The 72,089-nt window shown below is 41.9% G+C and overlaps 1 protein-coding gene across 1 annotated transcript; it reads right to left on the bottom strand.

The window, feature by feature from the left end:
• Positions 1-43,882: 43,882 nt before the first annotated feature.
• Positions 43,883-51,265, bottom strand: LOC147419917 (uncharacterized). Its single transcript, XM_086505857.1, has 3 exons — positions 51,011-51,265; positions 50,808-50,913; positions 43,883-43,908 (listed from the first exon to the last, which is right to left on the bottom strand). The coding sequence occupies exons 1-3, from the start codon at positions 51,248-51,250 to the stop codon at positions 43,883-43,885; spliced, it is 372 nt and encodes a 123-aa protein (XP_086361983.1). The 5' UTR covers positions 51,251-51,265.
• Between the last annotated feature and the right edge of the window lie 20,824 nt (positions 51,266-72,089).

Below are 72,089 nucleotides of genomic sequence, written 5' to 3'. Positions count from 1 at the left end.
TTACCATGGTGTTGCATCATAGTACAGCACGCCATTTGAAATCATGCCTCAACTAGTGTGGAAGGTGATACCTACAGTACATGTTCTTAGATTAGTGTATATATGTCACTGTCATGGTTTCAATAAGGTTTTGTGTTCTAGGATGACTTTAGTGCATTTATGGCCAAAGAGAAATCAAAACTTGATGCACTTGGTCTAAAATGATGTTGAGAGGAAGAAGCGGCTAGATAAGGCCGCTAAAGTGGAGGAGAAGAGATTGAAGGATAGGGGATACAAGTACCTATTGATTGCCAACCCTCTCAATGGTGATGAGTTCTTCAAATTGTTGTTTAGCATTAAATGGGATATAGCTGGCATGCTTAAGATTACTAGAGATAAGCTCTATTGTCTGAGAAGCTCGAGATCACTTTGGAAAGGTAGTCATGCACTTTCTTTCTTGCTTGAGACTAATCTACTTTTTATTTCATATTCCTATATTATTGTTTGATTTATTAATGTACTTTACTGTAGAAAGAAGATAATTTTACATCTAATGATTCTCACTAAGTCTAAAGATCCACAATACCCTCATTTCGGATACTATAAACTTTTTTGGACTTACATAAAGAAAGAAACTTATTGGTCTCACTTGCATGAGAAGGCTATACTTACAATTGAGAGGCTTCAAGTAGAAGGTCCACAACTTTCAAATTCCATTGATCAATTTTACAAGGTTAGCATGAAGAATCACACTTTGCAGGTGTGTATTTAAGAATTGCACTTTAAATGTGTTTGAATTTACACAAGAGAAACTTGAGTATGGTTTTTGTTTGTCATTGTGTGTGTAGGCTTTTCTTTATCTAATGGATGTAGTGAAGTCCTCCAACAATAGTGAGAAGATTCCTGAACTTGTGTTTTCAACAAAAATAGTGATGAGTACTTAGCACCGACACAAGAAGAGTTGCTTCCTCCATACTCTCATGGAGGTACTCAACACACCATTGGGAGTTATTCTCAAGAAGCTCTTTAAGAAATAAGTGCTCTAAAGAAGGGTAAAGGAAAAATGGAACTGCCTGGTACATCTAGGGTGCCTCCCAATGTGCCATCTGTGGAGCCCCTCATGTCCTTTTTGGTGGCCACTACCACTCTTATGGAACCCTCATCTAAGGTGCCGGCTACATCCTCAATGGTGCATACTACTTCATATATTGCGGATCTTCACTTGGGCGTGAGACTTGGGAGAGGAGTCCTATCACACGATCTGTTTGTAAGTTCAAAAACTTCATTTTCAAATGTGCGTTCCTTGTTTTCTACTTCAATGCTTGTTGGGATAATAGTTGCAAGGTTCTAGTACCAAAATGTAGTACCAAAATGTTGTTGATGTTTTGCTTGTGGATATATTGCAAATTGACAAGTCTATCCTTGATAGGTAGATTTGGCATGGTAAATAATTACATATTTTCATGCTATGTTGCATAGTTGGGTATATGCATGATAAGGTGTACCCACTTTCAACACTTCCCCCCCCCAAGACAACCAAGAAACAACCTCTTTTTTGCCATTCCTACGTACATTTGACTTCCTTGCACTTACTTTGAAGAGGCAAGATTTGGTAGCCTCACAAAGTACATAGTTGCAACACAATGGAAAGCTTTGATCTTCATTTTTCACATCTAAATGGTAATTTTATTGTGCAAGGACTAATCTGGTTCATCGTATCACACCTTGTCACAACATTGTGGCCTTGATGAAGAAATACTTAAAACTTTTTATGGGCTTTTTTTCTTTACTTACCATCTTGCTCATGAAATGTTCACTTCGCAAGTATTTTAAGTTGATTTATTGATAATTTTTTGGATCTTTGCATAATGAATATTCGTTTTTCTTTGTTAGAATTTCTATTTATAAAACCCTAATTTTTTTACACCAGATATCTAATGATGTAGAACCTATTTTGCAAGATCCAACGATCATTTGATGGATTATGACCCAATGTATGTGACCATCCAAAGAAACTTAAACTTCAATTGTTCATTTTTTAAAGATATACCTTAGAAAATAACAAAGACTGCTTAGAGAACCTTGATATAGGTTTTATTTTAAATATAATAAATAATGTAGATTGCTACTAATTTTGATTTTCATATATGTCATAACTCCTAGTGTAAGCTCCTCATAGAACAAAATTTGAGTCAATTTGAGTCAGGGAAAGACATGTTTTCATTGTTTTAATTTTTCACTTGCACCATTCACTTGAGGTGTGCCTCCTCAGGTTTGGTAAATACCAAACCTAAAAATTTTGACACTTGTCAACCAACCATGGCTTGGTTCTACTCTCCCAACCCTAGTTGGTTAGTCCACCTCATACAAGGAGGCTGCCACATAACCAAGGGTCCATGTCATCACCCTATCTCACCTTCCACATCACCACATTCAACTATTTGACCGTAATACTTGGTTTTCAATGTCACTTCACCTTCCATGCCACTTCACCTTAAGTGTTATGTCATCCACCACCTCACATGCCACGTGTAAGTATTTCTTGCATGGCTTGCCACATCACTCACCACATCATGAACCACCAAGCATGCCACATTGCCAAATTGGCAACTCATTACCTCCTTTTTTTCCACCTAATCATTACATGTCACCATTTTGAATGTCATCATATAACATGGCAAATGAGGGAATCCCATCCGCCACCTCATCTTTCCACCTATGCATTCCATGTCATCAATCATCCACATCAGCTTGCCACATGGATGACCATGTCATTGGCCACCTCAATAGCCATGTCATGTTTTATTTTTATTTATAAAATAATATAAATAAATTAAAAATCAAGATATCTCAACCTAATCATTTACGTGGTAATTTAAGCAAAAAAATGTATATATTTTTATGTAATTTTTTATTTTTAAAGTGTAAGTTAATAATAAAAATTTATTGATCTGAAATATCATTGGATCGCAAAAAGAAAGTTTTTTTTAAATAGATTTTTGTTTACTTATGCAGACGGGTTTGGGACCTTCCGTATGGATACAAGCCGCACGTAGCTCGCGGTGAAAAAAACGTTGGTGCGACCAAAGTTGGTCCGTGTTGGGAAGTATGCAATGTAGTCTGGAGTGTGCTGAGAAGTGCATGGAAAAGTTTTGAGGTAGTTGTGAAGGCCTTGGACAAGAGAGTGTCAGCTGAAATATATGCTTAAAGCGGTTTTTTAGGCTAAGAAGGACTCCACGATCGGTTGATTGGGATGGTGGTCAAAGTTCATGAGATGCCAAGTTGGTGCTCCAGAACGTGGTCTCCAAGATTCTCTAGGATCCCATTCAGACGGCTCATCAAACGGAGCCCCAGTGTGAAAGATATGCTAGCTCAAAGTTGGAAGGTTTTGCGATCCCCGACGAGCAGGGCAGATGGGGACAGGTGACTCGAGCTAGAATATGCAAGAAGATGTGTAAAGGTTAAGCTGTAGGACATGCCGGTCTTTTCGGATTGCCCTTTGGAGCCCAGACGGGCAAGTTATGGGCCGACGAAGTTTTCAAGGGGCCCAATTGTGGGCTCACTGGGCGACACTCGTAGGCACATCGATAGGGGTTTTGTTGAGCTCGCTACGATTCTCAAAAAATTGCATATGATGTGAGGAATTAGCCGTAATTTACGGCTAGTTGATCGGAGTCATGGGCATGGAGATATGTCCAATTCAAGCTAGCAGACGAGCACGAGATGAGGGGAAAATTGGTTTTCTTTTCTACTTTTATGTATTATTCGAGGCCATGGAGCAGTCGAGACATGGCAAAGCTCTCAGGGTTTGGAGCTGATAAGTGGAACTCCCATGTGTTGTGATCGAAAAGAATTACGTGGCAAGCTTGGTCGTATGCGAGCACCGATTGTGTGGGAATCGAAGGCTTAAGATCCTTGGTTGTAAATGCAAAAGAGAATGGGGCTAGAATTAGAGAAAGAAAGGGATAAAGAGTTAAAAGGGTAAGGTAAAAGGAGCTTTGGATGAAGTTTACAAAGGGAGCTGGCTCTATTGAATTGGCAAAAAAGAAAGGAATTTAGTTTTTTTGGAAAGTTTGAAAAGAGGAAGAGGGCAAGGACGGCGCCTTCGTTGCCCCTTGGGGGTGAACAAAAGGGGAGGCTTTTGGGCAAAAGAAAAAGAAAGAAGGGTTTTCAAGGTAGGCTTCAGGATCTTGGTCCAGAGGGAAGCGAGTTGAACAAGGGACTCTTGGAGTGGGGTTTTGGTGGCACAAGGCGACAGCTTTTGGAGGGCCTCTTCCTTGGAGCTCTCTCGTGTCTGGGGGAACCCACAAGGAGGTCTTTCCTTTGGATCAAGGAGTCAAAGAGGAAGAATCGTGTCGCTATGATGGAAGGTGTATGCTTGGGTGCAAAGAAGCCACAGAGGGTATGTCGAGAAGGTGTTTTGGCAATCCGAGGTGCGGCTATGGTGTCGTAAAGAAGATTATACCAATTTTCTATGGATGAATGAAAAACCCCCTTGAAGTGCATCGTTTTTGTGGTGTCGATTCCCTTTCCCTTCCTCTCTTTTTCTCTTGCACAGGGTGTTTCCAAGTGTGTGTCGGCGTGTGCGCCCCCCCGATGGTTATGTGTGTAAATGGAGAGAGAATGTGTGGTGTTTGAGTGCATGGGGATGAAGGAAATGATGGCACTTACAGGTGTGTGTTGAGTTATGACGTGTAGAGGGTGTGTCAAGTTGAGAGGTGTGCAGGAGGTGGTCTACTAGCAGAAAGGTGTTTTTTGGAGATGTTTTTCGAGAGGACAGGGGTGTTGTGTTTACCCTCAGCTATACAGAGGCAGAATGTTTGGGTTCCAGGTGTGTCCCCCATTCCCCCTCTCCATCTTCTAGTGCCCCCACGGATGAGCGTTATGATGCTCCTAGTTGATGTCAAAGCGGTGATTTTGGTAATGCCAAAGGTGCGACCTTTGAAGAGTAGGTGCTGCTAGAGAAGAGATGGCATGGTCCGGATTTCCCAATTTCACTAGGGTCGAAGATGCGGAAACTTGGCTTCAAGACTACGGATTGTTCGTATTGGAAAGTTTTTTTTCGACGAAAGATGGTGTAGTATAGGTGTTGGAGCTATATATGGCTCACTCTACTCAACTTGGTCTCACCTATATATTTGTATCTTGTCCTCAATATGAATCAGTCTTTGGGAGCGTATATGGTGTGTCTCTTGTCTCGTCTCTCTCTCTTTCTCTCTGCATCTCAACGTGGTATCAGAGTAGTAACGATCATGCGCCGATTCAATTCATGGTGACAAAACAGTATGTGTATGCGAGTTGCATGTAAGATTCAAAAATTGCTACAAATTTTATTTTTGAGCATTGATTCTTGTTAATTGTGGTTGTTTTGTGTTAAGAAGAATATGATTAGTGTTTTGTGTGACGTTTCTTGCTAATCAATCTAATCGTTGATTACGTTTTCTTGTTGATGACACCCTGAACTTCATCTCAATTTTTCTTGCTGTTCTGCTCAAAATTTGGAGAAACGGGAAAAGCGCAATGGAGCATAGCGCAATGGTATTGCGCACTTTTCATCCAAAACTTATTCGTCTCCTCGAGCTCTTCGATTTGAGTTCTAGGTTTGCGTCAATCGGAGTTCGCGGCAGAAAGTTATGCTGTTTTTACTGCAATTGAGCTTGACGCAGCTTTCTTCGTCCTACTTCTTCGTGAAGCGTCCGCGATTGTTTTTCTTATTTTGGCGTTAACTTTTTCGAGAAGATTTAGCTTTTTGCTATTCGTATTGTGGTCGTCAATCTTGCGTCTCACGCCACTCTATTTTGAGGACTCATTTATTATTAACGTCTCCTTTACCCTGCCTTTTTTGGGTGACGTCTCTCACATCTTTGGACGTTCCTTCGACGTTCCTCCTTTCCAAGGTTAAGGTTTTCCAGGCTGGAAAGCAAAGATGTTGTTAATTCTTGAAGGCGATGAACTCTCCGATATTGTTCTTGGAAATCGTGTTTGTCCGCCTCAGCCTGTTGATACGGATAATGATAACGTGCTTATCACTGAAGGACCTATATTTGAAGATTGGAATGTTGCCTATACGAATTGGCAACGACGTGATAAAGCAGCTCGTCGGTATATTCTTTCTGCTCTTACTGATTCCCTTTTGCTTGATATGTACGAACTGCCTACTTCCCACGACGTATGGAAGTACCTTATTGAAAACTTTCAGAAGAAATCTGTCACAGAAATACTTTATTTGAGAGGGTTGCTTAACAAGTTACAATATGAAGTTGGTACTGCCATGACGGGACATATTGAATCTTTCAAATCTATTATTAATCAGCTTACTGGTGCCGGTGATCCTGTTCCACAAAAGCAACTGATTACACTTCTCCTTGATACGGTGAAGGACTCTTCTTATGATAACATTGTTACTATTCTCTCTAATAAAGATGGTCTTGATTTCGACCAAGCCTGCATGTCTTTAATTGAATACTCTCAACGTCAAGAACGTCGTAATGCTAGTCATGAAACAGCTATGATTTCACACGAGGAGACTGAGTCACAACAGATGGAACCGGCTTTTTATGCTCGAAGGCGTCCATTTCAACGAGGAAACCGCAGAGGTGGCCGTCGCGGTAATATTTTCTCTCGTCTCAAATTTCCTAATAAGCAATGTTCTTACTGCAACAGAAATGGCCATACTGAAGATGATTGTTGGGCACGTCAATATGATGAAGAACACAATATTACCACAAAACAACCACGTTTATTTAGAGACTCTTCTTCTTCTTCTTGTGAATATTGTGGACGATCTGATCATCCCACTCATATGTGCTATAAGCGTCGATTCGACACAGATCGGAATAGAGCATATGCTACTGAACATCGAAACAACATTGTACCAGAAACAAGCTGCGTCCTATGTTCAGTTGCTCCAGACAGAATACTTCATGTACGCGATGGATCACTTTTTATTGTCGATTCTGGTGCTACAAGAAATATGACATATCAGTCTAAGTGGCTCCATAACTATCATCCACTACCAGTTCAACGTGTTGTTTATCTTGCTGATGATACTACTTGTCAAGTAAAGGGTATTGGAGACTTATATCTTGGTACCTTATCTTCTTCCACTCGAATTTTGCGAGGAGTATTACATGTACCAGATCTTCAACGTAATCTTCTTTCAGTTGCTAGACTTGTTGATCTTGGTCTGTTTGTTGGATTTGATCATACCAAATGCCGAATTGAGAAAGATGGACAGACTATAGCCACTGCTCCTCGAAATGGTAATTTGTTTGAACTCTCTCTCAGCGATGCTGTAGCAAATGTTGTCACTGCTCCAGGTGATCATGATTGCAAAGTATGGCATCACCGTTTTGTTCATGCTGATTTCTCAAAACTCCTTGATCTTCAACGTCGTGATCTTGTTCATGGCATGGATCTTAAATCCCATCCTCATATGGGAATTTGTGAATTTTGTGCTCTTGGGAAACACAATCACAAACCCTTTCCTCTTTCAAATACAACTCATTCTCATGACATACTGGATCTTGTTCATACTGATATATGTGGACCTCTACCTTCTTCGAGATCACAATATCGCTACTTCATTACTTTCATTGATGATTTCTCAAGGTATACGACTGTATTTCTACTTAGACAAAAATCTGAAGCCTTATTTGTTTTCAAACAATTCCACAAGGCTGCGGAACTTCAAACTGATCGTCGCCTTAAGAAGCTTCGTAGTGACAATGGAGGCGAATATGTTTCTCGAGAGTTTGTGAGTTACTGTGCTGACAGTGGAATTCATCATGAACACACTATTCCATATTCGCCTCAATAGAACGATGTTGCTGAACGAAGGAATCGCACTATTCTCAATGTTGTAAGATGTATGCTGATTCATTATGGCTTATCTCGTTTTTTTTGGGCTGAAGTTACTTTGACAGCAGTATTTATTCAGAATCATCTTCCTACTACTGCACCCTCTGGTAAGATACCCATCACAACATGGACAGGTGACATTGCTTCTGTATCTTATTTTCGAACCTTTGGATGTATTGCTTATATTCATGTTCCCAAAGAAACACGAACAAAGCTTGATGCTCCTGGTCTTAAAGTTATTTTTATTGGATATTCTGACACTTCCAAAGGCTACAAATTCTATGACCCTTCCTCCAAGAAAGTAATTGTGAATGGTGATGCTACTTTTAACGAACAGCTTATGGGAGGCTCATGGTCCATGGATGATTCTGATGATACTAAATCATTGCTTCAAGCTTTTCCATTTCTTTCAGAAGATGAAACTCTTCCTATAGAGCAACTTTCCTCTTCACAACCATCCATTCCGAATGTCGCCAATGATGATATTGATATTTTTGTTGATCTGCCTATTGATTTTGAACATGGCTCATGTCATGTTTATGATGACGATATTGCTGATAATGCTTTTTCTACTTCCGAAGATCCCATTACTTATGATGAAGCTATCTCTTCACCACAAAAGGATCAATGGCAAGAGGCTATGGAAGCAGAGTACGATTCTCTTATCTCTAAAGGTACATGGATACTAACTGAATTACCTCCTGGTCGTACAACTATTAAATATAAGTGGGTGTATAAGACAAAAGTAAAAGCAGATGGATCTTTTGACAAGTTCAAGGCGTGTTTAGTTTCAAAAGGTTATACATGCTGTTCAATTTGATTTAGAAGCTCATCAAATGGATGTGCGAACTGCTTTTCTTAATGGTGACTTGGAAGAGGAAATTTATATGGAATAACCAGAAGGGTTTGTTATTCCAGGTAAAGAAGTCCTTGTTGCTCAACTCCATAAGGCACTATATGGTCTCAAACAAGCTTCGCGAGCCTGGTATACAAAATTTGATCTTTTTCTCACCTCTAAAGGATTCATCTCTTGCTCGTCAGACCCCAACTTATACATAAAATGCCAAGGTAGCAGTTTTGTGATTCTTGCTCTTTATGTGGATGATACCATCCTTGTTTCCAATGATTTGGGATTTCTTCAGTAACTGAAAAAGTTATTGTCTTCTGCATTTGATATGGTGGATCTTGGAGAGATTCACTCGTGTCTTGGCATTCAAATCCAACGGAACCGTACAAAAGGTATTTTATTCCTTCGACAGTCAAAGTTTATTGCAGATACTATTCAAAAATTTGGTATGGAGTCTGCACATTCAACCAACCCACCTTGTCTTGCAAGCTCTACGAAGAACACTTCTGACAATGGCGGTCAACTTGTCACAAATCAACCTTATGCTAACTTGATTGGATGTCTTCAGTTTGTTGGCATGAACACTCGTCCTAATATTCTATTTGCTGCTAATTATCTTGGACAACATCTTGCATGTCCTTCTCTTAAGCATTGTTCTACTGCAAAGCGTGTGTTGAAATACTTGAAAGGCACTATAGATTTTGGTTTAGTCTATCGACGACAACTCACATCGGATTCTATGCAATCTCTTTCTCTTTTGGGTTACACAGATGCAGACTGGGCAAGCTCACATTTATCTATGCGATCTACTAGTGGAAATTGCTTCTTTATAAATGGTTGTCTTGTTTCTTGGACTAGCAAGAAACAACATTGTGTTGCAGTTTCTACGCCTGAGTCAGAATATGTTGCGGCATCACTTGCAGCTCGTGAGTTGATTTGGCTTCGACAAATGCTGGTTGATATTGGTCACTCTCCTCTTTCTAGCACACCCTTGCGGTGTGACAACCAAAGTGCTATTAGTCTTGCAAAAGACTATGTTCAACATAATAAGTCAAAGCACATTGCTGTCCATTATCATTATGTCAGGTATGAAGTACGCAAAGGAACCATTATCAATGTCCAAGTGACCTGATGATTGCAGACATTTTGAACAAAGGCCTCAACAAGTCACGTTTCATCCTCTTGCGCTCGGAGCTTAGAGTTGCTTCGACCTCACTCTTTGTAGATTAGCTTCTTTGCTATTGTAATAGCTTTGTACATATGACATTGTAATCTTTTAGGTACCATGCACTATGCACACTCCACATTTGCACATTGTGATCTCTAAGTCACTTGAATATTTGTACATAGATGCACAATTCACTTTCACATCATCATCGCTGGTTCATATTTTCACATTGTATAGGGGCTTGGGTTTTTCCCTTGAACTCCCCAAGGGTTTTTTCATCCAAAGCTAGAGACCTTTGTTTGAGTGGGGGTGTTGGAGCTATATATGGCTCACTCTACTCAACTTGGTCTCACCTATATATTTGTATCTTGTCCTCAATATGAATCAGTCTTTGGGAGCGTATATGGTATGTCTCTTGTCTCGTCTCTCTCTCTTTCTCTCTACATCTCAACAATAGGTATTCCCGCTCCTAGTTCATGATAAAGGGAGGCTATGGTTCAATGACCTCCGTGATGAAGAATAGGCAGATTGTGAAGCCCTAGAGGTGGCTTTTCCAAGAAGATATGTAGTGGATGCGCAGCTGAATGAATTAAAGATAAGGCTGGACAATTTGAAGCAAAGCTTTCCCTACCCCTGCAAAGTTTCATGGCCATCTGCTCCAATTTCGTTGGTTTAGGGTGGCACAATAGCCAACTTTTTTGTTTTGGCTTCGCTAAGAGCGCAATGTTAAAAAATTGGTAACTGTGCCACCGTAGACCATTGAGAGGAATTGTGATGTCCATGAAACTTTGCAGAGATGGGGATCTAGTTGCTTTCCCTACCCATCCAAGGTTTCATGGACATCCGCTCTCATCTCGTTGGTCTAGGATGGAACAATCGCCATTTTTTTTTGTTTTGGTTTCGCTAAGGGTCCAATGGTAAAAAACTGACAATTGTGTCACCGTAGCCCGTCGAGATGGATTGTGATGTCCATGAAAATTTACACGGGTGGGGATTTAGGTGCTTTCCCTGCCCCTGCATGTTGAGCTATATATAGAGATACTATATAAGCTAGGTACGATAGCGAAAGGATTTCTGAATAGTGAAAATATTTCTTGGGAAGTGCGACTACATAAATCTGCAGCAGAGCGCAGTCGCAGGTTTTGATCATTAAGCTCTTCTCGAAAGCTACCTCGACCTCGCCCTGCAATCAAGCCTTCTCGACTGCAGACCTTGATTGAGACGCATACGTTTTTGGCCTTCATACAAGTTTAGAGCCTCATTTTGTTTCTTAAGCTGAGCCGGCGTCAATATTTCTTAGCTTTAGAAGGACGTCGTCAATCGCGCTTGTGTGTTCTTCGTTTGGCCGTAGGTAGGTACTGCTTCAAAGCAACCAAGTGTGCGCATTTGTGTGGTTTCTCTGGCCTCAGGCAGACGTGACTGCAAAGCACAGGTTGGTCTGCCATTGCTGCTTCTTGTTGGCCTACACCTTCTCATAGTGTCTATGGTCATCGCAACCTGGTTCTGCTCGATGGGAAAGCTTCTCTCTACTCATAAGCATGTATCCCGCAGCTTCGTCGCAAGCACGTGCTTCTTGCATAGATTTGCAAGGGTTGATTTTAGTATGCTTGCGCCCTTGTTTCTCAAACTCAATACATGGGGGAGGAGAAACAGTGCTGTGGTTGGCAGCACGACCACAAACAGTGCTATATTAAATTTTATTAAATTTGTTTGAAGGATAGCGAATGACTGGCGTTAAAATTGTTGGCGGCTTGTATTTTTTGAGTTTCTTAAAAGCTAAGAGGTCATGCACATAGCTCGTGACTGCATGTCTCAGCTAGCTCAGTTATTCATAGTTCGGTAATAGGTTTTTGCATCGTTTTGATCGTGTTCAATTGTTGTTTTATTTAGTCAAACATTTACATATCTTTGAATAACCTTTGATCAATAGATTGGGCATGTGGCGTTCGGCCTTCTTCATCACTAGGGATTTCCCTAGAGCCACCTTGACCTTGTCATCTTTAGGTTGTTGTTTGAGCATTAATTTGTGTAATTTGTTTCTACTTCAATGGTAGCACAGTCACACCATTTGATGCGATTTATAGCATGAATGCTACTGCTCTCATTGCAATTTGTCATAAAATACTCGTTTTATGTGATCGCACACTAACATGTGTGATGGTTTTCATGGGAATCATCAATGTAGAGATGACAAGATTTACCAAGCCATTATCTATACTGACTAGTCATTGTCTTGAGGTTTTGCAGATTTTGCACAAAACTAGCGTCTCTGATGCTATGCTACGTAAAGCTATGATGGTGATTATTATTTTACAATTTTTATTTGATTTCAAGACAACGTCTCTGATGCCATGGTACGTAAAACCATGATGATTCGTATTTTCAAGCTTTTCTAAGCGTCTCTTATGCCATGGTGAATACCGTGATGCCATGGTACGTAAAGTCATGATGATCGGTATTTCAAATTTTTTTTTATTGAAAGCGTCTCTGATGCCATGGTACCTAAATCCATGATGATGGCTATTTCAAATTTTTTTCTAAGCGTCTTAATGCCATGGTGAACACCATGATGCCATGGTACGTAAAGCCATGATGATGACAACTGTTAGTTGAGATCTTGGGGGTCCCAATGTATTTATTACATGTCGACTAATTTGTATATATTTGTGCACAAGTGATACCATTGATGTTACGTTTGTTTCTATGTCATCTACACATGGGATTGCATCGGCATTACGTTTGTTTCTATGTCGTCTCTAGAGCGGTGTCGCGAACCGTCTCTAAGGATAATGTGATGTATTTATTTCTAACCTTCACAACTTGATATGTTTTTCTTGAGTTGATTTTTATTACAGAATTTAAATCACATCAAGCAGTATGTACGGAGGCTCAAGGATGTTGAAGTTGCTCTACCAAAGAATTTGCAGTAGCTCAATCGTCTATATCTTGGATTATAAGAAGACCCTTCAAAGGGCTCATTGTAAAACAGGAGTGATGTAGCTCCTTTGAACATTGTAAATGTACATTTAATTTTTTTTAATATAACAGTGGGTATATATAGAGCTGTGGGTTTTTCCCTTGAGCCCCCAAGGGTTTTTTCATCCACAGTTAGGGACCTTCATTTGAGTGGGGGTGTTGAGCTATATATAGTATCTCTATATATAGCACCCTGGTCCCCTCTATATAAACTCATCTCGTGTAGTCATTGGACACACTTTGGGGTTCTACTTCTGTGTTCTCTCCTTCTCTCTCAACACTGCAATGTTTCATGGGCATCCACTCCGGTCTCGTCGGTCTAGGGTGACACAATCGCCAAAATTTTTGTTTTGGCTTCGCTAAGAGCCGAATGGTAAAAAAACTGGCAATTGTGCCACAATAGACCGTCGAGACGGATTGCGATGCACATGCAAGGGTGGGGATCTAAGTGCTTTCACTACCCCTCCAAATATTCATGGCCGTCTGCTTCCGTCTTGTTGGTCTAGGGTGGCACAATCGCCAATAGTTTTGTTTTGGCTTCGCTAACGGCCCAATGGTCAAAAACTGGCGATTGGGCCACCGTAGCCCATCGAGACCAATTTCGATGTCCATGAAACTTTGCAAGGGTAAGATTTACCTTCTTTTGCTTACCCTAAAAAATTTCATTGCCATTTACTCCCGTCTCGTTGGTCTAGAATGGCACAATTGCCATTTTTTTCGTTTTGGCTTCGTTAAGAGCCCAATGGTAAAAAAACTGGCGATTGTTCCACCGAAGACGGTCGAGACGGATTGCGATGCACATGAAACTTTGCAGGGGTGGGGGTTTAGATTCTTTCACTACTCTTGTAATGTTTCATGGCCATTCGCTCCCGTCTCATCCATCTAGGGTGGCACACATGCCAATTTTTTTCGTTTTGGTTTTGCTAAGGGAAAATTGGTAAAAAACTGGTGATTGTGTCACTGTAAACCATTGAGATGGATTACAATGTCCATGAAATTTTTTTGGGTAGGGATCTACGTGCTTTTCTTGTCCCTGCAATTTTTCATGTCCATCCACTCCCATCTCGATGGTCTATGATGGCACAATCATCAATTTTTTTGTTTTGGCTTCGCTAAGGGCCCAATGTTCAAAAACTGGTGATTGTGCCACTGTAGCCCGTCAAGACGGATTGTGATGCCCATGAAACTTTGCAGGGATAGATACTTAGGTGCTTTCCATACCCCTACAAAGCTTCATGGCGGTCCGCTCCCACCTCGTCAGTCTAGGGGTGGCACATGTGCCAATTTATTCGTTTTTGGCTTCCCTAAGGGCCCAATGGTAGAAAACTAGCGATTGTGCCACCGTAGACCGTCGAGACGGATTACGATGCCCATGAAACTTTGCAAGAGAGAGAATTTAGGTGATTTTACTTCCCCTCCAATGTTTCATGGCCATCCGCTCCCGTTTCATCCGTGTAGGGTGGCACAATCACCAATTTTTTTGTTTTGGCTTCATTAAGGCCCAATGGTGTAAAACTGGCGATTGTGCCACAGTAGACCATCGAGACAGATTGCGTTGCCCATGAAACTTTTCAGGGGTGGGTATTTAAGTGTTTTTTCTATCCCTAAAAAGATTCAAAATGTTATCTGCTCTCGTCTCGTCGGTCTAGGTGGCACAATCGCCATTTTTTGTTTTGGCTTGGCTACGGGTCCAATGGTAAAAAATTACCGTTTGTGCCATTGTAGACCGTCGTGATGGATTGCGATGTCCATGAAACTTTTCACGGGTGGGGATTTATGTTTTTTTCCTATCCTTGCAATGTTTAATGGCCATCCGTTCCCCTCTCGTTGATCTAGGGTGGCACAATCGCCAATATTTTTCATTTTGGCTTCGCTAAGGGCCCAATGGTAAAAAACTGATGATTCTGCCATCGTAGACCGTCGAAACGGATTTTGATGCCCATGAAACTTTGCACAGGTGCTTTCCCTTCCCTTGAAAAGTTTGATGCTCATCTGCTCCCATCTTGTCGGTCTATGGTGGCACATTCACCAATTTGTTCGTTTTGGCTTCGCTAAGGGACCAATGGTAAACAATTGGCGATTTTGTCATCGTAGCTCGTCGAGACAAATTGTGATGCCCATGAAACTTTGCAGGGGTGGATATTTAGGTTCCTTCTCCGACCTTACAAATTTTCATGGCCATCTGCTCCCGTCTCGTTGGTCTAGGATGGCACTTGCTCTCGGATTTATTCGTTTGGACTTCCCTAAGGGCCCAATGGTAAAAAACTGACAATTGTGATGCCAATGAGACTTTGAAAGAGAGGGGATTTAGGTGATTTTACTTCCCCTCCATTGTTTCATAGCCATCCGCTCCCGTCTCATCCGTCTAGGGTGGCACAATCGCCAATTTTTTCGTTTTGGCTTCACTAAGGGCCCAATGGTGTAAAACTGGAGATTGTGCCATAGTAGGCCATCAAGACATATTGCATTGCCCATGAAACTTTGAAAGGGTGGGGATCTAAGTTCTTTCCCTACCCCTAAAAAGATTCATGGTAAACCGATCCTGTGTCGTTGGTCTAGAGTGGCACAATCGTCATTTTTGTTGTATTGGCTCAGCAAAGGGTCCATTGGTAAAAAATTGGCGATTGTGCCACAGTAGACCATCAAAACGGATTACGATGTCCATGAAACTTTGCAAGGGCGGGGATTTAGGTTCCTTCCCTATCCTTGCAATGTTTCATGGCCATCCTCTCCTGTCTTGTCGATCTAGGGTGGCACAATCGCCTTTTTTTTTGTTTTGGGTTCGATAAGGGCCCATTGGTCAAAAACTGACGATTCTGCAATCGTAGACCATCAAGACGGATTGTGATGACCATGAAACTTTGCAGGGGAAGAGATTTAGGTGCTTTCCATACCCTTGAATTTTTTCATGGCCATCCACTCCCGTCTCGCCGGTCTATGGTGGCACATTCACCAACTTGTTCGTTTTGGCTTCGGTAAGGGCCTAATGGTCAAAAATTGGCGATTGTGCCATCGAAGCCCATTGAAACGGATTGTGATGCCCATGAAACTTTGCAAGGATGGGAAGTTAGATGCTTTCTCCACCCCTGCAAAATTTCATGGACATCCACTCCCGTCTCATCAGTCTAGGGTGGCACTTGTTCCAATCTATTTGTTCTAACTTCGCTAAGGGCCCAATAGTAAAAACTGGCAATTCTGCCACCATAGACCCTCGTCAAGACGGATTGCGATGTCCATGAAACTTTGCATGGGTAGGGATTTAGGTGCTTTCCCTTCCCTTGCAATGTTTTCATGGCCATCCGCTCCCATCTCGTCGGTCTAGGGTTACACTTGTTCCATTTTTTTCCCTTTTGGCTTCGATTCGCTAAGGGCCCAATGGTAAAAACTGGCGATTGTGCCACCGTAGACCATCGACACGGATTACGATGCCCATGAAACGTTGAATGGGTGGGGATTTAGGTGTTTTCCCTTTCCCTGTAATGATTCATGACCATCCGCTCCCGTCTCATTGGTCTAGGGTGGCACTTGTTCCAATTCACTTGTTTTGGCTTCGCTAAGGGCCCAATGGTAAAAAATTGGCAATTATGCCACCATAGACCATCGAGACGGATTGAAATGTGCATGAAACCTTTGAGGGGTAGAGATCTAGGTGATTTTACTTCCCTTGCAATGTTTGATGGCCATCCGCTGTTGTCTCATCCATCTAGGATGGCACAATCGCCAATTTTTTAGTTTTGGCTTCACTAAGGGCCCAATGGTCAAAAAGTGGCGATTGTGCCACAATAGACCATCGAGACGGATTGCGTTGCCCATGAAACTTTGCAAAGGTGGGGATTTAAGTGCTTTCCCTGTCCTTGCAAAGTTAGATGGCCATCCATTTTGTTTTTTCGGTCTATGGTGGCATAATCACAAATGTTTTCGTTTTGGCTTCGTTAAGGACCCAATGGTAAAAACTAGCGATTGTGCCTCCGTAGCCCGTCAAGACGGATTGCAATAGCCATGAAACTTTGTAAGGGCAGGGATTTACGTTCTTTTCCAACCCTTGCAAAGTTTCATGGCCATCCACTCCCGTCTTGTCGGTCTAGGGTGGCACTTGTGCCAATTTTTTCATTTTGGCTTCGATAAGGGACCAATGGTAAAAAAGTAGCGATTGTGCCATTGTAGACCGTTGAGACGGGATCATAAGCTTATCTACACGACTATGGATCTCATCTAGCAAATTTTCTCACTCATGCAAAAGTTTCATAGCTATTCGATATGGTTTGCATGGTCAAAGCCCATATTATGTGTTACAATGGAGTGTATGTCATACGACCCATTCGAGCGCATAGTATGGTTTGAGATTACCAAAACCATATTGGATGGCCAGAAGACTTTGAATGGGTTATGATGAGCACTATTATTCCATCCCTTCAAAGTTTCATATCCATCCAATATGGTATGGACAATTAGGACCCATAATATGTGCTAAATTGGACCGTATGAGACATATGGTCCATTTTAGCATATAGTATGGTTAGGGACCACCCAAAACATATGGGATGGCCACAAGAATTTGCAAGGATGGAGGTGATTACCATCAATTCACCCCGGCAATGTTACACAACCATCTGATATGGTATGGGTGGTCAAGTCCCATATTATCCACTAAAATAGGACGTATGAGCCATACGGCTCATTTTAGCGCATAGTATGGGTAGGGATTGCCCAAAATATATTGGATGGCCACAAGAATTTGCACGAGCGGGGGAAACCCATTCTTGCACATAGAATGGTTCAAACCATCCAAACCATATTGGATTCCCAATATACTTTGCATAGGTAGGGGTGAGCTCTATTTTGCCACCCCTAGAATGTCTCATAGCCATCCAATAGGGTATGGGCTATCAAGGCCCAAAATATGTGCTAAAATGGGTCGTCTGAGACATATGGTCCAGCACATAGTATGGTTCGAGACCGTCCAAACTAGCCGCAAGACCTTTCACGAGTGGGGGTGAGAACCATTAGTTCACCCCTGTAATGTTACACAACTATCTAATATGATATGGGCATTCAAAGTGCATACTATGTGCTAAAATGGGATATATGGCTCATACAACCCATTTTAGCGCATAGTATGAGACTTGACCACCCATACCATATCGGATGAATATGAAAATTTGCACGGGTGGAATAGTAGTGCTCACTCGCATTTATAAAAATTTCACAGCCATCCAATATGGTTTGGGCGGTCTTGTCCCATACTATACTCTGAAATGGGTCGTATGAGTCATACAACCCATTTTAGCACCATAGTATGGGCCTTGATCCCCCACACCAGTTTGGATGGATGTGCAAATCTATATAAGTGGGAGAATGAGACTCATACCCACCCTTGCAAAATACTACAGCCATCCGATATGGTTTCAGCGGTCCCAATCCATACTATACGCTAAAATGGGTCATCTGGCACATACAACCCATTTTAGCGCATATTATCGACCTTGATCGCTCATACCATAGTGGATGGATGTGAAAATTTGCGTAGGTAGGAAAGTGCTTCTTACCCACACCCCTAGAAAGTTGCATGGACATCCAAATTGGCGTGGGTGATCGAGGCCCATACTATGTGCTAAAATGGGCTGTGTGGCCATTTGAGCACCATTAGGGCCAATTTGGATGAAATAAGGGCTATTTAGGGTTTCTCTATTCTTGATCTAAGGGTCAAGGAAGAGCCACATTTCCAAAATTTTGGCACTTTTGTACACATGTCAAGATCTCCTTCACTTGCTTTTGGAATATTTTGCACTATTTTAGCCATAACTTTTTCATATGGACCTCCAAATTTAGTGCTCCAATGGTCCATGGGTGGTGCTTGATGAGCTCTATCCAATGAGTACCCATGTTGACTAGTTTTGGTAAGATCCTCATGGTCTTTTTTAGGTTGCCCCTTTTTAGATCCTTACACAACCCTTTTTTCATCCAAATTGTCCCTAAGGATAGTATGGTTTGCGACCACCCAGGACATATTGGATGGCCATAAGAATTTTCATGGGTGGGATTGAGAGCCATTGCACAACCCGTGCAAAGTTCCATATCCATCTAATATGGTATGGGTGGTCAAAGCCCATAATATGTGCTAAAATGTGTTATATGAGCCATACGGCTCATACAACCCATTTTAGCTCTTCTATCATGCATTAGGATATGATCATCTAGTATTGTTGGATCTTTGTCTATGTACATGTGTCTTTATATGGTTTATATTTTCATCTATATGATTAGATTGATTTCCACATAAGTGGACCTTTATATGTTCATCTACATTGGTATCCTTTTATAATGATTAGGACATGCTTGTCTTTATAGTTTCTATATGGGTGTTTACATGGTCCTCTACAAGTGCATCTAAAATGTTGTCTCTATCTATACAATTGTCTGCATGGACATATACATTGGTAACTCTGTAAAGATTGGTTGTCTATGTGGATCATCAATATGATTGACTAATGTCATCAATAGGGTCATCTTCATTGCTATCTTTCTATATCTATGACTATCTACATGAGAATTTATATAGTCCTCTACATTGGCATCCATATGGTCATCTAAAGATAGTGCTATCCTTTTTCCATAGACCACACATATTTGGTAGTTCTATGCTAGTCTATATGGCCAGTTCTACAATCTTCTACACAGGGATACATATGGTCATCTATAGGGTTGATGCTATGATCTTCTATATGGTCATATATAGGGTTTCTTATAGGATTGATCCAAGCCCTTTCAAATGGTTCTTTATGTGCTTAACTAGATTAGATTATTTTCTATATCATCATCTTTTTTGTCGTATGTATAGTCAACCGGATTGGTGTATACTTAGACAAGTAGCTCATTGTCTATATGGAAAACTATATTTTCATCAACTAAAATTAAAAAAGAAACCCCCCCCCCCCCCCCCTCTCTCTCTCTCTGTCTCTCTCTCTCTCTCTTTGTGTGTGTGTGTCTCTTTATTTCTGTCGCCAGGGAGATCCAAGGAGGGGGGTGACAAAAATAAAGCGATGGAAAAAGATGTATTTTTGGATATGCATTTGTATATAGTTTAATAAAAAATGATATGATATTTATCATGTGGTAGAGAGACTCTTATACACATTTTATGAGGAGAGAGAGAGAGAGAGGGAGAGAGAGAAAGAGAGAGACAAAGAGAGAGACAAAGAGAGGAAAAAGAGTCTCAATAGAGACAAGCAGTGACAAAGATTTTATAGACATTCTCTAAGCTAGACACTCAGTTTGATTCTCGTCAAAAAAGTCCATGCACGCATGTGGGTCCATGTTCAATCATCTCTACAAGTCTCATCGAGTGCCGCGTAACTCGCCAAGTTGCGTGGAATGCAAACGGTTGAAGACATGTCCACATAACTTGCTGAGTTACATAGTGGCCACGATACTCGCCGAGTTATGTGGACTTATGACGTGTATGCCACGTCATTGTTAAGAGTTTTTGCATGAAGGCATCCATCACTACAACATGTTATGTGCTTTTTGACGCACAATATTTCGACGCACCGTATCTTTCCACGCGCATTTTGACCGGCATACCCTTCGTTGATATAAGCGTCGATATACGCATGGTAATACACGTGAAAATGCCTATCAAAAGGCGCGTATTTCCACATGTATTTCCACGCGTATATCGACACGTATATCGAAAGAAAAAAATTTGGGGAAAAAACCAAATCCGCGTGCAGGCGGTCATTTTCGCCTATGAGCATGCGGACAGATCTAGCCTTCTTCGAAACTTGCAGCACAGGTATTGTTCTCCCCCCCCCTGCCCCCCCCCCTCTCTCTCTCTCTCTCAAGCTACATTGTGTGTGTGTGTGTGTGTGGGAGAGAGAGAGAGAGAGAGAGAGAGAGAGAGAGAGAGAGAGAGAGAGAGAAATGTGTGTGTGTGTGTGTGTAGGAAATTAAAGAGAGGAAGAGAGAGAGAAATGTGTGTGTGTGTGTGTGTGTAAGAAATTAAGAAGGAAGAGAGAGAGAGAGAGAGAGAGAGAGTGAGAGAGAGAGAGAGAGAGAGAGAGAGAGAGAAGAGAAATAGAGAGCGAAAGAGATAGATAGATAGTTCTATTATCGTCCTCGGATGTCAAATATGACCTATGGGACCAAATGAACATGTCACGTGGTGTGAGTGGAGGTCATAAGTGACTCTGAATGCTCAAAAATGGCTGAAATGAACGTCGCAATAGAGAGTCCACATCGTGGTTGGGAGAGTTAGGTATGTAGGGAGAGCTCATGGCTGAATATATGGGGAAACGAGGACCTAATGTGCTCAAAATCTGAGCACTCAAGTAGTGTGTGGTACTCACTCTCTCGCACTTGATGAGGGCATAAGGTGCAAAGTCGATGAAACTCCTCGCCAGTGCCCCAACATCCTGTCTCGCAGCGTAAAGAATGGGAGCTAAGACGAATGGAGGCAATGGTGCGGATTGCACTCAACGTGATGGGCTCAAGGATGTAGAGATGGGTTTGGTTACCTCGTTCAGAGAAGAAGAGAAATTTGTAGTTTGGGGCAATGTGTATGGTGTAATGGCTGAAGCGAGAACCTCCGGATTTCTCCCAAGCCGTGATACATTGGCGTTGTAAGAACGCCTCATTAACTTGGGAGTCGATCGACGCATCCTTGACCAAGTGACATGCATCCCATCTTCCAAACCATTTCTTTAGGTCAAGCATCCACCCCGAACTTAGTATTTTGCTCTTGCATGTCTTTTGAACCTTTTGAATTGCTTCATATGCGATTCTAGGAAGTCGATGCAAAGGGATACGTTGTGTCTTACGCATGTACTCCACAACCCTTTGCATGCCCAAGACCTCAATGGGAAGCGATCCAGACTCAAGAAGTAAGAGCATGTAGGGTTTTTGTGTCTTGACTTGGAGAAAGTTGGTGAGAAAACGCTTTTGGACATTCTCAAACTCTTTCCAAGTAGACTTCCTGATGCGTCCTCCCCACACCTCCACTCCATAAAGAAGCACCGGTGTCACCAATGTGTCAAAGAGGTTCTTTTTGAGAGCCTAACACTTGATCTCTCCAGAATTGCACATTTTCTCAAATGCATAATAAGCCCTCTTTCTGGCTTCCACGCGACGCATTGCACAATCCTTCCATTTATGATTGGATGGAACCCGAAGGCCAAGGTACTTGAAGTGATCTACCACTTCGAGTTGCTCATTGTTGTATACAATGCATGGATTTTCATCATTGAGGGTCTTTACAAGCATAACCTTGGTTTTGGATCCATTCACGATCAGCCCGCTATGTAGGCAAAAGCGTTCCAAGACACTCATAAGCTTTTGTGCATCTTCTAAGGTATATGCCAAGAGCACTACATCATCGGCATAAAGCAAAAGCATGATCACCGCATTTCCAATCTTAACCTCTTCTATGCCTTCTTGCTGCATAAAATCAAGAACCATGCATTCCAATTTATCAATGAGTAGCCCAAAGAGTGTTGGGGAAAGTGGGCATCCTTCTTTGACACCAATGGTGCTTGCAAAAAATTATGAAATTCTATCTCCCATACGTAATCGACATATCACTTTTTGGTATATGCGAAAGACTGTATGCATAAATTCTCTCGGCACCTGAAGGCTTTGCATACGTCTCCAAAGATTTCGTCGCGGTACCATGTCAAAAGTTTTCTTGAAATCCATAAAGCAACAATACAACTTTTTTCCTTTCAATCGAGATGCTTCCATAAGAACTCGAAAAGTGACAAGGTGATCAATAGTGGTATGATGCTTTCGAAAACCTGCTTGGCCAAGTGCACGTTTGCCATTCTTTTCCATGATACATCCAAATAACTTTGCCATCAAAGAACCAACCATTATAGTGCAATAGTTGTTCACATTGTTTACATCTCCTCCTTTGTGCAAAGGTTTGATCCAATTTGCACTCCAATCATGAGGCATGCCATACTGAAGTGCAAGGTTAAACATATCGCATATCCAATATCGTGTTTTCTTGCTTGTCCATTTAATCATTTCAGCCTTGACACCTTAAAGGTCACCTAGCTTGCGAGTAGCAAGTTTCTCAAGCGTGCGGCATACATCTTGTGCGCTCCTTGCCGCACTGTCGAAGCAAGGGACTTGCCAATACACCGTATGCGAGCCACAAACGGCTCCAAGCACACAACAAGCCTAAACTAGCAAGCTCAAGAAAACAAAGGGTGTGTCACTCACCGCTCTACGCTCGCCTTCGTGGTGGATTCCTCGCCGCGATGAAGAAGAAGCTGCAGTCGTGCCGCGCTCAACCGCTTCGCCGCCGTCGTGCCTTCGTAATGCTCGATCGCACACACACTCTCCCTCTCTCTCTCTCTCTCACACACACACACAAGGAGGTGAAGAAGAAGAAGATGGAGATGGAGCAAGAGCACTCTTCAATTGCACAAATGAGAGAATGAGTTAAAATTAGGTTTAGTTGGCTTTTATAGGAGCTCACCCCATTCACACTTGGGCGCCCATGCTTAACCAACTAATCCCTTGAATGTCCAAGTTAAAGTGCGCCTCTCATCGGCGATCACTCTACCTTTCCCTATTGGTCCGACAAGCCCGGTACCTGACTCTACCAAATACATAATACACGTCCGTCGTAGGTGATCAGGTGTCCGTGTGCCGTGAGGGTTAACATGCCCCCCTTCCTGATGTAGATTCCGTCCTCGGAAGCTATTGAGTTGAAGCTGGTTCGTCGAGGTGGAAGAGCATTTGAGATGAATGTCCTTAGCCTTCTTCAGTCACTGCAAAATCAAACAACATTGGCACAGTAATTGCATTCTCTTAAAAAGCATATGCAGTTTTAGGTAGACACATTGATTGGTAAAAGAATTTCAAACAATTTGTTAGCAATGAACATTAAATTGCAATGTAATCAAATGCATAAACTGATGTAAAGGCAAAAAATTAAACAAGTCTGGGGTCGCTAATTTGACGGTCGAAAAGCACTAGAGATCGAATATTAATACCATGGGTAAGCTTCTTAATTTTCTGTGGTCAATTAAGTTGTTTAATCGCGAGAGCCAAGTATTCATGTTCAAGGGCTGACTAGAGGCTATATCTAGAAAACCTTGTAGTTAAGCTACCATAAAAGGAATTTCTCATGAAATCATCGCCTGGCTGATTACTTTTTCTTTGACCCCCCAAAGTCTTTTCACATTGATTCAATTATGATGTGTGTGCTTATTTTGTATGCCTTGGGTTTTTTGCTTTTCAAGGAAAAGCGCCCACACTGGGAACCTCTAGGGCTCTAGTACCATAGGCAATACATGTGAGTGAAGTACCAAATCAAGCTGAGATTTCTCTTCCAGCTTAAAATTTTACATTGTGGCACTTTGATTTTTTGTTTGTTCATTTTCATCATTTTAATTTTGTAACTTTGGGGGGTCATATAACACTGTTACCCTCCCCAGGCTCATCACATTAGTAAACTCCCTTTATAATACTTAAGCTAAAGGTCAATAGGGTTAAGCCCACTAGAAAGCCCTAGTACATTTCATACAATGCTGCCTAAATCGGATTAAGAACCTAAGTAACCATTGCTTATTAGGAAGGCATTCCCCATGGTATTAAGAGAAGATTTCTAACACCTAACTTGGTCAAACTAGCTTAGTCGGACTGCTTGATTTTTACACCTAAACAAGTGATTATGACAAAAGATTGCATTGAATTAAATGTTGGATACTAAGCCAACGCGCTGAATAGTATGCTACCAATCACAATCAAAGCAGACAAACATGGATGCAAAAAAGATAAGGGCAATGCTAATGGACAAGAAACACCTGTTTGTGTTGATGGTCGCGCTTGATTTGAAGGTTCCATGAAGATCCAAATCCTATCAATAGCAACACGTTCCTGTATACACTAGGAAACAAAAGGAATACCTCCAGGAGGCACATCAGTGGGAAAAATTAAAACTCCTAAAAAACAAACTCAAAACACAATCTAGACCCCTAACCTACCTATCTGTCACCCCTTTTAGAATCAAGGAAAGAGGATATTATATAAACCGGGTGGCCACCCTAAGGCTAGGACTCTATCCTCATCATCTAGATAAATAAAATCGTTGTCCGTGAGGCCATAGTCTTCCTCGGTCTCTATTAGTTCCTCTTCATCATCCTCTTGTGCAAGCATGCTAATCAAGAACCTCGTGATGCGTGGATACTCATCTTGTGCAAAAGAATAAGCATGTGCCATTGGAGACACATTCGCCACTGGGTAGGGATCACTAGTTAGCCATAGACGTATCAGCCATTCTAACTCCTCAAAATTTCTCTCACATGCAAGGCTCTCTATCAAATCCCATTCGCAAGAAAGTATAGGGTAGCATACGTAGAACACTTGTTGAAAAGACAAGGGGTACCTTTCATCAAAAATAGAAGTGCATGCCTCTGGTGAAGTAGCCATTTCTGACAAGACAGATAGATTTGGTTAGGCCTTTAAAACATAAGAGTTGTTTTTGTGTGTTGCTTGACTTGACACGGTGAATTTGGACTTATATGTAAGATCTGATAGGGTGCTCTCTCATTGCTAGGCGCTCTTGCTCTTTACTATTTTTGTTTTTTTGTGAGTATAAGGCTATATATATACATTCCCTAAGATCGGAGATTAAGAGGTCAGGGAAAAAGGTTGAGAGGGAAGCAAGTGAATGATGGATGTCCACAAACACTCCCCCCTTCCTTGGGTAGATCATACCGTTTGAAATGAGCTTGTCACCCTTTGAAACCAATTGTTCCAGTTGGTAATAGGTGAGGATTTTTGCCAGTAGTTTTCTATTACCCTAGGTGCCTCGTCAAGCTGCAAGGGTGGCAAGGTACTCTCCCAGGATTTTATTTGCAACGTTGTTGTAGGTGGTGAACTTACCCCGGAAGGTGCAAACTCTTTCGTGCTTGGATGGATATGTACAGTGGTAGGTGGAGGTTGTGTCGAAGCTTCTATTTGCATATAGGAACTACATGAAGAGCAAGAAGCTTCATTTGATTTCCCTGTTCCTGAGCTAGGTGGGACAAATCGTTCTTTCTTTGGTACCCAAACTAGCTCTAGAACGGGTGTGTAACATTCCATGACTTTTTCCTTTCCGCGATTTTCAATTTGTTTTGGAGCCACAGGATTGGGTTTACATGGGCCAGGTGACAGGTAAGAGTACACTTTACGTTTGGGCACCCAGATTTGATCATTTCCTTCATAGTATCCTTGGGCTTCCAATAGTCGTTTAGGAATCCAACGCAGCGTTTCTTTACATTTCTTGGAGTGAGTGGTACGGTTCTTACTAGGTTTCCGTGTTTTTGCATCAACCATGCTCACTACAGAGGTTTTAGGGACCCACTTGTATGTTTTCTCTGTTATATTAGGATGGTTCTTGTGTGTCTCAAGCTTTCTTTCAACTACATTAGTTGAAGCTCTAGAGAGTTGGGCTATGGGGACGTATGGTTCAACCTCCTGGACATGCAATGTCTTGGGTTTTATTTCCTTGGGCAATATCTCAGGGACTATGGCTTGAGTGGTAGGGCTAAGAGTTGGTTTTTGCGTTGTAACACCCCCAGTCCCCCAATCAATAGTGCATTTGGTGGCTATCATCCACGTGCGGCCTAGGTTTATATTACCCTCCATAGTTCCAGTAGGCATGACCAAAAAGTCTTGAGCTACCACCCCATTGTCATAACTGACAGAAGTGTGCCAGATTCCAAAAACCGTAGTTTTTTTCTTGTTGACACCCTTGACTTGGATAATACTCTCAGATAGAGGTGGCTTCCCTAACTGACACCACACCCCATAGGATAGCAGATTGTATTTAGCACCCGTGTCCAATAAGGCGTTATATAGCACTTTTCCATAGGCACTATTTAACTCAATGGGGTATCGTAGAGGTGTGTCAGAGTCCAACCCATCCTCTTCGATTTCCACGTGGAATGCATTTGTGACCCCAAGGTTAGCCTCTCGTTTTTGTCTTATACGTTGTTGTCGCTCCTTAGCCTCAGCTTGAGCTTGTATCTTGTTTAACTCGGTTTGTGCTTTGGCGGCCTTCTTTTGATGAATGGCCCGTAGTTCTTCTTGGCTTAAAGGATCATAATATCTTTTGAATTTACTCCCATTGAGGAATCCAATGGTTTCAACTCCATCAAGAGTTTCCACACGAAGGGTACCTTGTGGGGTAATTTCACATACTCTATATGGTCCTTTACCAGCATATTTCAACTTTTTCTTCTCTTTACGTACTCCATACATAAGGACTTTATCACCAACTTTGATATCCTTGTCCTTCACATGGCGATCAAACCACTTCTTTCTCCTATCCTTTTCCACAAGAGCATTTTGCACAGCCAACTGTCTCTCTTCGTCTAGTTTTTCTAAGATAAACAAACGCTCAGTTAAGGGGTTACCATTCCATCCTTCTTGCGAAGCTACCCTAAGACTAGGAATGACAAACTCCCAAGGCATAACCGCTTCTTGGCCGTATACCATTTTGAATGGCGTACAATTAATAGCCACTTTATAAGCAGTACGATAAGCCCATAGAGCAGATGTCAACTTCAAATCCCAATCAGTGCGATGAGCTTCTACCGTCTTGGTTAAAATAGAGATTAGAGTCTTGTTGGTGCTCTCGGCTTGTCCATTAGCTTGCGGGTAATAAGGTGTAGACTTATGGTGGGATATCATAAAGGTCGTGGTAAGCTCTCTTATTACCTCATTTATAAAATGGGTACCATTATCACTAACAATTGCAAAAGGGCAACCAAATCTTGTGATAATGTTCTCAAAAAGAAACTTAGCTGTTGTCCTCGCGTCAGCTTTTTGTGAAGCCTTAGCTTCAGCCCACTTTGTTACATAGTCCGTAGCAACTAGAATATATCGAGATTGAGTGTTGCGAGCTGCGGGACTAATTGGACCTACAAAGTCTAAGCCCCATTTTTCAAATGGTTGGGTTACTTTATAGGATGTAAGGGCATTCTGTCCTTGCGCTGTGTGGTCTTGTAACGTTGGCACTCATCACACCCTTTTGTAAAAAGTGATGCATCCTTAAATAAAGTTGGCCACCAATAGCCTGATTGCAGCACCTTTCTAGCAGTCAGGTCCCCTGAAAAATGTCCTCCTGCTATGCCCATATGTGCTTCTTGCAAGATATACAAATATTCATCCTCGCGGGCACAACGCCTAAGAATATCGTCCTTGCCTAATCTATACAGGGTTCCGGCAATCAAACAATAGGATTCACATTCTTTTACTAGCCTTCGAGCGATATCCTTACGAAGTTCCTTGGGTGGAAAACCATTAACTAAAAAGTTAACAATGTTCTCACTCCATTCAGGCATAGTCTCAACTATGAATAGGGAAGTATCGGGTAATTCATCATCAACTCCTGTAGGGGCTTCACCATTGGGTATGCGAGACAAATGATCAGCCATGACGTGCCTTTTACCGGGTCTCACTACAATCGTGAAATCAAACTCAAGAAGAATTAACAACCATCGTGTGATTCTTCCTGTGGAGCATGGCTTGTTTACCAGATACAGCAACGCTTGATGATCCACATAAAATACAAACTTGTTTGCCAGAAGGTAGTAGCGAAATTTCTTTACTGCATAAACCATTGCCAAACCTTCTCGCTCTGTAGTGGTGTAGTTCCTTTCAGCATCGTTCAATTGACGGCTTGCAAAGCTAATGGGATAGTCCAATTTATGTTCTCCTGGTTGAGTGAGAACACACCCAATAGCAAAGTTTGATGCATCAATATGCACATGGAAAATGACATCCCAGTTAGGTGTCCTTAAAATTGGAGCACTTGCTAGTGTTTTCTTCAATTGTTCATAGGCCTGGTCACACTCTTCAGTCCATTTAAATTCAATGAGAAGCTTGTACAAAGGACGTGCTATCTCAGCGAAAAATAAAATAAACCGTCGATAATAACCCACGTGTCCCATGAACCGTTGAACTCCCTTGTAATTGGTTGGTGGTGGTAACTCTAGAATCACTTTAATTTTGCTCTCATCGGTTGAGATACCATTCTTGGATACTATATGCCCTAAAATAACTCCATGCTTGACCCAAAATTGGCATTTGAACGGGTTCAATGAGATACGATATAACCTACATTTTTCAAACACCTTCCGCAAACATGATAGATGTTCTTTCCAAGAAGAGTAAACACAAAGGTCGTCTAAGAAAGCTTCACAAAACTCTCTCAAATATTCTTTAAAAGCAGTGTTTATTAATCGTTGGAATGTAGAAGGGGCATTTGTTAAGCCAAAAGCCATCACACGAAATGCAAACACGCCAAATTCTGTGATGAAGGCAGTTTTAGCTTGGTCCTCTAGAGCTATCGTGATTTGGTTGTAGCCTGAGTACCCATCTAGAAGGCTATAAGCTTCCTTGCCTGCAACTCTTTCGAGTACATGTTCGGAATATGGTAGGGGGTAATGGTCTCTTCTAGTAGCTGCATTAACTTTTTTGAGGTCCACGCACACCCTGAGTTTCCCATTCTTTTTTGGCACGATAACTATTGGCGACACCCATTCAGAGTGTTCAATAGGATATATGAACCCACATTTGATAAGCTTTTCTAGTTCTTCTTGAATGATCTTTGCGTACTTAGGATTCATCGGGTAGGGTCTTTGTTGTATGGGCTTCGCAGTGCTAATCATAGGGATTGTATGTTGGACCACAGAAGGCGGAACACCTTTCATATCATGGTATGTCCAAGCGAATACGTCCTTGAATTCCTTGAGAAGCTCTTTGAGGACCGCCTCTTCAACTTCTGTGAGGTCTTGGGCAATAAAAACAGGTTTTGATTCTTCACCGGGGTCAGCTAATTCTATTTCTTTAACTATTGCCGGACCATCATAGATTCCATTATTCCCATCGATAGGTATTCTTTGGGCTTTTGTGTACACAACCTTTGCTTCCCCTGTGGTGTAAGATTTGAAATGTTCTGGTGCAGGATGCAAGTCTGTGGATTCTGGTTGTGCGTTGGTTTGTGCTTCCATTTCTGCTTTCTTGTGTTGTCGAGCTAACTCTTGGTTTTGACGCCTCCTTGCAGTGCGGCTCAACTTTGGCTTGTCTATGATCTCTAATTGGGCTATGTCATGGGGTCGTGGTCTACACCACATAACATTTTGGAGATATTCACCCCAATTGTCTACCAATTTTCGATGAGCATCGCATGCTCCTATATAACTGAGCCATTCTGCTGAGGATCTCTTCTTGTTTATCCTAGCACGTACATTGGCTCGATATCGACGCCTCTTAAGGTTTTTCTTTTTCTTATTTGAGACCTGCTTTTGATTTGCATTTAGATCTGGCTCACTAAAGGAGTCCTCGTTGGTGTCCTCTTCACTCTCGGAGGAGCTATCATCGGTTGATGTGCTCGATCCTTCCGAATGTTTTGACTGTGAACTTGCTCCACTCTCTAATTCATGAGATTCAGAATCCGTTTCACTCTGGGAGTCAGTGTCCAAGTCGTGTTGGTCAAAGTCTTCTATTGAGCTATCAGTGTCACTGTCAGATTGGTCCACAATTGCCTTGCCCTTAGAAGATGCATGTATGGCACTTATCATGTTCAGAGGTGCAATTTGTGGTACCTCTTCCCCCTCTGGTGTGACCCAAGTGGTTCCTCTATTTCCCCAGGTATCTATGGTTGCAGCTAGGTGTACCCAATCCACATTGTCCGACTCAGTCATCCCAGGTAGGATATCCATATAAGGAGAATCTTGGCCAATGTCTGTATCCTTCTTACAAGTGTAACAATATTGTAGTGGGGCCGAGTGAACTGTGGTGTCAGAGCGATGATCAATAATGGTTTTACTCCCTAAAGGGTGTACCTTACCAGTCACCAAATCCACTCTAAGGACAGAGTCTTGGAATTGCAAATAGACATGATTTTTAGACCAATCGTGAACCATTTGTGCTTCCCTCATGAATGGTCGTCCTAAAATCATTTCATATGACATAAGGTGTTTAGAGAAATCCATTACAATGAACGTATGTCGCACCTTGTATCCTAGAACTTTGATCTTAAGATCCTTGAGCATCCCCATAGGTTTGGCTATAGTACCATTTGCCATCTTTACCACAATGTTAGTAACACTGAGGCGGGGTTTTCCCATGGATTCCCAACAATCTTTTGTAACGATGCTAACTCCCGCACCACCATCAAGAATTCCCTTTATAGTTAATCCCTTGGTAGTGATGGGTAGGGTCGCATTAGACTCGTCGCCTTCAAAATACTGCCCTAATTCGTTAATGGGTACCTCGATCACAGACTCGTGTCCATCTAAGTCAAGTGATTGCACATGATTTTCCTCATCAATCATAATCGAGTCAGGCCTATTTGGTTGCGCAAACTGCGGTAATCCCGTTCGTAGCTCTCCGTTAAGGAATGCTCGAAGTGCAAGGAATAACTCAGGATCTCCATACAGCTTTGCTATGATCGTGGTTCGGACCTCAGAAGACATGAAGTCCACTAGTTTGGCAACATTCATTGGCGTTTTGCAGGGTGTAGGCCCTTGACTAGGAACTGGTGAGGATGGAATCTCATATTCCTCAATGGGATCAGGTATTCCTTCATTAAACATCCTTTCCAACAAGAAGGGTGTATGCTCACTTTCTGATGTCCTGTCCTCACTCCCTTCTTGGATGATACTAGATATGGCTAACGGTCTATGGTTCATGTGGGGTGGATGAACTTGCGTGGGAAACACTGTGTCATGAATTTTTACCTGCATGGGTTCTGGTTCTAGTTTCCTTTGAGTCTCCTCCACTAAACCTCTTAGATGTTTCACCTGCTTAATCTCATCTACTGGGTTTGGGTACGTCCCAATCTTCTTTTTACAATTCTTCCCTTTTTGCCCCTGCGGTTTATCTTGGGGGTCTGGGATTGGATTTGGAAACACTTGTGGTGTTTTCAGAGGCTCTTTATGGTTTTCTCTCATTCGGTTTTCATTTGGTTCCATGTTACGGTTTTCCTTGTCAGTCTTTCCCTTTGGGGTATTGGTTCTAGTCTCCATTGTGTCGACTGAATCTGAATCATCCTCGAGGTCATTCATATACACGGGGTCATCTCCTGTTCCTATGTTTGTTTTGGAACTTGGCTTTGAATTTTCCGTATTCTGCGACTTCTTCCTTCGTGTCTTCTTTTTCTTTGCTTGGATAATTGACGCGGTATCTCTCTCTTCGAGGATATGTCCTGGCCCTTGAAGCATGGACCGTGTAATCGCATAAGCGGGTGCGACGGGTGGTATTGGCGATGTCACACTAGCAATTTCGACCAAATTTAGGGGTGTGATTTTAGGCGCATTTGGGTTATAGGGGCATTGGGCAATCAAGTGATCTATGCCACAACGATTACATGTGAGTATTGGCATTGCAGACGTGCTCCCTTGATTCACTTGCATCTGTGCAGCATTCTTTTGCAGCCTAATAGGGCACTCCGCTACTCGATGTGGTCCACCACACTCGTAGCATTGAAGAGGTGGCCTCCTAGCCTGGGTGTTGATATTTTGACCTCTGGATGCGAGAGCAGCAGCTTGATAAACCGGCTTGACTTGTCCCCAACAATCTTCCATGTAGTATATAGGACACTCTTCCAATGTATCAAGTCCGTAGGCAATACTAGTGTCTATTTCCTCCTCACAACCATCTGCATAAGCATTAGATGGCTCGCAACCCACTTGGTTCATAGGGGCGACTCTTGGATGCGGGGGCTGCGGTCCTAGCACAGGAGGTGGTAACGGTGTAGCTTGTACAACATTTTGAGATCTAGGGACCATGTGTTGCGGTAGTTGCTCAACAGGTGGAGTAGGCATCAATACAGGAGCTCGAGGCGCATCCGTCCAGGCTACAGGTGGTCTATTTGCCATCATACGTTTGATCATTAAACAATCCTTAGCTTGGTGACCATACCTACCACATGCGTTGCAAGTTCCATTAAATTTTACTCTAAACGTAGGGCACTCACTAGTGCTATGTGGACTAAAGCAAATGGAACACCATTGTTGCTCCCTTCTTGGATACATGTGACTATTTTGAGGGGGTCGATTATCCTTAAGAGACTCTTGGATTGCCTTGGTGAGGTCTGTCAAGAATGTCTCAAATACCTTTGGCTCATTGGCAATGGGCTTTGCAGTCATGGGTTCATACTCAATGGCTTGTGAGCTAGTGGATCTCGTGTCAGTAGACACCCTCATGCCTGCTATCATCAAGTTGTCCTCTAATTGGATTGCATTGGCAGTGACATCTTCCCAGGTTGTGATACCTCTAATCGCTAGTCCATTATAGATTCCTTCATTCCTCAACCCTCGAATGAATCGATCCAGCAGTTGGTTATTGTTGAAGCGCTCATTTACAGGGCAACGAGAGTTTAAGTGCTTTAGACGACTAATGAAGTCCCTTACTGACTCTCCTTCCTTACGTTCGGCCTTCTATAGCTGAGATGCTACACCCCAAAGCACACCTTCTCGTATGTACTCTTTTAGAAACAATCTTCGAAGGGTAGGGTAGATTGTTTTCTCGTCCACCCTTAGGGTCCTATACCAATCTCCAGCCTTCCCACTTAATGTCAAGCTTAAGGCATTGCACTTATGTAGTTCATTGCGTTCCCCTAAGGAATCACATACTTGTTCAAACACTTCAATGTGTTTCCTAGCATCTTCGTCCCCATTGAATTTTTGCGCGAGTTTGGCAATTTGTACTGCCTTACTTCTAGGCTCTCTATCAGAAGCATGACGCATATTTTCCGCGATAGATCGACCTATGGTTTGAGCAAACGCTGCCAAGTCACCTATGTGAGGAGGCAGGGCCGGTGGAGGTACACTTGGAATCATCTGTGGGAGAGGAACGGGTACCGGTCTTGGCATATGTGTGGATGATGCAGGATATGGAACATAACCGGGCATAGGTCCACTTGGATAAGGGCTAGGGAGCGGCACTCGAGGAGCATAAGCAAGTGGTACAATTGGAGGTGTGGGGGCCATGTGTGCATAAGGGGCTAGAGGCACATATGGTCGAGGCCCCATATTAGGTACTACGACACTAGGTAGTGGCACTGCGCTAACCGTAGATGTCATCGGTACATTCTCTGTCAGGCTTATCCCTGGAGTGAGCACTGTGTTTTCCTTAATAGAGGGTTGAGCCAAGTTAGGGAAGCTAAAGTTTTCGCTCGGAGGCTCAGATTGCATAGAGACCCCAGGTGAAATGACGTAAGATGGGTCCATGGGGCTCATTAGAGGAGTCTCCATTTGAGATAGAGTAGGCTGTTGAGCCTTGCTCGTATCCAGAAATCTCATGGGGCCAGTTGAGAGTATATTTACCCCTCGGTTTTGCCTTTCTGATTGAATAATGCCATGGATAACATTACAGATCATTTTCTGTTGATCTTCGATGCTCGTGGCACTAGAGGTGGATTGTACAATCTCTATCCATCCTACATGGTAGGCGTGGCCAGAGTGTAGATCCGTCAACACCTCAGTGTGGAGGTCGTATGTCCAATGATCATTAATGAACAATCCTTCTAGAGTCGACATGTTAACGGTTTCTTGTGAGGTAGAAGCAATGTTGCTCCCCGTGGTTTTACTTGTCACCAACGGTACTCTAGAGGGAACTTCTGAAGGAGGCAGCTCAACAGGGCCTTCTTGGTAAGAAGTTGGTAGGATATCCACATGGACACTCTTTGGGGGTGTGGGGTCCACGTGCGATGTGAAAGGAGATTCCACTTCCCCACCCCCTTCGTGTGCTTCATTTGCATCAGGTTCCGAGCGAGTAGCTCTACCTAACGTTTCCATGAAACGGCTAAACATACTAGTACTAGGCTGTGGAGCTCCGGGAGGTGCATGGCCTTCTCTCTCAGTGTTTTGGGTAGGGTATGCTTCCATGATTTCTGAGTCAGAGGAGGAATCACTAGCGGCTATTTTAGGGTCTTGGGTGGTGCTACCTTGTGTCCCCGCTGAGGGTCTAGAGCTTATCGTGGATGGGTAATGGGTGTCCGTATGAACAGAGGCACCCTCAATATGCTCGTGTTCTAACACTCGCCCAGAGCGTAAGTGCATGTGCTTTTGATACCCTAAGGTGTCAAAAAGCTGCTCTAGGAGGCCTTGTGACTAGTTTTTAGCGTGTCTTTTGTTTGTTTGTTTGCTAGATTTTTTTGAGCGTGTCGTGGAATGGGCCATGTGATAGCTCAAAACGAGCGTATCGGTCAGAGGGTCGTGCCGTGCTTTACAGCCCTCCGTTTGGTCACTCTATGCCCTCGGAATCCCTAAAACTGTCAATTTCCAGTAGGGAACTAGGCCCAAACTAGAAAGTCTAAGGGTGCAAGTGGGAAGAGAAAGGAGGAGAGTGGAGGACTTGTCCCACATGCTCTCATTCTCTCTTGAGGGAGTAGGGTATATATATAAGAGTGAGTCTAGTATATATCATAAGACTGAGGACTGAGGCCTGGGCCTGGGCTTGGGCTTGGGCTTGGGCTTGGGAAAATGATCCCGATCCCGATCTACCTTTTATACAAACCAACCCGTACGTTTTAAGAGTCGTACGCAAAAAACTGACAGAAAAATGCAGAACTTGCAGAACTTGACAGAAATTGACAGAAATTGACAGAAATTGAAAACGCCGAACTTGAAATTGCAGAAATTGAAAAACGCAGACAATAGCAGAAATTGAAATTTGACAGCAATTGCAGAAAACGCAAAAAACAGATACCTCCACACACCCCTTCCCTGCCTTTCCTATGATAGAAATTGCACCACAAGGAAGCGTGAAGTGCTAACCGAGCTTAGTGTAGGGCATATCCCCGGCAGCGGCGCCAAAAATGTGCGCTCCTTGCCGCATTGTCGAAGCAAGGGACTTGCCAATACACCGTATGCGAGCCACAAACGGCTCCAAGCACACAACAAGCCTAAACTAGCAAGCTCAAGAAAACAAAGGGTGTGTCACTCACCGCTCTACGCTCGCCTTCGTGGTGGATTCCTCGCCGCGATGAAGAAGAAGCTGCAGTCGTGCCAGGCTCAACCGCTTCGCCGCCGTCGTGCCTTCGTAATGCTCGATCGCACACACACTCTCCCTCTCTCTCTCTCTCTCACACACACACACAAGGAGGTGAAGAAGAAGAAGATGGAGATGGAGCAAGAGCACTCTTCAATTGCACAAATGAGAGAATGAGTAAAAATTAGGTTTAGTTGGCTTTTATAGGAGCTCACCCCATTCACACTTGGGCGCCCATGCTTAACCAACTAATCCCTTGAATGTCCAAGTTAAAGTGCGCCTCTCATCGGCGATCACTCTACCTTTCCCTATTGGTCCGACAAGCCCGGTACCTGACTCTACCAAATACATAATACACGTCCGTCGTAGGTGATCAGGTGTCCGTGTGCCGTGAGGGTTAACACATCTTCAATGGTAAAGAAGGGAGACATAAACGGAAGGGAGCTAAAAAACTCTATCTTATCAACATTGGGTTGCTCATAGAGGTTCTTGCAATGCATATACATATCCTCAAGAGTCAAGTCACCAAAGCTCTCAATGCGCTTGCCTTTTAGATTTTGCCAAAACTTGCCACATGCATGTGCTTTCTCTTGCGCTAAAAGAAGTTCTTTTTTGACTTCCCACCTTCTCCTCTTCTTTTGAACAAGTGCTTTGTATGTGTGTGAACATTCCAAGTAAACTTCCTTGTCTTTGATTGCATCCAATCTTAGCAAGTGTTTTCCGGCTTGACTACATTACATGTCAAACCATTTCTTCTTGGTGCTACCCTTCTTCGACCTTTTGCAAGACATGTGTTTCACCAAAAATCATTCCTTCGCACAAGAGAAAATTACTCCTTTGAAAACTTTCCACTTGCATTGTAATGTTGGGCGCTCTTGATGCTCTATCATGCTTAACATTTGGTCCACCATATCAGCATATATAAGTGCTCGTTTGAAGTCTAGACGTAGGTACAAATGATTCACATCATGATTGGAGGCTACATGCTCGGGCCGTTTACCACACTTGAGGTCAATACATAACATCCTATGATCCGATTCCGGATTCCATTCACCAAGTGTAAATCTTTGTATGCATTCTAGAGTGGCTTCCGAGAACAACATATAGTCAATCACGCTATCACCATTGTGATTTCTACATGTAAAGTCATCGGTGCCTTTCCATAGAGATACATCATTTGCAAAGAGCATTCCAGTACTATTGTACATATGTAGAAGTGACTTTCCATAGTGATCCAGTTCTTTTCATCATTAGAATTTTGATTATACATGTATGAGTCATCCATTCTTCTTGAGACATGCGGCATGTCGACTTGTTGTGTGTCGTGTTGTAACATATTTGAGCGAGCATTCATGTCTCCAAAAACAATGAATTCACCTTGATCCTTGTGATGAGCAATGTCTTCCTCGACTGATCTCTATCCATATTCAAGAGAGCATAAAAGTTGGAGTCATAGTGAGGAATGTAGGAACCAGCCATACGCATGACTTGACCATTTGGTGGGATGATTTTCAGCCATAAGTAGCGTTTATACTTCTCTTCTTTGACAATGGAAAAATATTTCAAACCCTTTTTGGTCAGACATGCTACACCTCCTTGGCCTCTTCATTGCTTTGCATTTTTGGCCCACATCAAAGAATGCACATCGTATTTGTCAAATCCAAGAATTCATTGCGCATCATGCTCCCATTTTTCGACAAGAAGTATCACATTGGAGTCATTGGTAAGCTCATCAATGCCAATTCCCGCATTTCATGGATACCCGTTATAATTCCAAAAGCTTATTCGCAAGCGTGAGTTGGTCTCATAGATCATGTGTCCCTATTTGTTGGGTGGACTTGCATCCTCCTCAAGTGGCTTTTCTTCGTGAGATGATACCTTAACCTTCTTGCTTCTTTCCTCGTATTCTTTGCGACGCACATTTTGTTACATAAAGAGTGCGATCCTCATATACATTACAACCCGTTCCTTTGAGGTAGATCCAACCATTGTCAAGGATGATCTTTCTCTTTACCTCATCAGCCATGGTACATACAATAGGTCTTTCTCCCGAGCGAGAGAGTCCTTGTTTTCCAACTCGATGTGCACCATAAGCCATGATTCCTGACATGCCAAAGTGTGTAGCAAAAAACTCTTCAATAGCAAACGCAAGAGATTGGGGTGTTTCCATGCTTTCCTCCTTGATTCCACGAATGACGATGTTCTATGAGCGTTTTTGTCTTTCTTGCAATTCTTGAGTGTCCACATGCTCTACATTCTTTGCTTGGACAATGGCTTGCGTGATAGGAGATGTAGAAACCACATTATCCTTACATATATCAGCCCATGATTTGGATGCATTTCTCATCTGACATACATCATGTCGTATTGTATCTATTGTTTCCTCTTTCAATACATGATCACTCTCAACTTTGCTCAAGCGCTCTTTCAATACATTCATGTCAATAAGAGACTGTTTACATTCTTGAACTTCATTCTCAAGATGCATCAAGCATGTTGTTTTCATTTCAAGAACCTTCTTGAGGTTTTCATTTCAAGAACCTTCTTGAGGTGCTCATTCTCCACAACGAGAACTCTTAAAGTGCCATTCTCCATTGTAAGTGCGCGTAACTCTTCACCTTGCTTGTTGACGGTTTCTTGTAACGAGATCAAGTAAGCCATGATCATTGCTTCGGTTGTTGTAGACGATGTGGTTGGATTAGAATCCAAATTCCTTGGATATTTTGCATCATTCTCAATGGCGAGTGTGGATTTTCCACCCTTGCCAGTTTTGTCTGACATTGCCTTCAAGTCGGCAAAACAAAAACGAAAAGTTTTGACAGTTTTTTCAGTTCTGAGATGCTATTATAGTAAAGTCTTCCATTGCTCAAAAAATTATGTCGTTACATCAATGCATAGAGGGCTCCGTGCTCTTCGATTGAGGCTATAGATCACCTAAATCAGAGTTCGGATGAGCATGTTATGGTCAAAAGAGTGAACTGTTGTCTACTAGGTCAAAAAACGGCTGAGAGAGAGAGAGAGAGAGAGAGAGAGAGAGAAATAGAGAGAGAGAGTGATATATATATATATATATATATATATATATAGAGAGAGAGAGAGAGAGAGAGAAATAGGGAGTAATATATATATATATATATATATATATATATATATATATATATATATAGAGAGAGAGAGAGAGAGAGAGAGAGAGAGAGAGAGAGAGAGAGAGCCAGATATATAGGTAGAGAAAGAGAGAGAATTAACTAGAGATAGCTACGGAGATGGATAGAGAGAGAGAGAAAGAGATAGTAGTAGATAGAGAAAGTAGTGGTGAAAGAGTTAACTTGACTGACCAATTGTGTGAAAAGGACAGAAACTCTCTCTATCTCTCTCTCTCTCCCTCTAGAAGAAAAGAAACTATGGAACTGAAAGAGGCAAAGGGGTTTTGCCCGCTACATGCATTGTCATGTACACCTGGGAGAGCACGTATGTGTCTACCCATATAGGATTTGACCAATAAAGATGAGATTTTGACCCGGTGGTCCTGATCTCCGTACACCTCTGGACGGAGGTGTGCGGAGATCGGGCAAGGCTAGAGAATGAGAGGTAGTTTACATTGTGAGGAGTATATATATTGAAACAACATTCATAATCACTGTAGATGGCAACGTCATCAACTAACATGGAGGAAAAGATTGCATGCTCGTGCACGCTCTGCAAGTATCAAATCCTGCGCAAGCGTAGGATATGTAATAAGCATGTGCACAAATATAGAGAGTTCGCTAGAGAAATCGTACAGAATGTACGATACGACTCCTATGGAATGGGCATTGATTTTCACGACATAACACCTACATTTGAGAGAGAGAGAGAGAGAAAAAGAATTATGCGTGAAGGCCTGACCAATCCAGAGCCAAGGATGGAAGCAGAGGAGGGCTTACAGACACAAGACGACGGCATGGAGGAGATGCTGGATGCCTTTTTCCAGACAAACGAGGATAATGCTAATGAAGCAGCACCAGAAGATGTGCACCTATCTCCTGAAGACATGTTGAGAAAGTTCGCAAGTCAACAAATATATGAAGGCACCAAAATATCTGTGCTTCATACTTGTGTGTCATTTTTGAATCTACAGTCAGTGTACGGGTGGTGAGATGCAAGCGTCACTGCTTTGTTTAGGTACGTAACTTACAAAAGAGATTTTTTGATTGCAACGGTGATGTGCTTGGGGAGCTTTCATTTTAATGTGGCTTAAACAGGTTGTTGCGGGAGCAACTACTCCTAGCTGGCAATGAGATGCCCCCCTCCAGGCCAGAGGCAAAGCGCCTATTGACCTCAGTTGGCTTGGACTACAACAAGATTCATGCATGTCCAAATGATTGCATTCTTTTTTGCAATGAATTTGCAGATTCTCTGTCGTGTCCTAAGTGCGGAGCAATGCGCTACAAACAAGATGCGGTTGGCAAGTCAGTGCCAGCTAAAGTGTTGCAGCATTTTCCTATAATTTTGAGGATAAAAAGAATGTTTTGTTGTGGTTCCATTGCAAAGTTGATGCGGTGGCATTCTACGAACATATCCACTAACGCAACATTTAGGGTGCTGGATGATTCAAAGGCTTGGAGGCACATTGAACCACACAATTTGCATTTGGGCATGGCAATGGATGGAGATAATCCATTTGGCTTGAGAAGCTCGTCATGGAGCACTTGGCCTGTGTGCCTTGTCAATTACAACCTCCCACAGTGGCTTGCCATCAAGAAGGGTCATTTGATATTAGGCTTGATTGTGCGTGGTAAGTTCAAGGCAAAAAACATGGATGTTTATCTAGAACCACTAGTTGACGAGCTCCAGGAGTTATGGCATGGGATCAACATAGCACATGTGATTGAACCAGCAGGACAACAACATGCAAGGATCCATGGACTTCTTATGTGGACTATGTTATGGAATTGATATCTTATTATTTATTGCAACTGTGATAGGTGAAAAAGCCTTGACCGAGCTAAGCTATTGCAAAAGGATATCATATTTTATGTACATTTTATTATTCAAGTGCTCTTTATGAGATTTGGCCATTTATGACCGTCCGGCCAGTTTGTACTCACTTTGACCATTCAAGAATCTATAAATTAAATACGTGCAATAGGGAAATGGTCACTCTTGCACGGGGGGAGATTGCACCCAGTGTTTGTGTATTCTTCTCTCCTCCCTTCTCTTCTCTCTCACCGTGCTGCCATAGCACTCCGCTTTAGGAGGTGCGCCTGCACGCGCTCTCTTGCTCTCTCCCGCTTTCTGTCTCTCTCTATTTGTGTTGTGCTCGATTGTAGATTTGTGCGAGTCGGCAGGTATGTAGATTTAGTCATTTATGCCTTGCTATGTGCTATTTTCGAGTATTTTGCAGGGCAGCCGGGATTCCGGTTGTAGCAGTGGTATCAGAGATATGGCTACAATCTCTAGTTTGCGACAATCCTGGCTATAGAGATTTCCACGATCATAGATAAGTTCTTCTTCTCTTGTACATAATTGTCCTCATTTGGTATTGTCCACAAGTAATTCTTAATCTCGTTAGTTTGCAAGTATGCTTGGATTGTTGATGGTTTGTGGATTCTCATGATTGATTGAGAATTTGATTAATGTTTACAATTCACTATATGAAGCTATGTATGGTGGAGCGAATGAAAATTACGTGTTTAGTTGCATATGTCTATATAAATATCTAGCTAGTAGTTTAGATATATACATAAGAGAGATGAGCATATCTACGAGGAAGATTGTATGCTTGCATATTTATTTAGGTGTAGTAATTATAATACAAGCAATGAGAAGATATTAACGATTGCAGATATAGAGAAGGGATCATACTATATGACTAACGATCTAATAGATCTTTAGGAAGAAGGTGATGTAGTGGGAGATGTAGAAAACCGAACCATTCACGGTCTAGGAAAATTCAATCATGAGGGAAATTGAATCAGAAGGAAAAAAAAAGCTCCAAGACCTCTCTATCCAAAAATCCTTCGGAACTTAGAAGAATAATAAGAAGAAGGGAAAAATCCAAGAGACCTCGGCACTCTATTTGATGAATCCAATACTCAAATCACCCCTTTCTATAGAGGCAATTGAGATACGGCTTTTGGTCATTACAACTCACACATACACTGTCAATAAAGCGGTGGGAAACAAGCGCACAGAGATCAAATAGGTAGTACAAGGAAGGAGACGCAATAGAAGTAGAAGAGGAACCAGCATCACAAAATAATCCCAAGGAACAATTAGAAAAAAAAAAATGTATGCAGACTGTAATATTTTTTAGAGCCGTCGACCAACATCCTCAATACCCCACCCTATCAATGACCACCATCTAGCAGCATCAATTACGCTACCCCATGATGTTTGGTAGTGAGATCATCAGCACACATTATCGTAGTTCAGCACCATAGTAACAGCTCGTGAGATGGCATCACCATCTGGGCAAGAATCAATCCCTGCATGGCGGCCGCAACCCATCTCCTGTTATCTGTCACTAACCACGCTTTTTTTTAGCGCGCGCACACACACATGATCCCTCTCATTCTCACTCTCTCTCACACTTCCAGAGCCACAATGTTTTTCCCAACCCCAACAACCATGGCAGTTCTGAGAGCAGGTTGTGCCATCCCATCTGAAGGCGCTCTTCACGTCATCTACAAATTAGCACCACTTAATCCATGTGGCTTGCATGGGGACCATCTCTAGACTACGACCCTACCCAACCGCCATGTAGGCAGCTGCCAATCATCCACTCTCTCTCTCTCTCTCTCTCTCCATGGCAGACATTCATCAAATATTTCTCTTTATCTCTCTTTGGCTAACCACCAATGCACTAGTACTCTCTCTTTACAGGAACCATCGGATATTGCATGAGGTGTATCACCCTCTATCTCTCTTTTCCACTGCAACCAACCCACTGTCTGTCTCTGTCTTTGAGGGCTAGTCATTTTTTAATCACTCTCTACCGTCGCCTTCAACTCAGGTTACCCCCAAGTCTGAGTGGTTGAGCATGGGCGATGCCATGCAGCCTTCTAATTACCACTCTCTTCTCTCTCGTTCTCACACACATGCACGGTGCTAGATCGACTTGAAGCACTTTGAATTCCTGCTTCTGGACTTCCAATCCTACCTCCTCAGCAGCCAAGCCGCAATGACCCTCATCATCTCATCAAGCACCCAAGGATCTTCTTGCGCTACCTGACATGGCATGGCAACAATAAGGCCGCTACTCCTATATCTACTACATCTCTCTGTCTGTGTTCTCAAGCCGTGCTTGCAGAGAAAGAATGACCCACCACTATGGCTCTCAAAGCGAGGACGGGGATTGGCGTAGAGTAGGCCTTCAAAGGCTTCACAAAAGGTTAGGCAATGGCATGATCACATTCTTCCCTTCTCCTGTAATGTCGGAGGAGAATTCTATTACTGCTTGCGCGGTTGTAGCTCAAGCATGTACCTCTCATATACACTATTTTTAGGGCTTGCTTTCCTTTGCATGGTTTTCTTCTCTTAGATGCATTGACGTAGTCGTCCACAAGACTATATAACCATTATCCCTTTATATAATAAACTTTAAGTGTTATTATTTAAAGTGCTTCCAAAAGATGAACCCTTCATTGTGTAGGGTTCTTTTCTTTGAGACATTGCTTGCTGAGCACCTTGCTTGTCAGTAGTGGGGAGAGCTACAATATTTTTCCATGCTTGTGATGGGAAGCAGTATTCGAGACAAATCATTTTTCTAACCATACACAGAAAGAGGAAAGTTTAGAAGAATGACTTGTATTTTTTCTCTTTACACTCCTCTTAAATTTCAAGCGGAATGATTTCTTTTCCTCCTGGTCCTAAGGGGCATTATTGAATTTTCAAGTAACATGAATGTAAGCTGAGACACACTTTCCCAGGTGGGAAGGGCTATAGTTTTCAATCTTGTACGGTCTGTGTCTATTTTTTTTTTTTTTGTTTTGTTTGGCTTTGATATTTGTGTGTCTATATTAAGGAGGAGATAAGCGCTGCTATGTCCCTTGGTATTTCAGTGTTTGTGTATCCCTTCAAAGATGACCATTGAAAGTAGTTCCTACAGAAAATAAAAATAAAAATTAAACACATAATTCTCTTTGAGAGAGCAATGGTGGATATCAAACGTTGGATCAGAGTAATCATAGCAATGTTTGTTGATCGACTTGACAAAAATATTTTTCTTGACTGAAGAAAATAAGGGCACACCTACAACTCTTTTGCTTTTTTAAGTCAACATTCAAAGATTTTTAGGTATTCAATACACTACAACTGGTAAAACTTTGTCAATTTACTTGAAGGAAAGATGGAATCTAGCTGATGTTTTGCTATTTTAGCTAGTTTCAACAACACTGGCAAAATTTTACTAGCTTCTAATTTTCTTGCAACAACAATCAATGGTTTATATATATATATATAATTTTTTTTTAAAAAAACTTACTCACATATACAGTCCACCTCACCGATCTATGACACCCATCTGTACGACTTGAACTTTATGGCATCTGTACTTTGGTTTGTTCTACCTTGCATGACATTGCTCAAATGATGAATTTTGTTGTTGCCCTTTATTTTCAAGAACTTGTTTAAGCGTTTGACGATTTGGATACTAGTCACTTCTTCAAACCGCCTCCAGGTACGTATGCTAACTCTCTTGTCTACAACTCTAGATGTTAAGTATGCTAACTCTCTTGTCTACAACTCTGGATGTGTCTACTACCCCCATTCCAAAATAGAACAACACAGTTACAACCCTCTCCAGCTTGTACGAGCATTCTATTTTTGTGTGACCCCCAACTCCGAATGGTCATTCTTTCAATTATATCTCTCTATGCACACACACATTGCTTCGGCTTTTATTTCTCATTAATTTAAAGGATTTTTCATTATGATCATTTCTCATTAAGCTATACAACTACTCATGTGAGCTAAGGTGCTCTAAGACAGTGAACAACAATTTGTAAGTATCCTCCAAATTTGTCTCATAAATGTTATATGCCTAGCCTAGTCCATACGTCACAACCACACAGATTCGTCGATTTAGGTAGTGTGTAGATATTCATCCTGATGTAGATCCGTCGATTTAGGCAGTGTGTAAATGCTCACCTTGGTGTAGATTCGCCGATTTAGGCAACACCAGTTATCTGTGCAGATTCACCGGTTTAGGCAGTACACTGACAACTTGCAAATTCACAATGGTAAATGCAGATCCGCCGATATAGGAAGCATTAGTGCAGATTCATCGATCTAGGCAACATGTATTATTGGTGTAGATTCGCAGGTTGAGGCAACACCGATCACAAAATCATGCTGCAGTGGTGGCTGGCCACCACTGTAGATGGTATGATTTTGTTACCCGGGTACATAATGAAAGTGATTTGTATCTGGTGATTATTATGGCAGTGTTTATGTGATGAGACTTGACATTATGAGATTAATGATGAGTGTGACCAATGATATCCTGATTCATCAGGGTATGACATATATTGCTTATTCTAGTGGTATGGGACACTAGAATAGGTAGTATGTGGATGACGACAGGCATAAGCTAATGTTTTTTAGTTTCATAAATTTTTCTTTTATTATGTGATGTTTTTGACACAACATACTAATCACTGTTTTTGACAAGTATTGCTTGCAGATTTTTATCTTCGCAACTGAGGACATTTGCTTTCCAACGGAGAGGTATGTTATGGAATTGATATCTTATTATTTATTGCAGTTGTGATAGGTGGAAAAGGCTTGACCGAGCTAAGCTATTGAAAAAAGATATCATATTTTATGTACATTTTATTATTTAAGTGCTCTTTATGAGATTTGGCCATTTATGACCGGCCGGCCAGTTTGTACTCACTTTGACCATTCAAGAATCTATAAATTAGATACGTGCAAGAGAGAAATGGTCACTCTTGCACGGGGGGAGATTGCACCCAATGTCTGTGTATTCTTCTCTCCTCCCTTCTCTTCTCTCTTGCCGTGCCGGCGTAGCACTCCGCTTTAGGAGGTGCGTCTGTACGAGCTCTCTTGCTCTCTCCCGCTCTCTGTCTCTCTCTATTTGTGTTGTGCTCGATTATAGATTTGTGCTAGTCGACAGGTACGTAGATTTAGTCGTTTATGCCTTGCTATGTGCTATTTTGGAGTATTTTGCAGGGAAGCTAGGCTTCCGGTTGTAGCAGACTATGCATGATTGGCCAAGATACGATGAAGCTTTTGGTAATGGTGGATGATTTACAAAATTATCGCTATTCGCAAGCACTTTGTGTAGTACTGAATCATGCTTTAATATATATAGGGCTTACAACTTTGGGATACAATGCATGTCCAATTTGTGAGCCGTCTTTGGATATGCGCTATTCTGCGTCGCTTTGAAAGACAATTTATCAAGGCCACCATCGTTATCTTCCAGAAGGCAATCACTTGCGCGAAGGTCAGCTTGGTCGCGTCGAATGTCATCCTATGCATGTACAAGAGTGGCGTCGCCGATGGGAGCAACATAAGGGTCAACCTGTTCCAGGAATGAAACGTTTGTCCATTCTCCATACGTTGCCGTACTCGGGTGATCTACTAATTAACCATTTGCTGGATCCAATGCATGTATTCAAGAATGTGGGAGAGATCCTCTGGAAGACAATCATCGGAATGAAAAACAATCGAGCTTCACGAGATGATTTGCAGTCAGTTGGAAGGATGCCAAAGCTGAGGCCTTTCACCAATGTAGCGGGCCAAACAAAGCTTCCAAGAGCACCATGGGTATTGCTAAAAAGCGAGGAACGACAAGTCAAAAGGGTGATTTCGAAGTTCAAGACGCCAACAGGATGCATGCGGTGTCTCAAGAGACTGAAATCACATGATTGGCATAAGTTCTTGCAATTTATTCTTCCAATTGCGATCAAGGGGGTGTTAACAGAGGAAGTGTGGTCTTGCATATAAAAGATTTGAGAGCTAGTGCAGTGGATCTCTTCCAAGGAGATACGAGAGGAATCCATTGCAGTCGTAAGGGCTAACTCCATTGAGGCAATTTGCATGATTGAGAAGTATCTACCCACGAGCTGCCTAACTATCCAAATGCACTTGCTCGTCCATGTAGTAGATGAGGTTGCAGTGGTAGGTATAGTCCACAGCCGTTGACTATTCTTTCTAGAGCGGTTCATGAAAACACTTAAGGGTTTTGTTTGCCAAAAAGCGCGTCCAGAGGGGAGCATGGCAGAAGGATGACTGGTGCAAGAGTCTCTTGTCTTGACGACCAAATTTCTTTACGTTTCTGACCCAGAAATGCCTCGACTATGGAGCGATGAGGAGGATGTAAGATTGGTGGGAGAGGAGCCGCGGGGGCAAGGGATACAGAAGAAAATTGACGACGCCATGTGAGAAAAGATCATGAAGTTCTGTATACTAAATTCAGAGTCGATGCAAAAATGTCTTGAAAGGTACGAAGAAGAGAAAGAGAGACGCAATAAGGAGCGACACGATTTTAGGTGAAGCCGAACGACTAGAGGCCTACCTTTGCCAGACCATCTTGCTCCTCTACCTGTATTCCCTACAATGGCATGGTTGGACAAGACAGTGAGAGCAGCTTGACAGATCCGAGAACCCATATCTCCAGAAAAGGAAGAGCTGGCTATTGGATGTGACTGGAGGTATCATACATACATGGCATCGTGGTCGCATGGAAAGCATTTCAGAACACAACAAATTGACAGCAAACACGTTTGACAGTGGGGTAATGGTTAGTTTCATGCAAAATAGCAGGGCCAGTGCCAGAGAAACAAATGAGAGCACTAGCAACCTGGATTACTGTCGTCTTGTGTTAGATATCTTGAAAGTCAGCTTCAGAGGGTTTGATATGTTTTTGTTGGATGTGAAGTGGTTCAAGGTGATTACTTTTGGTCGCAATGCAACGGTACACAGAGATGGAAACAAGCTTGTGTAGATAGATTCTACAAAGGTTTGGACAGATGCGAGCGACACGTTTGCTCTCCTCGAACATTGCGAGCAAGTGGTCTTTGTACCAGATCCTCGAGAGCAACAATGGTGGTTTGTGGTTCAGGTTTCTCCAAGAAATAAACAAGTATTTGAAGGGCAAGACCTCCTAGAGAAACTCGGCCAGACAACGCAGATACTACTGTGATGTTAGATGAGATGGACGAAGGTATGGCAGAGGAAGCTGACAGATATACGATTGATGACGCAGATGAGGCAGATATGACACTTGTAGATGAAGATGCAATGGATGAAGACAATCCGCCAAAACAAGTTGGGGCAGAGTTGTGTCTGCAGTTAGAGATAGATGATGATACAATGCAAGATCTTATTGATGATGCCTCACTAGTCGATGCCTATAAGTGTTTGTGTGAAGACGTTGATTTAAAATTAAGCTCTTTCTTAATTTAAACAAAGGTGTTCTGAAGCTTTCTTTTACTTTCTTTGTGTAGGACTTTAGTATGGCAGACCAGTCACCAGATCCCGCTTCTATGAGTGCGGATGCATGCATGGGCTTCATCACACGGATGACGTCCACTCAGATGGAAGATGCATCTTAGTATTGGATAGCCAGAGGTATGGGTACCACGCCTCCGCACTTCACACCCGAGGGCCCGACGCCTATGGGAGGGACACCTATGGATACGACGCCTGTGAGGTCTCCCATCACGGACGCTTCGACATCTAGGGGTACAGAAGAGGCGGGTCCGTCATCATCTCCGCAGTGTAGGCGCACTCACCGATCTCGGTGATCGTCAGGTGGAGGTGGTGGTTGCTGTAGAGGAGGGTCCACAGATGCTTCGACCCCTCCTCACTCACGACCCCTACCCAGGCACACCTCTCGACACACCTCTTCGCACACCTCGAACACCTTGGGGGGCACACGATCCTAGTGCCTCCAAGGTCTATAATATATGGCCAGATGGACAGGTTGACATGGATAGTGTTGGGAGTGAGATGAGAGAGTGGGTTTGCCAGCTCGCGGAGCTGCAGTTTTCTAGCACCATCATGATGTCTTGGTCTCATTAGGATCGCAACAAAATCAATTATATAGTGGAGACCATCATGAGAGAGTATCAGCCTGCTCCGGGTTGAAAGGAGCTTCCGAGAAGGTGGATCACGAATGTTGCATGGGACACCGTGAAACATCGTCGAGATGCAGCTCGTCGGGCTTTCAGGCAGGTCTTGACAAAGCCTTTGGGCATCTCACACGAGTCGTGGCAGCAGCTCAGGGAGTATGAGTAGAGAGTGGACACGAGGTTCAGACAGCAGTGTCTTGCCTTGGAGGTACGTAGGACGACCAGAGGCACATCTCATCTTGGCAGCGGAGGCTTGGACACCTTTGGCTATGAGTTTGTGAGTTTCCAATCCAATCCTAGCTATGGTGTTTTTTTTCAAGAGCGATGAATCATGTATTCTTAATTACTTTGGTTTTTGAATAAACGTAGAATCTTGCAATGCATCAAGCCCCAACACGCCAGGAGGAGACAGATGGATATCGGAGAGGCATTTATGAAGTATTGAATGATCTTGCTGCCCGGAGGAGAGCCTGTAGACTTGGAGACCTTAGTGTCTGGCTAATCCATTGAGGTGAGACGTTTGATTGAGACAAAGAATATGTGTGAGTTCACATAATTAATTAAGTATATGGGAAGTAATATTATACTAATTTTGTGACTTGTCCCTTTATGTGCAGGTTGCGATGCGCGAGTCATCAGTGGATTTCTATATATGTTTTGTGAAACACAGACACATCTTTGTGTTTCTTTCTTGTATAGACATGGTTATGGTTATTGTTTATTATTTATGGACGTTATGGTTATGGTTATTGTTTTGTTTATAGTTATGTTTAACTTTATGATTATGGTTATGGTTATTGTTTTGTTTATGGTTATGGTTTTGATCGATATGATTATGGTTATGGTTTTAATGGTTATGGTTATTGTTTTGAATTTGGTTATGGTTTTGCACAAAGTTCGTTTCATTTCTTCCATTAAGTTGTGCCTGAAATCTCATGTGAGATTCTACATGGATATCATGTAGGAGGCATATTCATATGGTTTTTTTTGAAAAGTTTATGTTAAAACAAAGGGACCTCTGCCAAAATTTTGGCAGGAGCACGATTGATTTTGGTGCTGCTCACTTTCTTGGTTAGAGGATAGACATTCTGGCTGTGGCTGTGTCCATCTTTTCATTGGGCACAAGCCAGGCTCCCTGTCCTCTACCACTACAAGAGGTTGTGTGCTCTTGTGACGCTGTTAGCGACGGAAATACATTGGGTTTTTATAACCCCCGGCGTCGCTAAAAACGCCGCTACGAGCGTCGCTACGAGAGCATCGCTATAGGCGTCGCTATATACGTCGCTATCAGCGTCGCTATATAGCGACGCCTATAGCGACGCTCTCACAGAAGACTATAGCGACGCTTATAGCGACGCTACAGAGCCATAAATAGCGACGCTTATAGCGACGCCCGAGAGAATATTTTTTTGGTGGCAGGGCATTGAATGCCCTGCCACCCATCAACCATATTGTACTTGATTCACTTTTTAAAAAAAGTGCAAAGGTAGATAATAGACCCAAAATAGTTACCCACAAGACGCATTGTTTGCAAAATTGACAATTGTACACATCATAGGCAAAATGAATTGATTGGCAAATGTAATAATGACAATTGTACAACATCATAGGCATAAAGAATTGATTGGCAAAAGGAACTGCGGTGACAAATGTAATAATATACATGGTTCAAAAAGACGTATAAAATCCGTCTCATGATACATAAGCTATGAGAAACCCTAAACTAATGCTATCTAGCTACGGCTAAACTGACGTCGTCTAGTCAGACGTCTCATCGCGTCCAAGCGGCGTATCTGTCGGATTCTGCAAAAAAAGACAATAAGACAATTTTCAGTAAGTATAAACATATAACGACATTTATAAAACAATACAAAAAATAAAAAAGAGTAAACCCTAATACTAATCATGCCGCCGCGAGAACTGAGAATGTTCATCAAGGCGTTTAAGCCCTTCCTGCCTGCATACTCGCGCTCGTACGGTGTGGGATCACGTCCTGTCATCGACCACTGTCAAAACATACAAAGATTTCATTATGTTAGAACTAAAAAACTCATAAACCCTAAACTATCGAACATGCATAAAGAGCAATGTGAAAAGACTTACAAAATCGGCCTCAAATGATGCCCATCCACCGCTCCCCAAGTGGTGCGAGCTCCCTGCCTCTCCTCGCGCTCTGGCTGCATCCTTTTGTTGCTTCCACTTGTCGGGATTCTCGCGCGCTGCTTTCTTCGCATTCTTCCAATCTTCTTTGGCCAGCCAATCTGGCCTATTCCACCCATTCTTGATTGCTTTTTGCACTTCGGAACGCTTGTGTTTGCAGTATTCGCGCATTCGAATCTTCATCAGGTCTTCATTGAAGCGCTGATCCCATGTTGGAACGGGAAACTCATCATGAAGTATGCTGATGACTCTGTTTTTTAAATCACTTGGTACTTCACTCCATTTGTTTAGTATATAGTGTCTAAACAGCTGAGAGCAAAGACCACGCATGCGCGAGATCACCTTCTTGCCGTCATCATCCATGATGATGTCGCCGCTGATGTCGACGGACTAAGGCAAGCCCTCTGGCCGGTGACGCGTGAACCTGGGTGTCCCGGCAGGGGTCTCTAGCGGCGTGTCGATGGGGGTACGGACGTCAGGTGTCTCCACCGGCGTCTGGGCCCCGAAGCGAGGAGTGTCGAGTGGGGTGGCTCCTCGCGGAGTAGGTAGAGGTGTGTAGCTTCTAGGAACAGTCAGCCGTGCAAAACCTGGCGTAGACGGCGATGCTGTGGCTGGTGTGGGGGTGGGCAAAGAAGGGGAGGGTAAAGAGCCTCGTCGAACACGAGGCGGTGTGGAGGCATCGGTGGCGGAATCCCCACAACAACCGCCACCGCCACCACTAGAGCGCCGGTGTCTAGACGAGTGTGAAGCTCGTCTCGTCGACGCCGAAGCTTCGGAGCGCGCCGAATGCTCCGAAAGAGAGGGAGATACGGATGGTGTAGGAACGCGCGATGATGCACCAGAGCGATGACGCTCCACGTACCACTGTCTCTGCTGCGGTGACAAAGAAGAAAGAAACTCCTCATCATCCATACCTGCATTAAACACACGAATATTTAAACTTAATATTGAATGAATAGAGTAGACAATGACGCAAAGACCATTAAATACAATGACGTAATGACGCATATAAATACAATGACGCAATGAATCGAGTGATAGAAGAGGCAAGTCGAAAACTTAGAATTTTCAATCAAAAGATGTGAGCGCGAGTAGAAAAGAGCGTTATACACCATGGAAGGTACTTAGAGAGCCAGAGCTTTTACAACACGGAGCAAAATTGTTCAAATACAATATTTGTGGCTTTAAGAGATCTCTCTCTCATCCTCGCATAACTCAGCATAACTTCCTATATCTATATAGAGCTCTCCGTTTAAACACATATCCTCTGTTTCATTTTGTAGCTCCTCTGCATGCACCCCATATAGAGTAGTAGCATCTTGATGCTCGTTTGGCACCACCGCAGCGGCTTCTGATTGAGCATCTTCTCTGATCTCCTCCATTGATGTCGTTGTGATTGGCACATGGTAGCCTTCATACGTCCTTGCACTACGAGGGGCTACCTCTATGACGTACCACCAGTTTGATGTAGACTTTGTAGGATGAAATACTACCTGCTAGAGCCACATAACTTACATGAGAGCTTTCAAGCACATAACTTGTAAAAGGGGGATGTTAACTATTTACATACTTACTTGTTCACAATGCTCGGGTAGTACGAAAGTGTCTCTTAGGTCAGTCCATTTCTTAGTAGAATCCACCTCAAGAAAACCAGACTCTCCTCTACGCACAGTAGCGTTGCGACCCTCCATGATTATCTTGAACCATTGCACGTCGAACAAGTCGACAAAAAATCCTCTGTAATCGATCCTCAAAATCTCTTGCAGCGTGCCGAAGTAAGTGAGTTCCGCCACCACAGGATCTGCATCAGAGGAACGTCGTCGACTAGAAGATGCACCTGAATGGTTAGCATTGTAGTAGGAAAATGTTTCTCAAACATGCACACAAGCTCCGCAGCATTTAGTTTGGCGAATGGTATGGAGTCTACGTCGATCTCCTTTTGTGAGATCCATTGCACCAGCTTTGCAAGTTTGTAGATTGTGTTACGGATGTCGAGAGACAAACATCCCTCAATGGCAACCGGTAAAATAAACTGTAAAGTATGTGCAGCAATGATATTAAAGTCCACATTTTATGCAATGATATTAAAGTCCACTATGAACGTACCTGACACATTTTATGCCAATCGTGTGACTTCAAACCGGTAAGCTTTCCTTCTTTAGTAAAACACGTTCGGAGCGAGTGCATTACGCCAGTGGGGGTCCGCAAAGATCGAATGGCCTCTTTTACTTTGCGTTCTTGGGCTCCTGTGAAAATCCATGGTGCTTTAGGGAGTTTTATCGATCCATCAGACGCTGTTTGCGGCCAATATTGCTCCATACGATCCACATTTCTAAGGTCAACTCTGGCTCCCAAAGTATCTTTCTTGCCGGTCAAATGGTCCCATAGTAGATTACCCACATTCTTGAATATGTGCATTGGATCGAGCAAGTGATTGATCACGAGTCGGGGCCAGCATGGTAACTCGTACCATAGAGATAGTCTCTTCATCCCTGGAGGCAATCCGTCATCGCACATCTCCTTCTGCTCTAACCATGCTTGTGCAGACATCCTTGTTGGCTCTCTTCCCAAAAAGCCGTCGCGTAACACATGATTCTCTGGAAGATACGCTTGATGACCTTCGTAGATTTGCTTCTTCAGTGAGGGTGCCCTACGTGCATTCAGTCTAGGTCCACATGTGACACATGCTCTGTATCCGCTTGTTTGAAGCCCTGCATGTATACACATGATAATAGATCAACTACAGGAAAAAACAATATTTATAGTGTCTGAGTGAGGAGTGTCAATAGATCACCTGAGCATTCTGTTATCCCGGGATAGTCATGCATGGTCCACATTAGAATACCTCTGATCAAAGCATTCCATCGTCCTGTGTGTCGGCTCATATCCACCACCTCTATGCCAATCCACAATTGTTGTAGCTCTTCCAATAGTGGACGAAGATACACATCCATATTCCCCACTTTATATCGCCCTGGCACAATCAAGCTTAGCCATAGGTGCCCCTTCTTCGTAGTCAACCACGGGGGAATGTTGTAGTTGACGATGACAACGGGCCATACACTGTAAGATGTTGATCTTTGACCAAATGGATTTACGCCATCCATAGCCAGGCCTAAGCGCAAATTTCGAGCTTCCCTGGCAAAATCCGACCATGTTCCATCTATATGTTTCCAGGCTGCGCAATCTGCAGAAATTCGTAGTACACCATCCGAAGATTTATTCTCCTCATGCCATGATGCTAGGGCGGCCATGGACTTACATTCGAAGAAATGCTTGATGCGAGGAAGCAAAGGAAAATGTCGCAAAACCTTTTGTGGAATTTTTGTCCCGTGGAGATCTACTCGATATCTTTCGGAATCACATTTCGGACACTTCTCCATGTTTGTGTATTCCCCTCTGAAAAGAATGCAGTCATTACGACAAGCGTGGATAGAATTGTAATCCATCCCCAAGTTTCGCAAAATCTTTCTTGCTTCATCTTGGGAATCTGGCATCACATTGTCAGCTGGTAGTATGTGCTCTTTCAGCAATCTACACAACATAAAAATATGATACAGTCGTGTAAAAATCTATCAGATCATTATACATTTAGAGTTCTATTAAAGTAAACTAATTGTAATAGATCACCTGAAAAGCGCTGTGACGCTAGTGTCACTCCATCCAAACTTTGCCTGCATGTTGAGAAGAACCAGGAGTGCTTTCAATCTAGACATACGTGCTCCATTATACAATGACGTATCGGCTTCACTTTTCATATCATCATAGATAAGCCTTTCTGAATCCATGATCGTCTCGATCATTTCATCAATCTCGGGCTCAAACATTGCCTTGTTGGGAATGTGCTCTGCATGATCATCCCCCGAGCTGTCAGAGGCTACATCTTGTGGCCTCACATATGCTGCTTGACCAAAGCGCCTGCGAACACGTCTATTGGGTTGCAAGATTGCTGCTTGTTGGCCAACGTCAGAGTCCGACGAGTTATAATTGGCAACAACTCGATCTATAATAGATGGATCGAACTCGCCAAATTCGCGAACGTGCTGCAAAGAAACACGTCTTGTCCGTCGCACAGCATGCTTGCATTGATTACAAGGACATAAGACCCTCGTTGAGAGATAGGTGTTTCGGTTGGACGGTCCCACATCCTCGTCGCTACTCATAATGAGGATAAAAAACTTATAACCTGGACAACAAATTTAATATTCTATTGGCATTCTTCGTCTTCTCTCTCTCTCTCTCTCTCTCTCTCTCTCTCTCTCTCTCTCTCTCTCTCTCTCTCTCTCTCTCTCTCTCTTTACCTCACATTCTCTAGTCATGTCCAATCCCCGCACACCTCGGTCTAGAGGTGCACGGAGATCAGAACCACCGGGTTATAATCTCGTCTTTATTGGTCAATACCTATATTTGTGGGTACAAGAAATCTACACACCCACGTCTACATGATACTGCATGTAGTGGACAAAATCCCTTTGCCTCTTCTCTAGCTGTAGCACTTCACTTCATCTTAACATCTTTTCACAGTAGATCTTTTCACTGTTCGTCTAACTCTAAACCCTAAACCGTAAGTAATTCTTGCGTGGACTCGATCTAACGTAAATAAGCGTAAATCTAAATATACGTAAATCTAACTAAAAATAAAGCTAAATCTAATTTAACGTAAGTCTAATGACTAGAGGTTGTCTAGATGGTCATTGTGTCGGGGATGTAGTGACTCTTGCCGCCCTGAAGATCCACCTTCTTCCCTATCTTCTGAAGACATTTCACCAGTACTTTTGGATCGACGGAGCCCACCATGAGTGAAGGCAGCAATACCCTATATTCCATTGAGGGCTTTCTTCACCCGCTTCATGCAGGCATCGCAGTCTATGGAGACCTAAATATAATCTAATATAACGTAAATCTAAATCTAGCTTAAATAAACGTAAATCTAGTTAAAAATAAACCTAAATCTAATTTAATGTAAGTCTACATATAACCTAATCTTTAACGTCTTTTAAGATAGTTTCCTACGACGTTATAACTCTCTTCTTCTTGTGTGTGTGCGCGTGTGTGGATGTGTGTGCCAATAAAAAGAGATAAATGGTATAACCTTTCTATCACCCATGCCAAGTATGATAGATTGATTATGCCATTTCCCTCTTGAATAATAGGTCTTCAGTTCAACTCCTCGTCGGCTAGATCTTTAGGTCTTTTAATTTTAATTAGTTTCCTACGACGTTAAATTAGTTTCTCTCTCTTTCTCTCTCAATGTGTGTGCGTTTTTTTGGATCGTATGCATGTTTTCTCTCTCTTTTCCTCTCTCAATGTGTGCGTTTTTTGTTTATGCATGTTCTCTCTCTCTTTTCCTCTCTCAATGCGTGCGTTTTGTTTATGCATGCTCTCTCTCTCTTTTTCTCTCTCAATGTGTGTGTGCATTCTTTGTTTATGTATGTGGGTGTGCGTTTTTGTTTTTGTTTGTACTCTCTCTCTCTCTCTCTCTCTCTCTCTCTTTCTCTCAAAAACACTATGTGTGTGTGTGTATGTGTGTGTGAGAGAGAGAGAGAGAGGGAGAGAGAAAGAGGGGAAGGGAACATGAGAATGAGGAGAGGGAAGGAGCATACCTGGCTCTCCTTCCTCTCCTCGTGTGTGTGTGTGTGTGTGTGTGTGGAGAAGAAAAAGAGAGAGAGAGAGAGAGAGAGAGAGAGAGTGAGGGAGAGCGTTACCTGCTCCTTGCTTGAGGGCGCCGAAAAACTCAGATCTGAGATCTGAGTTTTTGGGCGCGCTCGGTTATTTTTTTTACCCCAGCCAGCGTCGCTATGAGCGTCGCTATAAGCGTCGCTATGAGCGTCGCAAATTTATTTGTAAATTTGCGACGCTCATAGCGACGCTTATAGCGACGCTCATAGCGACGCCGGGAATTTTTTTTTTGAGCGTCGCTGTGTGAGCGTCGCTAATATGAAGAACCTCTTGTAGTGTACCCAAGAATTGTTTTTCCTGATATGGTCTTTGAAATACGCGTCGATACAGGCATCAAAATACGCGTCGACAACAGGTTCTTTCGACATAGATATCAACGCGTATTTTGACTGTTTCATAGGGACGAAGATTTCGATGGCTCGCGTTGAAATCTGCGTAGAAGGCACCTGTTTTTGCTGTAGTGCATGTAACTCGCCAAGTTACGTGGCCTGCCTATGTAGCAATCTAGTAGGCTTTGCCACTTAACTCACCGAGTTACATGGCTTACCTATGTTGGCATAGCCACGTTACTCAACGAGTTACGTGGCAATGCTGTGTGTACATGTACGTGGAAATAACACATCACCTTTGTGGCATGATTACGTCACTCAGCGAGTTACTTGGAGCTTCTTACCAATAAACGCCGAGTCCCGGAAGTATGCCACGCATCGCAATTTTCTGCTTCGGGCACAAGGGTAACTTACCACATTGCGGAGGTTACGCTTGGGTGTGGACTGCGAGAAGTGGGTACACTCTATCTTGCATACACCGGCCAGTTCAAAAGACTCTGAACATGTATTATGTTTGGTTTTCTTGTAGCATCAATAATTTTTTTACGACGCAAAATAAAAATCTATAAAGCAAATATGGTGTGCTGTGTCGAGAGGTTTCTAGGCTTATCTTTGTAGATTTCCCTATAGGTTTACTTGTGGATGGTCTAGGACTATTCCCATTGAATAAGTATCTACAATTTTAATTTGTATCTGAAGCTCACTATGGTTGTGTGTTTACATACCATGAATCTATTTTGTAGAGGGCACAAGTATTCCTAAGTGGAACACCTTTTCCAGGGATCTAGTGATGGGGTGCATGCTAGAGGGCACAAATATTCCGAAGTGGAACACCTTTTCTAGGAATCTAGTGATGGGGTGCATGCATGTGGCACGTGAGTTTTTGGCACATGAGGGGTTTTTGGTGACCATATGTATGGCAAAGAAAATTGGAGATTTTATTGCAAATGAAACGAGGGTAGGACTTGTGCTCTTGCGTACACGGACCCTCCTGTGTAGCAAGAAGGCGTATCCACATCCACTCACTAGAGAGGCGATGAGATTAGATACTTTGTTTCCTAATTTAATTTCAAAATTAAAAATGTTGTAACACAGTCATTCACTCTTTGAGCTACTTATTAGTGCATGTACTTGATCTTACCACCATGTGTCTTTGGTATCGCGTTGGGTTCCCAGTGCCACACTATGATAGAGAGGTAGGAGAGAAAATTGTTGAGGGATTGCTTCCAACAAACTATAGCTACATGATGGATAATTTAGTATTCCCCAGGGAGATTGGTGGTATTATTCTTAGAGGCGATTCAGAGAGGTCTTCTTTGTTCCTTTGGTAAGACTAGTATATGAATGATATTAGTCAATGTTATAGAATATGTGTGTCTTCATTAAGTTTCTAAATGACTTTTTATGTGGTAAAGAGGTTGCTAGCAATGATTTCATTAATGTGATCACATAAGTATGAACATGTGAATAATGTTGAGTGATCACGTTTCAAAATATATGGTCACTTTAAATATTCACGTGATTATCCCTTAACATAGAGAAACCATCCATTTTGGTAAGCCCATTGGGATTTTTTAATTTCTTACCGGGCTTGGTTTAGGGTTCATATAGTTTCCTAGTTAGCTCATCATGAAAACACATACCTTGATGGAGTTTTGATGGGTTGCCACGTCACCACTTATTGACTTTTTTGTGATCACGTTAATTGTGATTATGTGAATGTGATTACACACATTGTGATCACAAAAAGTTTCACGTGATCACATGAATATTAAATCCTTGGTTACTAGCAATAGTTATCGACCTTTAGGACTATGTTTTGGACTTTTTTGTGGGGTACGATGGTTTGGGTCGAGCTTGTGCAGAGGATATGTGGCATTGCATGTGTCTAGAGATAGATGATGTGCTCTATGAAAGATGTTTGTTTGACATTTCATGTGGACCAATAGAATGTGGATTGCACGTGCACACTTGATTTAGGAAACACTCTTCAATCATGAAATTTTGATGTTTTGATTTATGCTTTTCAATGTACATGGTATCCATATGACATCGGCATGGAATTTTGGTGATTGTGTGGTATGACATCGATATATTACATGAGAGTCTTGATGTAGTTTGGGTTTGAGGTTTAGGGTGTTTATTTGGTATGGTACTCTCACTTTACATTGCATTTTTATGTTTTCACTATTATGTGTGCAAAAATCCTTGAATCTTACGTGGGAGCCTAAGATGGGGTGGATGGTTTTTTTGGAAACATAAATTATGTGGTTGAAATCCTATGTGGGAGCTCATGAAAGGGTGCATGGATTTTTTTGAAAAAGATGTCTATGTACAAAGGAGGCTCTGGAAAGCTCCGGAAAAAGTTTTGAGATTGACTACAAGTGCTACTTTTTTTAAAGTTACATTTTTCTTAAGAAAACTAGAACTTGCATTCATATCACTTATAAATGTTTGCTAGTTGAAGAAATGAAATATTCACTCTTGAGTTTTTTCATGTCATATTTATTAAAGATATCTTTAGTGCTATGCAAGCGTTCAAAAGCTCGAAAAAAAGGTTTCAATTGTAAAATCTTGCAAAATTAAAATCCTTCTCATTGGATGCACTAGATTCAATGGTGTCATTTGCTATTGTTGGCCTTCCCATTCTCTGGTAAATATCACAGGTTTTATAGATTTTTTTGACATCTACCATCATTGTCTACTACCAAGGACCTGCTTGGAGGATCTTCTTATATGTAATAGCAATAAATAAGTGCCCCCTTGTATCTCCATTGTGAGCTTCAATAATAACTTTCATTCTTCCTTTCATAGGCACACAACTTCAAAGAACACTATCAATGCCTAATCTATATAGGGCTCCCCCAATGATGGCAAACATCAGAATTTTTACAATTAATACCTTTTTCTTATTCTGGGACTAGTCTTCCAAAAATCCCCCCATCTAAAGGAGATCATAGACATCTTGCCACTCTAGATATAGTCCATCATCAACTATATTCTAGAAAAGCTCAACATCTACTGGTTCATCTCGTAGTAATGCTTCAGAATGACCTTCTATGCTTTTGAAAGAAAATCAGCACCACAATATGTTTTGCCTGGTTTGTGGAAGATTTTGAATTCAAAATCCATAGAAACATCATCCATCTAATGAGACTTCCTTCGATGATCACTTTGTTAATTACAAAGATAAGTGTTTGATGGTCCACATATAAATGAAACAACTTTCCCAATAGATAATGCATGGACTTGGTTGCATTGAGTACCACTCACATTGATTCTCTCTCAGTGGTTGAGAAAACTTGTTTAGCAAGGCTAAATTTATGACTAACGAAGTAGATTGGGTAGTTTGTCTTCCCATATATAGGGCTATGTTCATTGGGGAATTCATCTTGATCAAGCCATCCAGCTTGGCCTCTCATGACCCCTGGCCTGAGGATGCGAGGATCTTTGCACCATAGATGAGGTTTGCAATGGAGGCTACAATGCATCATTGAGAAACATTGCCATCCCCGCATCCCTCTCAAGATGACCATGGAGTACATTGAGGCCATACTATAGAGACGCATGAGAGAGTTCATGGGATGATCACCATTGTCTACTTCCCAATTGTGCACCTCACTAGAACTCATGTGAACCCCTCCCCATATGTTTTGAACTGATGTATTATATGATGAGGATGTAGTTTACCCTATATACATATACACTCTAGGTACCCTTATTCATTTTTATCTTTAAGAGCAAGATCTAGCTATAAGGCAATTTTTCTTTTTGCTTGTTGATAAGGTTTATATAATTATTTGGAGGCAATAATACTAGTCATTAAGGGTGATACTATCAGATTTTTTTCTATACTAAAAGGATCTCTCTCTCTCTCTCTCTCTCTCTCTCTCTCTCTCTCTCGTATTTGTATATGCATCCGTGTGTGTGTGTGTGTGTGTGTGTGCATGTGCTGTGTGAATGCATGTATGTGTGTGTACTGAAGTGTGTGTGTGTGTGTGTGTGCACGCTGATAGCCGTTTTTTGGCTCTCCGTAATTGCCATACTAAGTTAACCCACCCTATCAAATCACTTAAACACTATGGCTATCCCTACCATTTCACTGTACATAGGCGTGTGTGAGTTAGGGGACTTTTCCCATATTTTCTTAAAAACCCTCAATTAGCTAGTCACTGGGCTAGTTGAGCCAAAAAAACTACAAAAATAAAAAATAAAATAAAATTATAAGTATATTATGGCTCATTTGTGTGTAAATATTTCATTGTATATAGGGCCTAAATAAAAGGATTTTTCATAATTATTTTGGTATTTATTTAAATATTTTTACCTATGGTGTGTTATTTATGCTATGTACATTGACTCACCATTACCATATTTTTTCTTACCATTTTGCATACTCTTTATTCCATATAAAAATAATTTCATGCAAGCTTCTCTTATTTTTGGTGTAAATCCATCCCAACAAAAATCCAAAAAAACTAGTTTTATTTATGTGTATATTTTTTCACTATTGTGATTTTTCCTTCCTACATCTATTCTCTTTTACTCTCATAAATTAGAACACCAAAAATATTCATCTTTTTATGGTAGACTTATAATGAGAGATTTATTTTGACCCCTTTATATTTTTTCCACCTATATTATTTATATTTGACATGTACATATTTTTTCTAGATTCCTGAATATTTGATTTTCTTAGTTGTACTATTCACTTATATCATGATCTCAACAATATCTTCAATTATAGACCTACCAAATAAGGTGAATGGTATGTGGCATGCATGCATGCACCATGGGGAGCTCACTCTTGGAGGTATTCAAAAGAATCATCCAAAGAATGACCTCACAAGGACCTTGTGCAGTGGAAAAAACAGTCGGTTTTGTTGAATTTTTAAAGATCACATGCTCCCCGAATTTGGAACAGTGATACAAACAAAAGTTGTAGCTTGTGAGCTGAAATTTCACCTCAAATTTTGTCATATTTTTTTGAGCTACGAGCTGTGAGCTATGATGTTATTGGTGGACCTCAGTTTGCCCATGCTATGCAGCCACACTCCCTCTTCCACTTTACATTTTCCTCTTTCACACACACTCCTCCCTCTCCTTCCCACTCCCGAACCTGCAACTCCCATGTCTTAATTCAACTTCTCCAAGCTTCAAACTTGCTTTACAAGCTTATCCCTTCTCTAACTTTTCTCATCATATATCTCACCATTTGGTGAATGATTTTGTCAATATCTTTTAGTGATAATTACTAACTACTAACCACTAACCTTATTGTAAAATACACCCTCTACTAGAGTAGGCCCTCCCAAATTATTCACTCAATCCTCTCTCCTATCATCCTCAATAATTCTCTTCCCTTGAGCCCACATCCGTGTGACTCAAAGGACAAGAGAGACCCACCCTCATTAAAATAAAAATAAAAAATGCATAATCTTTTATTCTTTCAAATAAACTTGATTAGGCCTAATCCTAATCGGGGCTTCTAAAAACTATAAATAGAGCCCTTCTCTCCCTTGTAAATCATCACATGATCACACTACACCACACCATTCTCAACACATAACACACCACTCTTCAAGCTTAGTTGTCTAGAGTGTGTGCATTGTGAGTGCTCTATTCCATCACGACACATAGGTGCATGGAGAAGCTTGAAGTTAGTTATGCCATCTAGAGGAGTGGAGTGATACTATACTCTGCAATCACACTTGTAGCCTACTGTTGTCCATAAATAAGATTCATATTTTTGGGTGCAATTGTATACTGCAACTACGACTCTTCTCTCCAAATTGACTTGATAAGTTGGCTCATCAGGTGGTTGAAGGTATATTGTCCTTGAAGTTTGTTGTTCCATTTCATGCTTGGTGGTTTGAGGGCTTGTTGAATTGTTTGCCTAAAAGGTCAATTGTAAGAGGGTGCTTGGTGAGAGGGCTCCCGTGACCCTAAGACAATTTGTGTATTGGCAACAAGGTAAAGTTTTGTGTTGTCTCTCTATTTCTCATCAAGCTTTGTTTGCATCTAGTCTTTAAGGCTAAGACTGAGTTGCTCAAGTTGATTTGTGCTCTTTACCTCTCTCTGGTGTGGTGAATTTTTGTGTTTGGTGTGTTTGGCTATCTTGCATTCCCCTCTCTTTGTGCATTTGAGTACAAGGAGATATCACGTGCGTCCTAGTTCGCATCTACAACTAGGTGGTGCCCCTTTTCTTGTTTTGTTTGTGGCTATGGGTTGTTGTTGTCTCTGATTGTGCTTGACCCAGCCCCAATTGAGCAGCACGGGAGCCTCGAAGGGTGTTTAGAGGCCTCTCTTCTTGTTGTCCGCCCTGGACCGCCTCAAATTGGTGCCCCTACCAAGGAACGGCTTGTGTATTTTTGTGAAGGCTCAACCTTTAGCATAATCGAGTAGCTTGCATGAATCATGAGAATTTGTATGATCCCTTCATTCCCATTACAAGGTAAAAGGTACACATAATTGTTAGTACTAAGTTGCAATTTCAATGTGTAATTTGTAGAATTTTAGTTCCTCTTAGGTTGGCAGAGATAAACGCATCAGTAAATCCTTTTATTTTGCCTCTCATTAGGTACGGCCTTAGTTTGGACGTCTATATTTTTGTTTTGTTTTAAGAATTAGGTCATGCATAGACCATGGATAATGGCCCAAGAATAGAGGTTTTCTCCTTTCATTTTACTCCACACATTAGAATAAACATTGCAATTAGAAGAAAAATCCATTTTCAACAACGTATGGTGTTCATGTTTGGTGCCCAAAGAGTAGGAGAAATTCTCGCATCACCAAACCCTGTCATCCTGCCTCTTATTGATTATCATAGGTCATTTGATGTGAATATTTTTATTTTGTTGTAGAATAGATTGCAATTTAGAAAACATTATTGTGTAAATTTTTTAAGAAAGAGAAACAAAAACGTGTTGTCACTTTGAAACCAATTCAATGGAGGCCCAATGCCAAATGTCCGGATATCCTCTTTTCTTTGGAGAGCCTGGAGAGGATGCAGAATTATTTTTAGCAAATTTCAAGATGTCTTGTCGTATCAAGAGGATAGTAACTGATCAAGAACGTGTAGAGATGTTTGAGGTGGTCCTTAGGAAAGATGCTAGCACTTGTTTTGACTCTTTGCTTGAGGAAGTTAAAGGGAATTACACGAAAGTTGTGAATCATTTCAGGAGATACTTCTTTGATCCCCAAAACACTCAAAAGCTATGGCAAGACATTGTTTCTCATAAGCAAAAAGACTTAGATGACTACTACTTGTACAAGCAAGAGTTTCTACGTCTTTGGGCTGTATGGGTGAGAAATGTTGCTAACCCTGGTGATGGTGCAGAGTTCCTAAAGAAGGAGAGGTTCATAGCCGGACTCTTTCATGACCTTAAGATAAAAGTTGAGGCCGGTGCACCTGCTACCTTTGAAGCAGCTAAAACTAGGGCTACTGAGAAATATAGGAAACTCAAGTGCTTAAGGGGGGGTTTCCAATAGAAGGTCTTAGACCCAAAGGTAAGTCACAAGCATCAGCATCTAGGGAGCTTCCTGAGGTAACGGTGAAAGTGATTGAGAAGTTAAATGAATCTTTAAGCAGCTTGTCAATTCACCTTGCACAAGCTATCGGTCCAAAGGGACAAGCAAAGAAGTCTGAAGAGCGAGATTCACGACCTAGGAGAGTCTTGCAATGTTGGAATTGCGGTGAGTCTGGACATGGGATGTATAATTGTCCTTGGCCCCGTGGGGAGCCAGGGAGACCTAACTTGAATTACCCAATGATAAATGCAGGAGAAGGAACTAGTCAGCAATCACGGCTTCTACAAAGGCCAAATGGAGCAAGACCACCTCCACAAGGAGTGGAAGGAGTTTCACCTTTGCCAGACCCAAATGTGCATGTAGTAGAGGTGACAAACTCAAATGAGGTTGACATGGAAGCAAATGGCATTAAGTGTGGCCGAGGAAAAGGTAAAGAGAAAGAAGGAGTCACATCACAAAGTGATCATGGACGAGAAAAGAAGGCAAAGCAGACCAAGGAAGCTAAGAGGACTCGACGTTGTATCAATATCCAAGACTTCCCTCTTGGACATGGTATGGCTCCATACAACCTATTGGAAGACATGAGAGGTAAGGGTCCTGATATCTCATGGCCTCAGAGTCTTGCATGATGCCCACAAGTTAGAAGGGATTTAACAAAGGCAGTTAGCACTAGGAGAAAGTTAAAAGAGAGTGTGCTTGTTGTAAAAATTGCACATGCTGAAATGAATGAGGATATTACACATGTGCTAGATTGTTACATCAAAGGAAGATTCGTTAGGAAAGGTCTAGTGGATGTGGGTGCACAAATTTGCATCATGACACAGGGACTCATGCAAAAACTAGGCATGCACATCCATGAGACACCTGAAATTAAAGTCAAGATGGCAAACAATAGCAAAGCTAGGTGTGTAGGCATTTGTAAAAATGTCTCTGTGGAGGCCTTTGGCATTAAGAAGGCAGTGGATTTCTATGTCATGTCTACCAAAGGAAATGGTTACCCATTTATCCTAGGGAGACCATGGCTAATGAAAATGCGAGCTTTGCAGGATTGGGAGAGTGGAAAGCTAATTTGCAGGAATGACAATCATAAGAAGGTTGTCTTTGACATGAAGGAGCAACGCCAAGAGGAGCTCCATGAAGAATCATCTCAAAGTGAGACGGAGGAAGGATGGACCGATAGCACTTCAGAAGGAGAAAGTAGCGGCAGCATTACTAAAGAGGAGTCTTCCATCAAAGTCATGGGGGTAAGGTTTAATCCAAACAACCAAGAGACCTCTTGCCCAGGTTTGGAAGAGGTAGGTTCCCAAGAAAACCAAAAAGTGGAAGATGAAAGAATGCTAGAAGGTATGTTATCTACAACACTTACAAAGGATGAAAGAGAGGAGCTCGAGGTGTGTTAAAGAAATTTCCTAGGCTTTTCGCTAAAGACTACACCGATGTGCGTGGAGTAGAGGCTGCTCAACACAAAATTGAGTTGAAGCCAGAGGCCACACCTAAGGCTCAAAAGCTACGAAGGCTAGGAGTAATCAAGGAGCAGGCTTTACTCAAGGAGGTAAGAAAGCTTCTAGCAGCAGGTTTCATTTATCCAATGGAGAATTCAGAGTGGGTCTCTCCCATTGTTGTCACTCCTAAGAAAAATGGCAAGTTGAGGGTGTGTGTGGATTACCGTCCACTCAATGAGGCAACAAAAAGAGATCATTTTTCCCTCCCATTTCAGGATGAGATACTAAATGAGGTAGCTGGTCATGAGAAGTACACTGTGTGTGATGGCTACTCGGGTTACTTTCAAATAGGTATCACATTGGAAGATCAATTGAAAACAACCTTCATCACTCCTTGGGGTTGTTATGCTTTTAGAGTCATGCCATTTGGACTGACAAATGCTCCTGCAACTTTCCAACGCTTCATGAACATGGTGTTTCAAGCATTCTTTGGAAAGTCCATTAGGGTTTTTATTGATGATTTTTGCATTTATAGCTCAAAATCATTGCATCTACAAAGGGTAGAAGAAGGTTTAAAGAAGCTCTACGACATGGGAGGTCAACTCAGCCCCGACAAGTGTCACATAGGTGAGGATGAAGTGATATTGCTTGGTCACAAGGTTTCCTATAAAGGCATTGCGGTGGATCCTTCAAAAGAAAAGGCTCTTATTGAGCTCCCATCACCCAAGAATCTCAAAGAGGTCATCTCATTCATTCAAAAGGTGAAGTATATGTCACGCTTTATTCACTTAGCTTCGGAGTTGCTTCATCCTTTGCAAAATTTGACACAACAAGTAGAATTTGCATGGTCTTATGAGCTTGAAGAGTAATTTTGTAACATTAAAGTCATTTTGTCAGAGCTACCAATACTCATGCCTCCTTGTTGGGAGTACACATTCTTTGTTAGCTCTAGTGTTGGGAAGGAAACAATTGGTGCAGTTTTATTACAACAAGATCCCCACAGTACCAGGATGCGACCCATCTACTTTACTACTAGGGTCATGAATTCTTTAGAGAGAGGCTACACAAAGGCAGAACTCATGATGCTTTCTCTCATGTTTGCAGTGAGAAAGTTTAGATCCTACCTACTACCAAAACCTTTTGTAATTCTCACTGCAGAAAATTTGTTCCCTTGGATGTCATCTCAAATGAATCTTAGTACTAGGATCTCAAAGTGGATTATGGAGTTTCAAGAGTTTCAATACTCTTTCAAAGTAGAAGATAGTGTGTGTGCACAATTGGAAGGATGCTTACTTATAGGGTACATGAGAAGGAGATTAAGGTGCCTGAAGTAAAGACCCTACCATTGCCACCACCTAAAAGTATTCCTAATGCTTTTACCTTGTTCTTTGATGGAGCTTTTCGACGAGTCACGGGAAAAGCAGGGGGAGGGCTAGTATTTGTCAACCGAAGTGGAGAGGTGTTCATGAAAGAGAAGGTCAATCTACCAGGTTCAACTAGCAACAATGAAGCAAAATATGACACACTACTTCATGGTTTATAAGATATGCATTGGCCAAGGTATACAACGTCTCATGGTAAAAGGGGATGCACTTCTCCTTGTGAAGCAAATTTTAGGCATTTGGGCATGCAAGAATAAGAGCCTAAGGACAAAAGTTCATGCCATTCGTAGGATGTTTAATCAGTTTGAAGAAGTGCAACTATATCATATTCCTAGGAAACAAAATGAAGATGCTGATTTACTTGCACAACAAGAAGTTACATGTGTTGAGAAAGAAGTGCAGGTCATCATGGTGGCAACAATTGTCAAGCAACTAAGATACCAGGGATTGGAGTCATTGACTCCCATTATTAGCTACATTTTGGAGGGTGAGTTTCTACAAGACTTCACGAAGGCTCAGAAGAGGAGACTCATGAAAAAGGCAAGCGTGTATCTCTTCTTAGAAGGATCCCTCTATCAAAGAGGGAAGGATCAAGTGTGCAGAAGAGTACCAACTATTGAGGAAATCCCAGCCATTCTAAAAGGTTTGCATGAGGAAGCGTGTGGTGGTCATTTTGCACAGGAACTCACTGCAGAAAAGATTTTTCTTGCCGGATATGTTTGGCCAAGCTTGCACATTGATGTTCAACATTGATGTAAAAGCTGTCACAATTGTCAGATTAATGGAAACAAGCGTCTGTTACATGGTCCACGTCAGCTAGTCCTTGCAAATGGTCCGTTTGAAAAATGGGGCATTGATGCTATGGGTCCATTGCCCAGGACTAAAAATGAAAAATTGTATATTTTGGTGGCCATAGACTACATGACTAGGTGGGTAAAAGCTCAAAGTGTGGCAAAGGTAAATGAGAGGACAGTGAGCAAATTTGTCTACAGTCACATTTGTTGTAGATTTGGCACACCTTTGGAGATTGTTTCTGATAATGGTCCAAGGTTTAGAAAGAGCTTGCTCACAGAAGTCTGTGAAGAACTTCACATTCTACATCGTCATAGTACACCCTACTATCCCCAATCAAATGGTTTGGTAGAAAAAGCTAATGGTGTCATTGCAGGCATCATTAGAAAGATGATGAAAAACAAGACAAAGTTGTGGGATGACTTCTTGGATGGTGCCTTGTGGGCGTATCGAACCACATATAGGGAAGCCACGGAGTTCACACCATTTCACTTGGTCTATGGTCAAGAAGCTTTGCAACCAATTGAGCTAAACATCCCAACAATGCGACTTCATGGCAAAGCAGCACAAGATGATCAAGAAGCATGGATGGATCTACTTCTTACCTTAGCTGAGCTTGAGTAGAAAAGAGAAGAAGCATACGAGTGCTACAAAAGGAAATCTACGCAGGCGAAGGAGAAGCTTGACAAGAAACTGAAGGACAAAGGCATCAATGAAGGAGATCTTGTGCTAAGGTATGACAATCGACTCGACAATCGTTTTGATGCCAAATTTGAAACTAGATGGCAAGGACCATACATATTTAAGAAGGCTTTCAATTCAAGTTACTATCAACTTATGGACTTGAATGGGAACGAGCACTCCAGGAAGGTAAACGGGTATCGCTTGAAGCCTTATTTGAGTCGCCTTCTACCAAAGGATCTACCAAAGATTTGTCAAAAGGCAGCTATCTCATGTAGGTATTGTTCCATGAAGCATGAGTGTAACTCCAGCCAAAATTCTGAGGGGCCAAACAATGAAGATCTTGTCAAGGACTCTGAAGCACTCTCTTTGGAAAAGATGCTCTATGATGGTACATGAATATACCATCATCGTGGGGGAGGGATAATGATAGCCGTTTTTCGGCTCTCCGTAATTGCCATAGTAAGTTAACCCACCCTATCAAATCACTTAAACACTATGGCTATCCCTACCATTTCACTGTACATAGGCGTGTGTGAGTTAGGGGACTTCCCCCATATTTTCTTAAAAACCCTCAATTAGCTAGTCACTGGATTAGTTGAGCCAAAAAAAATTACAAAAATAAAAAATAAAATAAAATTATAGGTATATTATGGCCCATTTGTGTGTAAATATTTCATTGTATATAGGGCCTAAATAAAAGGATTTTTCATAATTATTTTGGTACTTGTTTAAATATTTCTACCTATGGTGTGTTATTTATGCTATGTACATTGACTCACCATTACCATATTTTTTATTACCATTTTGCATACTCTTTATTCCATATAAAAATAATTTCATGCAGGCTTCTCTTATTTTTGGTGTAACTCCATCCCAACAAAAATAAAAAAAAACTAGTTTTATTTATGTGTATATTTTTTCACTATTGTGATTTTTCCTTCCTACATCTATTCTCTTTTACTCTCATATATTAAAACACAAAAAATATTCATCTTTTTATGGTAGAATTATAATGAGAGAGATTTATTTTGACCCCTTTATATTTTTTCCACCTATATTATTTATATTTGACATGTACATATTTTTTTAGACCCCTCAATATTTGATTTTCTTAGTTGTACTATTCACTTATATCATGATCTCAACAATATCTTCAATTATAGACCTACCAAATAAGGTCAAGGGTATGTGGCATGCATGCATGCACCATGGGGAGCTCACTCTTGGAGGTATTCAAAAGAATCATCCAAAGAAGGGACCTCACAAGGACCTTCTGCAGTGGAAAAAACAGTCGGTTTTGCTGAATTTTTAAAGATCACATGCTCCCCGAATTTGGAAAAGTGATACAAAAAAAAGTTGTAGCTCGTGAGCTGAAATTTCACCTCATATTTTTTCATATTTGTTTGAGCTACAAGTTGTGAGCTATGATTTTATTGGTGGACCTCAATTTACCCATGCTATGCAGCTACACTCCCTCTTCCACTTTATCATTTTCCTCTTTCACACACACTTCTCCCTCTCCTTCCCACTCCCGAACCTGCAACTCCCATGTCTTAATTCACCCTTTTCACCATTGCCACTTCTCTCACACCTCCATAGCCTTCATTCTCCATTTCTACACCCTAGGTGTCCCCCTTTCTCTCTACATATATGTCCATATTACCATACTCTCTTCAGCTTTGTAAAGAACTTCAAAAAATCAGCAAAAATCCAAGGATAACCTCTGCAAATGAAGGCTTTTATCATGAATTTTCCAAGGTTTGAAGATAACCTAGATTCATCGACACGCACTACTTCGCCATGCTAACCACTTCTTCTACCAGTGCTGTAAAGAGGTGAATGTCAACTTCTCCAAGCTTCAACCTTACTTCACAAGCTTATACCTTCTCTAACTTTTCTCATCATATATCTTACCATTTGGTGAATGATTTTGTAAATATCTTTTAGTGATAATTAGTAACTACTAACCACTAACCTTATTGTAAAATGCACCCTCTACTAGAGTAGGCCCTCCCAAATTATTCACTGAATCCTCTCTCCTATCATCCTCAATCATTCTCTTCCCTTGAGCCCACACCCATGTGACTCAAAGGAAAAGAGAGACCCACCCTCATTAAAATAAAAATAAAAAATGCATAATCTTTTATTCCTTCAAATAAACTTGATTAGGCCTAATCCTAATCGGGGCTTCTAAAACCTATAAATAGAGCCCTTCTCTCCCTTGTAAATCATCACATGATCACACTACACCACACCACTCTTCAAGCCTAGTTGTGTAGAGTGTGTGCATTGTGAGTGCTCTATTCCATCACGACACATAGGTGCATGGAGAAGCTTGAAGTTAGTTATGCCATCTAGAGGAGTGGAGTGATACTATACTCTGCAATCACACTTGTAGCCTGCTCTTGTCCATAAATAAGATTTATATTTTTGGGTGCAATTGTATGCTGCAACTACGACTCTTCTCTCCAAATTGACTTGATAAGTTGGATCATCAGGTGGTTGAAGGTATATTGTCCTTGAAGTTTGTTGTGCCATTTCATGCTTGGTGGTTTGAGGGCTTGTTGAATTGTTTTCCTAAAATCTCAATTGTAAGAGGGTGCTTGGTGAGAGGGCTCCCGTGACTCTAAGACAATTTGTGTATCGGCAACAAGGTCAAGTTTTGTGTTGTCTTTCTATTTCTCATCAAGCTTTGTGTGCATCTAGTCTTTAAGGATAAGACCGAGTTGCTCAAGTTGATTTGTGCTCTTTACCTCTCTCTGACGTGGTGAATGTTTGTGTTTGGTGTGTGTGGCTATCTTGCATTCCCTTGTCTTTGTGCGTTTGAGTACAAGGAGATATCACGTGCGTCCTAGTTTGCATCTACAACTAGGTGGTGCCCCTTTTCTTGTTTGGTTTGTGGCTGTGGGTTGTTGTTGTCTCTGATTGTGCTTGCCCCAGCCCCAATTGAGCAGCACGGGAGCCTCGAAGGGTGTTTAGAGGCCGCTCTTCTTGTTGCCTGCCCCGGACCGCCTCAACGCGTGCGCGGGCTAGAGGGTGAAATGCTTTGTGTCCAATGAGCTTGGTCACCTACACTCTTTCCAAGCCGAATAAGTCATAGGAGGAGCAAATGTCTCCCGATGGATTCTTTTCACAAATTGAGGGTGTTACTGATGGGACGTTGTCGCTTAAGTGATGCAAAATA

This window comes from Adiantum capillus-veneris, chromosome 29 (assembly GCF_014529385.1).
Source record: "Adiantum capillus-veneris isolate H3 chromosome 29, ASM1452938v2, whole genome shotgun sequence".
Lineage (NCBI taxonomy): Eukaryota > Viridiplantae > Streptophyta > Polypodiopsida > Polypodiales > Pteridaceae > Adiantum > Adiantum capillus-veneris.
This window is presented reverse-complemented; position numbering and strand designations above follow the sequence as displayed.

Coding starts and splice junctions, on each gene's coding strand:
- LOC147419917 (XM_086505857.1), bottom strand. CDS start 51,250: ATGAAGATTCGAATGCGCGAATACTGCAAACACAAGCGTTCCGAAGTG. Junction 50,914..51,010: donor CATCATTTGAGGCCGATTTT/GTAAGTCTTTTC, acceptor ATGTTTTGACAG/TGGTCGATGACAGGACGTGA. Junction 43,909..50,807: donor TTCTCGCGGCGGCATGATTA/GTATTAGGGTTT, acceptor TATTTTCTGTAG/GAACTACTTTCAATGGTCAT.